Genomic DNA, 72,089 nt, shown 5'->3' with positions numbered 1-72,089 from the left:
TCTAGGTGGTCGCAAAGCACCAAGCTGATCTCCGTGTGCTATGCGGCTGCTTCCCACTAGCTATCTATTTTACATTTGGTAGTGTATATATGTCCATGCCACTCTCTCACTTCGTCCCAGCTTACCCTTCCCCCTCCCCGTGTCTCCAATCCATTCTCTACGTCTGCGTCTTTATTCCTGTCCTGCCCCTAGGTTCTTCAGAACCATTTTTTTTTTTTTTTTAGATTCCATATATATGTGTTAGCATACACTATTTGTTTTTCTGAGCCCCACTTCTAAGAGTAACTGGTCCCTTCCAGCAACTAAAAAAAAAAAAAAAACCGACATAACAGTTCCAAGGTTACCAACTGTGCGAATAGGGTTGTTCAGGTCTGGGGAGCCGATGACTCTTAGCATTCAGGGTACAGTATGAGCTGCCTCTTCTGCCTCTGGGGGCTTCCAGCCTAAGTACCGACCAAAAGAAACATGAAAAGAGACTGCTAAAGCTACAAGGGGTCCTAAAGTGTACACGGTCTGAGCGCCCTCACATCACAGATAAATACGAAGTAGGCCCCTGGACGTTATGCCACAGAACCACTCTTCCCAGCCGAGGCTAGAATTTTGGTTTCCTAACTTGCAACCCAGGGTACTTCCTTCAGATTCTCAGTTAGTCTCATCATATCTTGCCTACGCTTAGCTTTATCCAGGCTTAAAATTATATCTAACCCAGGTAACAAGAATAGCATGCTGTATTTTATTTTTTATCTGGTTGGTTGGTTAAAAATATCTTGTGTTATCAAGACCTCATCACACCTTTTTTTTCCTATCGATTCTGCAATCGGCCTCTAAATCGGTGCCACTTACTTTCTCTTTTGGTATTGAAATAACCATAGTTACTGTAACAACCATGTTATTATAAATAACCATAGTCATCTCAAAATTTTTTGTAACTTTCCAGTCTGTCATTCTCCCCAGTGGACAGGAGTGTTTTGGTCTTTGCTCCAAAATGCACCATTTTGTAAGCCTTCCTCTACAAAACTTCCCCAACCCAACCTCCAAATCCTGACATACAAACTTGCTATAATTACCTGGTTAGTGTGGCGTTAGCCAGCAAAGTAGGAAATCTGAAAGAAACATCACTGTGGGCTTCCCTGGTGGCGCAGTGGTTGAGAGTCCGCCTGCCGATGCAGGGGACGCGGGTTCGTGCCCCAGTCTGGGAAGATCCCACATGCCGCGGAGCGGCTGGGCCCGTGAGCCATGGCCGCTGAGCCTGTGCGGCCGGAGCCTGTGCTCAGCAACGGGAGAGGCCATAACAGTGAGAGACCCGTGTACCACACACACAAAAAAAATCACTGTGAGAGATAAATGCTAGAGTTTGTTATGTCAAAGAGGAATGATATCAACTAAGATGGAATGAAGGAACTCATAAATGAAATCAGAAATTCTAATTGAGGGAGTTGACACAGAAGGTAAAAAGAAGAAATGTAGCTAAGCCTTTAGCCCATTCATTTATTCATTGAACACTCGCTAAGTAATGAAACATGTCAGGCCCAGGAAAAATAAAGGAGGTACATAGAAGAATAAAACACAGCCTGTACCCAAGAAGATCACTATTTAAGGGGGAAAAGTAAATAGAGTTGCTGCTAAAATGAATTTAGTCCACTACTCACAAACGCACACGTGGCCACCTGGCTCAGCTCTCCTTGGAAGGCTTGGCACAGTGGGTAGGGTGAACATTCTTCCTGTTTTGTCCTGGGCAGTCCAAGTGTATGCCTGTCGTCCTCCATAGTGGCTGCACCAATTTACAGTATGGAGGTTCCTTAAAAACAGAGCCACCGTATGATCCAGCAATCCCACTCCTGGGCATATACCCAGAGAAAACCATAATTCGAAAAGATACATCCACCCCTATGTTCACTGCAGCACTATTTACAGCTGCCAGGACAAAGAAGCAACCTAAATGTCCATCAATGGAGGAATGGATAAAGAAGATATGGTATATATATATACAATGGAATATGACTCAGCCATAAAAAAGAATGAAATAATGCCATTTGCAGCAACAAGGATGGACCTAGAAGACTGTCATACTGAGTGAAGTAAGTCAGGCAGAGACAAATATTGTATGGTATCCCTTAAATGTGGAATCTAAAAATGTGGTACAAATGGACTTATTTACAAAACAGAAATAGGATCTCAGATATAGAAAACAAACTTGTGGTTACCAGAGGGGAAGCGGGGGAGGGATAAATTGGGAGATTGGGATTGACATACACACTACTATGTACAAAATAGACAACTAATAAGGACCTACTGTATAGCCCAGGAAGCCCTATTCAATACTCTGCAATGACCTATATGGGAAAAGAATCTAAAAAGAGTGAATATATGGATATGTATAACTGATTCACTTTGCTGTACACCTGAAACTAACATTGTAAATCAACTATACTCCAATAAAATTTTTCTTAAAAGTATGTGCCTGTTGTCTTGGTATAATTATTAACGGTGCCTCCTTTCACTTCAAAATTGTCCTGCTTTGGATGATAAATTATGTGGCAATATTACTTCCATGTTCTATGACAAAGGAAACTGCCATATATCTTTGGAGCCAAGAAAGGCTACGAATTCTATGTATTAGGGAACTTGGGGAAATGTTATTCAGAAGAAGGGATGTGTCAACTGAAAAAAGCTCATCTAAACTGGATGAAAACAAGGACAATAAACACACCACAGTGCTTCTCCAGTTTGACCTGAGTAAATACTGAGACTTTTGCAGACTTCCTTTTTAAAAAAAAAATAGGCTTGATTTGTAAGAGAAGTTTTAGGTTCACAGCAAAATTGAGACAAGTGCAAAGAGATCCCACATACCCCTGCCCCGCCCCCAACGAGCACAACCTCTTCCACTGTCATCTTCCCCCACTCAGAGCCGCACATATGTTACAAATGATGAACCTCCACTGGCACATCGTTATCAATCAAGGGCAGGCTTAGTCCTTGCCCTTTAAGAGTTTAACGTCTAGCGTGGGAGACAGCCATTAAAACAAGCAACTGCACAAATAATTTAATAAGAAGGTGTGGATGTTCCAAACATTTATTCTGCTAATATACATTGAGAAGAGTTGCCAGACTTAACCCATAAAAATAATGAATGATATTTTACATTAGGATTTACATTGGTTCATTTACATTAGGGTTCACTCTTGGCGTTATATATACTATGGGCTTTGACAAATGCACAATGACATGTATCCACCATCACAGTATCATACAGAATAGTTTCATTGCCCTAAGAATCCTCTGTGTTCCACCTAACCCCAGGCAATCATTGATTGTTTTACTGTTTCCATAGTTTGCCTTTTCCAGAGTGTCACAGAGTTGGAATCATAGTGTATAGCCTTCTCAGATTGGCTTCTTTCACATGGTGATACACGTTTAATGTTCCTCCGTGGCTTGATAGCTCATTTCTTTTTAGCAGAGTCTAGATGTATCATTGTTTATTTATCCATTCCCCTACTGAGGGATGTCTTGATTGCGTACAAGTTTTGACAATTACACATAAAGCTAAAATAAACATCTGTGTGCCAGTTTTTGTGTGGGCATAAACTCATTGGTGTGGACATTACTCATTTTAGTAAATACCCAGGAGCATGATTGAAGGGTCATATGGTAAGAGTATTAAGTTTTGTAAGAAACTGCCACGCAGCCTTCCAAAGTGACTGTACCATTTTCATTCCCACCAGTAATGAATGAGAGCTCTTGTTGTTCTCCATGCTCACCACCATTTGGTGGTATCACTGTTTTGGATTTTGGCCATTCTAATAGGTGTAGCGTGGTATCTCATTGTCGTTTTAATCTATAATTCCCTAATTACATATGATGTTGAGCATCTTTTCATATGCTTATTTGCCATCTCCTTTAATGAGGTAACAGTTCACGTCTTTTGCCCATTTTTTTAAATCAGGTTGTTCATTTTCTTACTGGTGAGTTGGGTTTTTTTTGGTTTTGTTTTTTTGTTTTTTGCGGTACGCGGGCCTCTCACTGTTGCGGCCTCTCCCGCAGTGGAGCACAGGCTCCAGACGCGCAGGCTCAGCGGCCATGGCCCACGGACCCAGCCGCTCCGCGTCATGTGGGATCTTCCCGGACCGGGCCACGAACCCGTGTCCCCTGCATCGGCAGGCGGACTCTCAACCACTGCGCCACCAGGGAAGCCCCCTTACTGGTGAGTTTTAAGAGTTCTTTCTATACATCCAGTAACAGTCCTTCATTCAGTATGTCTAATGCAAATATCTTCTCCCAGTCTGTAGCTTATCTTCTCATTCTCCTGACAGTGTCTTTGCAGAGCAGAAGATTTTAACTGTAATGAAGTCTAGGTTATCAATTATTTCTTTCATGGGTATTTCCTTTGTATTTAAAACTCATCATTATATTTATGGTCATCTAGGTTTTCTCTTATGGTATCTTCTAGTTTTATAGATTTACATTTCAGCCTATAATTCATTTTGAGTTAATTTTTGTAAATGATGTGAAGTCTATGTCTAAATTCATATTTTTGCATGTGAATGTTCAGTTCTTTTTATTGAAAAGGCTGTTTTCTCTGTTGTATTATTTTTGCTCCTTTATCAAAAATGAGTGGACTATATTTATGTGGATTTTTTCTGGACTCTCTATTCTATTCTATTGATCTAGTTGTCAGTTTTTATGGCAGTCACACACTGTCTTGATTACCGTAGCTTAAGAGTAAGTCCTGAAGTCAGGTATTGTCAGTTCTCTAGTTTATTCTTTTGCCTTTAATATTGAATTGGCTATTCTGGGTCTTTTGCTTCTGTATATAAACTTTAGAATCAGATTGTCAATATCCACTAAATAACTTGCCAGGATTTTGATTGGGATGTGCTGAATCAATAGAGCAAATTATAAAACATATATAGTCTTCCTACTCATAAACGTGGAATAGCTCTCCATTTATTTAGTTCTTCTTTAATTTCTCTTATTAGAGTTTTGTAGGTTTCCTCATATACATCTTGTACATGTTTTGTTATGTTTATTCTTAAGTATTTATTGTTAGGTGCTAATGTAAATGTATTGTGTTTCAAATTTTAAATTCTACTCATTACTACTGATATATAGGAAAGTGATTGAATTTTGTATATTAACCTTGTATCCTGCAACCTTGCTATAATTGCTTATTAGTCTGTTCTTTCAAATACTGTTCATAGACAATCATGCCATTTGAAAAAAAGACAGTTTTATTTCTTCTTCCCAATCTGTATATCTCTTATTTCCTTTTTTTCTTATTGCATTAGCTAGGACTTCCAGCATAATGTTAAAAAGAAGTGGGGAGAGGGACCATATCCTTGCCTTATTCATGATTTTAGCAGGAACATTTCTAGTTTCTTCCCTATTAAGTATGATATTAGCTGTAGGTTTTTTTGTAGATGTTCTTTATTGAGCTGAGGGGTTTCCCATCTATTTCTCATTTGTGAGAGTTTTCATCTTAACAGTGTATTAAATTTTGTCAAATGTTTTTTATACATTCATTGATATGATTATGCAATTTTTCTTCTTTAGCCTGTAGATGTGATGCATTACATTAATTGATCTTCAAATGTTGAACTAGCTTTACATACCTGAGATAAATCCTACTTGGTTATGGTGTATAATTATTTTATGCATTGTTACAGTTGATTCATTAATATTTTGTTGAGGATCTTTGCCTATGTGTTCATGTGAGATCTTGGTCTGTAGGGTTCTTTTCTTATAATCCACTTTAAATACAGAGACACATGCTGGCCTCATAGAATGAGTTAAGAAGTATTCCCTCTACTTCTATCTTTTGTAAATGAAAAAAGAATTGGTTTCATTTCTTCTTAAATTTTTGGTAGTATTCACCAGTGAACCCCTGTAGGCCTGGTGTTTTCTAATTTGAAGGTTATTAATTATTGATTGAATTTCTGTAATAAGGAAGGCACAATCACGTTAAGGATAGTTATGTCTTCTTGGAGAATCGTCTCCTTTACCATTATGTATGCCCCTTTTTATCCCTGACAATTTTCCTTGCTGTGAAGTCTACTCTATCTGAAATTAATATGGCTGTGTCAGCTTTAATTCAATCAGTATTAACATGGTAGATTTCCTCCATCCAGTTACTTTCAATCTATATGTGTCTCTATATTTAAAGTGGATTTCTGATAGGCAACATAGAGTTTGGTCTTGTTTTTGATCCATTCTGGCAATCTCCAGTTTTAATATTTTGATCCATTCTGAAAATCTTTATCTTTTAGACCATGACATTTAAAGTGATTATGGATATAGGTGGGTTAATACCTACAATATTTGCTACTGTTTTCATTGTTTTTCTTCTTGATTCTAATTTTTGTCTTCCACCCTTTTTCTGTCTTCTGTGGTTTTAACTGAGCATCTTATATGATTGCATTTTCTCTCCTTTCTTGAAATATCAGTTATACTTTGTTTTATTACTTTTTTAAGTGGTTGCCTAGAGTTTGCCATATACATTTACAATTAATCCACGTTCACTTTCAAACAACACTATGACACTTCATAGGTAGTGTAAGTACATTAATATAACAAAACTATAACTAATTCTTCCCTCCTGTCTCTTGTATTATTGCTGTCATTCACTTCATGTATACATAATCTATAACCATTAAATACAATGTTGTTACTATTATTTTGAACAAACTGTTACCTGTTAGACCAATTAAGAGTATAAAAAAAATTTATTGTACCTTCACTTATTCTTTCTTTAATTCTCTTCCTTTCTTATGTAGATCTGAGTTTCTGACCTAATCATTTTTCTTCTCTCTGAAGAACTTTTAACGTTTCTTGCAAAGCAGGTCTTCTGGCAACAAAGTCCCTCAATTTCTGTTTGTCTGAGAAAGTCTTTATTTCTCTTTCACTTCTGAGGAATAATTTTTCAGGTTAGAGAATTCTAGGTTGGTGGAGCTTTTTTTCTCAGCACTTTAAGTGCTACTCTCTTCTTGCCTTCAGGGTTTCTGAGGAAAAGTTGGATATAATTATTATCTTTGCTACTGTATAGGTAAGCTGTTTTTGTACCTCTCGTTTCCTTCAAGAATTTTTTCTTTATCTTTGATTTTCACAATTTTGCATATAATATGTGTATGTGTAGGTTTTTTGTGTGTTATTGTTGTTGTTTGCTGTCTTTGACATTTATCCTGCTTGGTGTTCTCTGAGCTTCTGGGATCTCTGGTCCGGTGAATGACATCAATTTTGGGGAAATTTTCAGTCATTATTATTTCACATATTGCTTCTGTTCCTCTCTCTCTTTCTTTTCCTTCCAGCATTCCCATTATATATATATCCTTTTTTATCCCTGACACACACACACACACATATATATATATATACACACACACACACACACATACACGTATGTATGTTACACCTTTTGTAACTGTCTTACAGTTCTCTGATATTTTGTTCTATATATTCCAGTCTTTTTTTCTCTTTGTTTTTCAATTCTGAAAGTTTTATTGACATATCTTCAGGCTCAGAAATTTTTCTTCACCCATGTCCATTCTACTAATGAGCCCAACAAAGGCATTTTTCATTTCTATTACAATGTTTTAATCTCCAGGATTTTTAAAATTCTTTTAGAATTCCCATCTCTCTGCTTACATTACCTATCTGTTCTTGTATATTGTTTACCTTTTCCATTAGACCCCTAGCATTTAAATTGTAATTGTTTTAAATACATGATCTGATAATTCCAACATCCCAGCCATATCTGGGGCTAGTTCTGATCTTTGCTCTATCTCTTCAAACTGGATTTTTTGCCTTTTAGTGAGCCTTGTAGTAGTTTTTTGAATAGTGGACATGATGTATGGGTTAAAAAGAACTGCAATAAATAGGTCTTTAATAGTTCAGTGGTTAGGTATGGTAGGAGGGAAAGCATTCTCTAGTCCTATAAATGGATCTCAGTTTTTTAGTAAGCATATTTCTCTGGGCTGTGAACTTCAAAATTGAAGTGCTTCTTAGTTTTTTGTTTGTTTGTCTTTAACCCCCTTCATGGTACAGGATGGCTAGAGCTGGCTGGAGTTGGGTTTTTCCTTCCCCTAGGCAGGCTAGGTTCTGATAATACCCACAGTGAGGGCAGACTCTCTTAAGAAGAACAGAGGGCTCTGGTATATATTTCAAAATGGTTACTTTTTCTCTCTCTCTCTCTGCCAGAAGCCCAAGGGGATTTTTTTTTCTCTGACCTTCACTGTGAGAACCTGGTTGAGCTCCTGAAGGTAAAACTCACAAAAGTGTGAGGGCCACTCAATGACTGAGTTCCCTGGAATTTTGACCTCTTAGACCTGTCCACACTTAGCCTCAGCAATTCATCAACCACAGTTTAGTTTTCTTATCCCAGTACTGATTCCCACAGAATTTCTGCTCCTAAGTTTCTACTCCTCTAAGCTGTGGTTCTCTGTATCCACCAATTTTAGGGGCAGAAGTTGGCCCTGTGACCTCACTTCTATGAAAGATCTAAGAAGAGTTGTTGAGGGACTTCCTGGTGGCGCGGTGGTTAAGAATCCACCTGCCAATGCAGGGGACATGGGTTTGAGCCCTGGTCCAGGAAGATCCCACATGCCGCGGAGCATCTAAGTCCATGCACACAACTACTGAGCCTGCGCTCTAGAGCCCCTGTGCTGCAACTACTGAAGCCCACACGCCTAGAGCCTGTGCTCTGCAACAACATAAGCCACTGCAATGAGAAGCCCATGCACCACAACTAAGAGTAGCCCCCGCTCACCGCAACTAGAGAAAGCCCGTGTGCAGCAGTGAAGACCCAACGCATCCAAAAGAAACAAATAAATAAAATAAAATAGAAAAAGAAGAGTTGCTGATTTTTCAGTTTGTTCAACTTTTTACCTGTTGTTAGGATGGAGTAATGACTTCTAAGCTCCTTACATACTAGACTAGGGAGCTTACTTTTTTAAAAAATTACCATCGTGGTCAAATAGAGAGAGTATTGTATGAGTAGCCAGAGTTTGAGACCTGAGTTCAAAACCCAACATCCCCTCTTGTTTGTTATAACCTGTGGGAAATTTACTCCACCTGTCTGACTCCAGCTTCCTCTTCTATAAAAAAGGGATATTGATACGTTGTTTTGAGCTTATATATATATATATATTTTTTTTGTTCAGTTCAGAATCTGGTGAGTCATAAGTCTTCAGTAATTGTTAGTTCCTTTCCCTTTTCCTCTTATCAGTTGCCATAATAAATCACTTAATCTCTCTGAGGTTACTTCTTCATCTTTCAGATAGGGATAATGATGGCTAAGCTTACCAACTCACAGGTCTGTTTTAATAAGCAAAGAGCCAATGTATGTCATCATATTTATTAAAAAAGAGGATAAGTTATTAAGCAAAGACAAGGCAAGAATATTAGCACCATAATAATAATTATTATTATCATTACAAATACTCAAGGCTGAGCCTGCCTCACCTGTCTTTATGAAGTTTAACACAAAATCATAGAAGTCTTACATGACAATCCAGCCTGAGTTATTTTCCAAACCATTTACTTGCTTTAACGGTTTTTTTTCCTGCAATAATCAAAGCTCTGTCTCCAAGCATTTATAAGAATTGTCAAACGAGTGTCTGATAACCTCTCCTGAATTTCATAAGCCTGTGCAATAAAGGGCTGCAAACAAAAGGCTACAATTCTCCCCCTACCCCCGCCCCAAGGTACAGTTGTTTAATCCTATGTTCACAGATGCCAGTATTTTGCCCACCCTCTAGTTCCTGCCAATGAGGATAGCTTTGAGGAATTAAATGTGTAAACTATCAAGACCAAAAGCATCACTGAGCATTCTAAGCGCTGCACAGCTGGAAGGCACAAAGAGACCTCAGAAGGTGTTCTGGGTCCTTCTCCACCACCCTCAATTTATGGGTATTCCCCCGAAGGCTTCCCATTTTCCAGGATATCCCATTCAATATTTTCACCCTGCCAGGCTTAAGGGATTGACCAGATGTTCCCAATACTGTAAGATCTGAAGAAATAGTTATCTTGTCCCATTACTCAAGAACTTCCATACAATATTCTCCTGCAACACATTCCCTTAGGGCTTCCAAATTAGGTCATTGTCCAGCATGTTAAACCTAAAGGCCAACAAAACAACCAACAAAGGTGGTCCCCTTCCCTGCATCCTTTTCTGCTACTTCAAGCGAAAGAGTGCTGCACTGTCAACGGATACTGAGCATCTTGCCTAATTATTTGTCACTGAACTGTTACTGTTGGTATGTCTTTCTTTAAAAAAAGAAGAAGAAGAAAAGAGAAAAAGAAAGAAAGAAATCTCTTCTTGCTGGACCTTGCCTAGTCAGCAGTTTTCTTTATAGCATTGTTCACTGCCGTCCTCGCATTAATCCTGCACACTGTAACGTCTCCCCAGGATGAGGTTTCCCTCCCTCTCCATGTAGTTTGCTTTTCACTGTAGCTGCTGAGCAGCATAAATCAATACAATGCACACCATAAACACCACAAGTGCTAACCCTGCCAATTGGCTCTCTTTAATTGGTTTCAGCTAAAAACCTGTAAACCTATTTGAAGTGAAAAGGCAGACAAATCAAAGACAAGATGGATGACCTGAAATCCTCGCTGGGCCAAGGGTTGCGAGCTCCAACGTGGTATTTTTCATCTCTGTCATGGGTTTTTTCCATTTCTCTCTGGATCCTTTCTAGTTCCCAGGTATCATGCATCAGCAGCCTCCACATTTATAATTACGGAAAGGAAAGCATAAATACTCCAGAGGCTGGATGGTGCATTTTTAGAGATTGCGTTAGTGGAGAAAGCAACTTGAATAGAATAAATATTCCCCACAATTAGTGTTATAGTGACAATTTTTCATAGTTACCCTCTTTATAAGTAAACTCAAGACGTGATGAATTCTCCCTCAAATGTCACAGACAAATGACAGATTTGCTGGACATTTTTATCACCAGGCTGACTTTTAAAAACCTATGGCTTCGTTTGTTTCAAAATGCATTTACTTTTCGATTTGCATTGCTGCAGGGAGACCCCATGGTTCAGCTATCTGTCCATTTGTTTATCCACAGTGACAACAGTGCCTGGGGTACTGCTCAGTTTCCAAAAGCCTATCATTCTCCTGAGGCTGAGGAGATTGGATGAAGCAATTTTACCTGAGGGGTTCCAGGTCGAAGGCCTCTGGGAATGGCCTCCTCACTAAACTGGTCCTGAGTTGGTGACAATCTACTTACTTCCCCTGGCCTGAAGTGAATCCTCTAGTCAAGCAAATTACCTAGTCCATGATCAAAGCCACTGAGCCAGGGACCCTTTTCTAGAAGGTTCCAAATCTTGTCAAGCATGCAGTGGTATTTGAAAAGGAGAGCTCATGTGTTCAACAAATGATCATTTAAAATGTGTGTTAAAGCAGCCACAGAGAAAGCCCCTGGGTAGAAACATACCAAGATTGACACTCATAGAGGGCTTGTCAAACAGTAAGATATGTACGTGCATAAACACACGCACAACACTGGAGAAAAGGAGCTTTCACTGGGCATGTTGCACAAGCAGGACCTTTTCTTAGGCAGTTGCCACATCTAAATTAGCATTTCAATAACACAATCGTTTCATCACACTCTTGAAACCACTTTTATCTTCCGTTTTATTTAAACAGGGCAGCAGCCAAATTTTATGAGAGGCTAGATTCGAAGGCAGCCCCAAACTTGATGCATAAATCTTCCACCCAATTCAGGGAGTACAAATGTAGTCATCTGGCATGTTCATTCAGATCTTTCTTTAGTGTTATTTTATGGTTCTCATTAGCAGCCCTCAAAATGCTCTGGGCACAGTTTTCTGGGTTCACTGTGAGGCTGAATTTCTAGTCACACCCTCAGGATAAGGCTGACGGTATAAGGTCTCTCCCACCCAGAGTTTACATACATGTAGAAGGAACATCCCTAATAGGGTATTTTTAAACCAAACCAGCCATCAGGACCTGCCCTTTGATCAAAGACTCAGAATAGGATGCTCAGAACATCTCATTACAACATGTGCAGGTCAAGGTCAAGTGTTTTTGAAGCACAAAGCCCACTGCTCTTGCTCTGGATTGAAATCAAGAGTATCGCTCTCCCCGAGTTTTCGCTTCCTGTGATGGCACACCCCCTCCTCCTTCACCTCTCTCCTTAGGTGACAAGGGCACAATTTCATTTATTGGAGGCACTAAGTTTCCCCATTTTACTGTGCCTTCAAGAAGCTGTTTCAAAGCCAATGAATCACAGAAGCCTGCATAATACTGGCATGCTCTTCATTGTAAAGTTTTTCCCAACCTATGTGGTTGCTATCATATAGAGGAGGTTGGGGGAAGATGAGGAAGCTGTTGGGTGTAGGCTACCTAGCAATAAACAGTTGAAAAGAGTTAGAAAACACTTTCTTTGTAGCCTGCATTACAAGTTTACTAGGAATGAAAAATATCACCTCGGGCTTCCCTGGTGGCGCAGTGGTTGAGAGTCCACCTGCCGATGCAGGGGACACGGGTTCGTGCCCCGGTCCGGGAAGATCCCACATGCCGCGGAGCGGCTGGGCCCGTGAGCCATGGCCGCTGAGCCTGCGCGTCCGGAGCCTGTGCTCCGCAGCGGGAGAGGCCACAACAGTGAGAGGCCCACGTACCGCAAAAAAAAAAAAAAAAAAATCACCTCGTCAGCCCTGTTTCTGTGAGTTGAGCTATTTAAAGTACACTGAAAGGAGACAGGGGTTTTCCACAGATGAGCCCACCTGGATGGTCAGAGGACTATCAGTTTACTTTAGTTTGTTCAGAAACCCACAGAAACAGCTAGGTTTTCGAGCACAGAATTTCTTTTCTAAATTTCTCTTCCCCTAACTCCCTACCTCCACCTGAAAAAATTGTCTGGGTTTTGGCAAATGCTCTGTTGACAATCCTTGTCTAATTGTAGGCTCATTAGAAGGAGATGTTGAAAGTGAAATTCTTCTGATCTACCATCCGGCTTTTTCTTTTTCTTTTTTCTTTTCATGGCTTATTTCACATTTAATCTTTAAAGTGAAGATAAATCTCTACAGGAAAAGCAAAATATCCCTTTAATACCAGTGTCTACGTAGTTTAACCTTTCCCTAAAAAGAATTTTCATTTTGTTACATAGCTTAAATATGAATGCCCATTGAAAAGAGGCTAAAAACAAGACTGCAAAATGTAGAAGGACTGTGCCAATTTCTAGCTGTAAGTAAGGTCTCACTCTCCCAGGGTCACCATGGCTTTTTTGATGGCAACAGGTCCCATTCATGTTCACTCTTCTTATAACTGCCCTGAGTCAAAATGAGCCCTTGGTAATACAGTCAGAGAACAGGATATATGTGTATGCATAACTGATTCACTTTGCTGTACAACTGAAACTCACACAACATTGTAAATCAACTATACCCCAATAAAAATTTTAAAAATAAAAAAGAAGAATTTCAGAATGAAAGACCATAAAAAAAGAGGACGGAAAGACTACTGATGTTTCACAGCTTCCAAAAAGACGAAGGGAAACACCATTCTATTTCCTGACACTAATGCATTCGAGCCAAGCAGACGCTTCGGGGTTCCTTCTGATTTCATCACTCTGTTCCTACCCAGCTATGATCTACATCTAGATCTAGATGTCAGAGAGAAAGCGTCCCTGCCGCATTTTCCCTCCAGTCTAACTGGTAATTCTGAGCCAACTGTCCCCACCGTGCAAATGCAGTGGAAGGCTTGATGTGGCTGTATTATTCCAGATAATAATATGTCTCCTTGTCTTCTTTTTGAATGTCAACCGAAAGCACATTTTTGTCTTGTGATAAGAATTGTGCATCACAAATGAGATCAGCTAAAATTCTAGACAGCATTCCCCAACAGCTTCCAAAATAAATGCACCCACATTCTTATTTAGCACCACCTGCAAGAAAAGTCTATGGTCAGTGTTCAGGCTCAATAATGTAGAAATGGAAATTATTAGCTGGGAAATAGGTTTCAGGGTCAGGTCTACAGAGGATAACTTTAAACAACAGAAAAATTCCTCTTGGAGACAGTCTTCAGAATCCCTTAGAAGCAGGCTATATTTGAAATTTATGTATTAGCTTCGTTCCCTTTTGAGTCTCACTCATTCTTCTAAATCAAATGGCTCTCAAATACAAACTCCACCTCGTGAATTACGGAAACCTATTCTTTATCAGCTTTTCCCAACTGAGGTTCCTTGAGAGAATTTAGCCCCACAGAAAATGATTCCGGTGACTGTTTTCTCAATTTTCTCAAAGAAGGTACTTAGCTAGCACTGCTCTAGAATGCAGAGGAAATAAGTTCATTCATTAACATACAATATATGCCTTAGGGCATTAGGACTTAAAATTCTCTAGCAAATCTTAGAAAAGGGCTGCTAGTTCTTTTAAAGAGCATAGAAATGTCATCACAAGCTGATTTGCGTAACGCTGCAAGCTTCTCCGTGTCCCCAAATACTACTAACATACTACCACTACAACAATAACTAGTCCTGCTAGTGGTAAGAAGATAAAGAATAGCTTCCATGGGCCGACCAGTCACTATACTGAATACTTAAAACTCCTCTGCTCATTTAAACAACATGACAGCAGTATGAGGTGGACATTATTATTATTATCATCCCATTTGACAACTGAAGAGATGCTGATTAGAGGGGTTGACTGGCCAAGTCAAATGTGAGCCCAGATCCTGTCTGACTCATAAGTGCCAGAAGACAAAAGAAATCGACTACACTGTGACAGATGCCAAGGGTGAGTAGTGTTAGGGAGCTGTCAGGCCGAGGGACTCCACCCACCTGCTGGACCAACCAGGTGGAGGAAGGGAGTCAAGATGGAGGTTGGGTTGGTTAATGACCACAGCCAAAGAGGTGAAGGCACCAAAGAAGAAAAAAATGCCAGGAAGAGGACTGGGACCCCAAAGCCAGAAATAAAGGGGACTCGGACCAGGCATTGGAGTACGCCAAGGCAGCTACCATATGTCAGGGCTCTAGGACACTAGTTCACGTCGAAATCAAAAGAGCATTTTTTTTTTTTTTTTTTTTTTTTTTTTGCGGTACGCAGGCCTCTCTCACTGTTGTGGCCTCTCCCGCTGCGGAGCACAGGCTCCGGACGCGCAGGCTCAGCGGCCATGGCCCACGGACCCAGCCGCTCCGTGGCATTTGGGATCTTCCCGGACCGGGGCACGAACCCGTGTCCCCTGCATCGGCAGGCGGACTCTCAACCACTGCGCCACCAGGGAAGGCCCAAAACAGCATTTTTAAATGGTAAGTAGATCCAACCTCTTCCGAGAAAGTAGAAGGACTTGAGCAACCTCTTTCTCATTTCCCTCCACTGCCTACCACTGCCTCCTTTTGATTCCCAAGGAACAATGTCTCTAATATGACTTTTCCAGCACAGTGAAAGGGGCAAAAGAAGAAAGTGGGGCATGTCAGTCCAAAAAATTGGAAGCAGCTAAAGGTTGACTGAGAATAGACAGCCTGGGGTTGAAAGCCAACTTTCACGATACAGTTCATGGCTGCAAACCCAATGGTTTCCCTTCATGTCTGACTGAATCTCTCACGTCAGTTTTTCCCCACAGATAAGATCCTGTTTCTAAGATTTGAAAAAAATATAGAAATCAACTAATTTCTAAGAAGAAGAAAGCATGTTGATGCTCTGAAGGTCAAAATCCAATGCTCTGCACGGAGCCATCCATGGGAAACATCTCCTCTGTCCCACTTTGTAAAACAATTTCAATGACAGACTGAGTTGCTTTGATGATGAGAGACTCACTAATTTAAAATTCTTCTTCTCAACATTGGACTTAGCAGTGTTGGATATCAAGGATATGGTATTTTTCTTCTCACAGAGTATTTTATTCAATGTAAGACTTTGTAGATTGTAAGAGGCACCGTTACTTTGTGTACCGATAACAAGAAAGAGCTGCTATTTTAATGAAAACCAACCACTCACTGTAAGAGATATTCTGGTTTTAGAGATGTTAAAATATGGGGTGGCGGGTGGGGAATGTGTTCCTTGCCCTTGCCCTTGATTCTTTGCCCTTTGTACAACTGCCCACACTGTCCACATAGCCCTCAGGGAGTTTGAAGGCTGCTGTGTTAAATCAAACATCTGCCTACTGCTGACTAGGACGGCCCCGCAGAGGCACCTGATCCCACCGCTGCTTATTCCTGCTTGAATTATCCTCTCAGCCCACTGAGGGCTGGGGATTGTGGTCCATAGCCCTCAGCCATACCCCTGGGAGCCCAGCGCGGGGCCAGGCACACAGAAAGCACTCCATCATAGGCATTTGCAGCTTGCAAAGCACGTTTACGTTCAGATTTAAAGCAGCCACGTTCCCTGTGCTACCTGACACTAGCCACACTCCTGAGATAAGCAAGGCAGAGACTATTACCCCTGCTTTCCAGAAGAACCCAGATGTAGCCAGATTAAGTAGCTTCACCTGCCCAAGGACACGCCGTGAGCAAGTGATGTCTCTGGTAGGATCGCTCAAAGTTTCTAACTCCCAGAGCAAAACTGGTCCTTTTTATCCTGTTACCTCCCTCTGCTCCCAACATAAAATGCCATGTCTAAAGTTCCCACCTGGTGTTTCACATCCATCTGGAGACCAAGGTGTGCCAGGAGCGCCTGAGATTAGTCTCCGGTACCTGGTACCCGTGTGGCTGCCCAGGGCATCTCAGGACCACGTTTTCTGGGATGCCCTGCCCACCTCTCCATGGACCCTGCCTTCCTCCACCGCCCAGCATTCTGCCTTATAAGCCAGGAGGCAAAGGGAGTCACAGCGATGGGTTTAGGAGTTGTATTCCCTGAGTATTTTGTGAAACATATATTACATAAATATTATATATATATATGTTATCAGGGAAACAAATCTCAAATCCTAGAATACCCAATGTCTCCTTACTGAGGTATAGGATCGATGGTAGCACCACAAAAAAACATTGACTTCATGGCTCTATATAGGCCTTTCTCTGTGGAAAGGGGAAAAAAAGCAATTTTAACATGTTATCTTTTCCCAATCCTTTCCTTACGCAAAAGGGGAGCTTCACTAGCAGAAATCAGAGCGTTCAACTTACAAAAATCAAGGGGCAGAGGAGGATTATCAGGGGATAATTCTCTCTTGACTGAAATCCCTTTCGCCCCCCTGCCCCCCCCCCCCCCCTTTTTTTTTTTTTCCACAAAATGAAGAAAACAGTTTATTTTCTCAATAAGGGGGTATCAGGCAGGATTGTGGACATCTTGGGTCCCTCACCATAGTGATACATTTTCTTTCCCATTAAATACTAAAATATGCCGTAGAGTGGCACAACTCTGCAGACCCAAGGCACATTAAAGCAGGTTCATCAAGCACCGTCCATGTGGAAAGATATGAATATATTTTTACCTGGCACAGACAGAGTTCCTTTGCAGCTGCCTCAGAAACCCTGCTCCCACGCACTCCTTCCTAAAACACATGGGGGAGGGGGAGAGAGAAATTGAGAATTTCACTGAAGATCAGAGCAAAAGAGAGACATTATATCTGCAAAGAACCCAGCATGAAACAGCATGTAGAATCCTTAATAATGTAGCTCCTAACTATTTTTTGTTTTGTTTTGTTTCATTTTCACTTATTAGGAGAATTTTTAAATAACCTGAATTTTGCTGCTGCAGGCTAGGTTTGGGGTCAGTTTCTGTTCTATTATTTGGGAGTGATCAGTTATTTTATTCCCATCCGAATTCTATTTTTCTTCTATTCTGGCCCCAAAGCACCAAAACCTTATGGTTAGGAAGGACTCGTTGAGGCTTCTATGTTGAAGCAAAGTAAAGATACAAATCATGAATTCCATCGCAAAATCCACTAATTGTCAGATTTTTGTGAAAGACTCTAATTAAATCCAGTAGGAAAAGAACGCCAAGCAGTCGAAAAAGAAAAATCAGTCATTTAAACAACTCCGCTAAGAGCTTAAAATAGACACCAAAGAACATCTGAAAAGTGCTTTTTTTTTCTTTTCAGGCAAAAAGAGGAAAAATCAGGAACAGAGAAATGTTGGGCTAGGTAATAATATTCTAAGCATCTGAAAGGTAGCATCTATAAAACCTTTATGAGATGTGCTAAATTTATTCCAGACAAAAATCTTCATCGACTGACTGCCTATGAGATTGTCTTTATTGTCTTTCTTTCTTTATAGAGCTGTCAAGGGAAGATTCCTCCGGCTCAGCCAATCATGGAAGATTCCTGAAAAACCCTGGAGAATAAAAAGATTGGTAATCTCTTTTTAGGGAACCTAATCCCTGCACACAGAAACCCCTCCTCCAGTTCTACTGAAAACAGCTGCCCCCCAAAACAAGTGTCTTTTATGAGACACTCTTCAACAAACAAATGACAAATCCCCCCAAACATAAAACACATTTGTCACAAAGCAAAAGCACTCAACTTGAGCCCCAAAACCCTCATAAGGTTGAAAATATCTTTCTCACAGATGCGAATAGGAAAAAGAGAACTCAAAATTGTATTCCTCGCGATTTAGATGTCCCAAAATTAGTCAGGTCAACTCACAAATTTTGTATTCATGCCCCAAAAACGCTCGCAAAAGTGAGTTCCAGGGTCAGGGTCCCTGTTCAAAGTTAAGCTCCATTCAGACCCAGTCAAAGAAACTCATCTCTTACCTGCTCCCCCAACTTGCACGTGGTCTTTCAAGATTGGCTGGGGGTGCATCAAGGTGTGTGAAGGGAGAGCTGGCTCAAAGGAACTTCCTGGACTTCATTTCCCTCCTGCCTTGTCCAAAAGCAGGACAATGCTCGGCAGAGCTCTCCCCAGATGCTGCACGACTGACCCCAAATGGGTACAATGGCATGTTTGGCAAAACTCCTTGTGTCCTGGGTTCTTCTCCATCTGTCCTTCCCCCTGCAGGTAGGACACTTTCTTCTGTGGTTAGAAAGCAAAGTGAGGCTTCCAGAAGTGGACCTCACCCTCCAGCCCCATCTCACCCGTCTCTACGAGGCCCCATCCTCCCCTCCTTTGCCCCTGCTTCAAGGAGGAGAGCACCCTCCTCCTGTCAGAGACCAATGCTTCCTCCGGAGATGCAGCCTCAGCAGACACCTCGCTCCAGCAACAGTACATCTCTCACCAGCACCATGAACCTTTCTCTCTTTGGGAGCACTTTCCCCTCTAAATAGAATATGAATCTACTGATAATGCAGATCTCTCCGCTCATAACAATGTTTTTCTAAATCTCTGAGGTGGTATCCCTTACAGTAGCTATCGCTCTGCTCACCACTCCCTCTGCAGCTTCTTGGAAAGCAGACTGTCTCACAATAATCTGGCTTCATTCTCCCTCTACGAACGGGGTCCTCTCTCGGGTCAGTAATAGCCTTGACTTACGGCATCCACAGAAATCTTCCCTTCATCCTTTCAGCTGCCTTCTCTGTGGAGTTTGACACTTTCCCCTTCCTTCCTTTTGGAAACTCTCTCCTCCTCTGGGTCCCACAGGCCTTCTCTCCTATTCCTCACACTATCTCTCTGGTTGTTTGTGCCCAGCTCCTGTGTCTGCCTCTTCTTCCGCCCAGCACTTGCACGGGCGTGTTATGCTCTGCACGTTCATGTATCTTCTCCTTCTGGTCTCCTGGCTCCCTCTTCTGTGTCTGGCTTCCACAGCGATTGACAGGATGGCATTTCCCATCTGTAACTTTACCATCCCAAACCAGCCTCTACCACATCTTTGATGATGCCTGAAATAATTCTCCCAGGGGGACATAGATTCCATTTCTCTCTGAAGATTAAAATGTAGATAATCCTTGGAGAAGTGAAATACCTGCAAATTCTCTCCTAAGTGATCATTTTGATGGGAGAAGAAGAGAGGCAAGTCAAACATTCTCTATCCCTCGATTTTTCACTTATCACAAGTGGGATAAAAACAGTTGTCCTGGGCTTGCTTCCCTAGTGGCGCAGTGGTTGAGAGTCCGCCTGCCGATGCAGGGGACATGGGTTTGTGCCGTGGTCTAAGACGCCACATGCCGCGGAGCGGCTGGGCCCGTGAGCCATGGCTGCTGAGCATGCACGTCTGGAGCCTGTGCTCCGCAGCGGGAAAGGCCACAACAGTGAGAGACCTGCGTACCGCAAAAAAAAAAGTTGTCCTTCTTAAATCAGCCATAATAGAGTTGAAAGTGCCCTGAGAATTTTAAAACTGGAGTAACATTATTACTAACTGGCATGGGTACAGTTGGTTTTTATTTGGGGCAAGCTTTAGACCTCTCACACTTCCACTCTTTTCTGAGGCTTAACACCATTTTAATTAGAATACCTCTCAAAATTTCTCCCAGCATCCGTCTTTGAAAAGCTGGTGAGTCTACCGTGCCTGACCCTGAATTCACTAGCAAACTGAGTCTCAGGGGCGGTGGGAAGGTGTCTATGAAGGCATAGAAGAGGTAGGAAAATGGAAATTCCTACTATTAAAAGGCCTCAAAATTTATTTTATATCCATCAGGAATACCAGGGCAGAAAGCATTCATATAAGAAAAGACACTTGTTTCTTAATGTTGTTTATAGTTCTGTGTAGTGTCAAACATCCAATACAAAATAAGCTGTGTGCTTGCAGTGAACACGTGCACACCTTCTCAGAATTGGGGATGAGAAGGAAGGTGCTTGGGTATAAATTAAGAGGCTGGCTGTCATTAAGTCACCTTCTTGTTTTAGAATCTAAAATGACGATTGAACACTGACTGATGAAATTCACCAAATACTTCTGGTTTGTTCTTTCTACCCTTGAAGTTGATTGTATCCAGGTGACTTGCTTTGGCCAATGAAATATGAGTCAAAGTGAAAAGTGACACCTTTGGGCTGAAGCTGTAAACACGTTTATGCAATTCATTATATTCTTCTATTTGCATATTATTATTGCCATTGGCAACATTAAGAAAGAGGTGTTCATAAAAAAAAAAAGAAAGAAAGAAAGAATATAGAACATAAGCCAACCAGAGTTAATTTTTTACACAATATATCTGGATCTATACGGAACAGTATGCTCCCATCAAGTCCAGCATCCTAAATCCTACCCAACTAGGTCTCTCACTAACTTTTGTATCCTTGTCTCTCAACACGCTCCAACCGACAGTCTCATGAAGGGAGGCTCATTCGTTTTCTATTTGCTGTGTTTCTAACTGACCACACATCGAGTGGCTTGAGACAACAGTTGTGTTGACGTCAGTCAAGGCTGTGGTCTCACCTGAGGTTTAGGGTCCTCCTCCAAGCTACACAGAATTCCATGTTGTGTAGCTATAAGACTAAGACCCTCAACTCCTGAAGGCCCCTCTTTGCCCTGGGCAGTTCACAGTGTGTGATTTCTTCCAGGCCAGCAGGCAAGTCTGTCCCATCTAAGGCCCCCCTAACTAGGTCAGGGCCACCCAGAAGAATCTTCTGTTTAACTCAAAATCAGCTGATTAGGGACCCTAATTACATCTGCAAAACTCCCTTCACCTTTGCATCTAATATAGCATAGTCAGAAAAATGACATTCCATCATGTCACAGGTCCTGGCCACACTAAAGGGGAGGGGATTATGTAAAGGTATGAGTCATTGGGGGTCCTCTTGGAATCCTACCTACCACAGAAGGCCACTCTGCCTTCTATGTTCACACACAAGCTCTAGCTCCTCTCGTAGCTCTACTCATACAACACCTTCTTTACTGTCCTCGTCCTCAGTCCAAAGTTTCTCCATTCTTCAGCCAAAGACAGGCCCCTCCTCTCTACAGCTTCCCTAAGACTGCTACCCACATGCAGAGAAGGCTTACAATTCTCAGTTTCTCTCAACCCTCTGCCCTCAGAGTCCTAGTCAGGGTAGAGCACACACACATAAAAAACAGGGGATAACAAACTCTTAGGATCTGAATCATCTATATAACACATGTAGCAGGGGGATCACACAAAAGTTGAAAATGCACAAAAATTCAGTACCTAGGAAACTCCAACGTGAAGTTCCAGGCACAAATTTTCAAAAGAAATAACTATGAACAGGTTTCCTAAGTCAACAGACTTCTTTCCCACAAGAAGAATATGAAGGAATTAAGGGAGTTGGAATTGTGGAAGAATATTTTGGTAACGGCTGTCCAAACTTTCAACACGAACTGTGCCCTAGAAAGGGCTTGACTTGGTGATATAAGGGACCTTAACTGTAAGAGGCTGGAGGGGAGGGGGTGGAGCTACAGGCTGAGTATTAGGAGGGCAGGTCAAGAAATCAACAGCATTATGTCAAGAGAAGGGTAGATGGATTGTCCAGCAGGTGACGTCTGAACAACCCTGCACTTTTCACACAGGAGACAGAATGGTCTTCAATCATCTTTTAGAAATTCCAGCCCAGAGAAAGCAGAGCCAGCTTACAACAGTACAAGTCTTGAAAGAACTTTCCTGTTTCTCTTACTGATCTCTACAACCCCACAGGGGCGTGAGATGGCAGCTAGAGAGTGAAGGTCCAGGTGCACAAGGAAGAAAGAAGGTGAGCAGGTTGGAGATGCAGGTGAAGACTTACCGCTGCATGAACACTGAACAGTTGCTGTGGACTGGCCATCCTGACTTCTTATTCAAGACTGTGCTTTGGGTTTTTTTTTTTTCCCTTTAGGTGGCCATTGGACATGTATCATCTGAAAGTAAGCAGAAAGGCCATAGACTCTGAAATTTTATCCAATGGTAGGGAAAAACCTTTCCCCATTGAGCAGGTCTAAAAGGAGAAGTCAGGACAAAAATAAAGTTGCCTTTAGGGTTCTGCTCTGTAAGTCCTGTTGGTTCGTGTAATAGACCCTATCAAGTGCACCTGTCTCTTCATGTGGTTGTGAACTCTCTTAGGGGGACTGCTTGTTGATTTTAAAGTTCAAAGTCATGGATTACCACCAGTCTTGTCAGCTTCATGGAAAACCATGATGTGGTATTTCTGGTCCTTACCGAGAAGAAAGAAGCAGGGCAGATTTCAGCTACACACACACACACACACACACACACACACCCCTCCTCAGGTCTTCTTGAAAAGGGGTAGCATGATTCCTAGGACACCATGTGTGAAACCGTCTTATTTCTGAAGCAGACAACCTCAGGATCTCAAATTAAAGGCCGCAACTGGGTCTTTTCCCAGTTCCTCAGCTCTGATAAGGGATGTAAACAAGAACTCCTGGGGAAGGAGATTAAAAGGGAACTCAAAGTGAGGACCAGAGATTTTATGCAAATGTGATTCAAATTGTGAGAAAGCAATCTAGTTGAGCTATCTCAATGCTTTTCAGATGTTTGGGGAGTGAAAGGGACAGTGGGTGTCTCAAACGCCAAATATAAAGAAAGCCCACGGCTACAACTGATTGAAGAAATATACAATAGGCTACTTCCGTACTCACTAAACAGATAAGTTAAGGGGAAAAGTCAATGTGTGGCTAAAAATATTACAACGGCTATACACACATAGCTGACTTGATTTTTTTTTTCACGTAGCTACAGACTCATTTTATAGAACCCCTCTCCCATTCCCACCCCACCCCAATAAAAGGAAAATTAGTGAAATCAGATATTATTTCTCAAATGTCAATCTGTATTTCCAATTACACATCCAGTCAAGCCCTTTGTTCTACTTTTATACATTTGTTTGGTGTTTCGGGCCAGTAATCCCCAGCCACTCCAGCTTAGTACGATGAACTGACATTTGTGACATCGTAGCATAAGAAACAAACCCAAATGATTCTTTTATTAAACGGCACTCCACAAGGCATTGCCCGTTGTCAAGGAGGCAGGAAAAGGTGTCCTCCCCTGAATGCCCTTGCATGGGGCCAGCCTGAAGTGGGACCAGTTCTCGGGAATATCATATCAGTGGCACCGCACTGGATGACCAGGCCTGGAGGTTTCATCACATGCCCTTGCACTGAGAAATCAGAGCTGGATACGCTGGGAGACTGATGGGGCAGAGGGGCCACGGAGCAGATGTATTTGTTTTGTGAATTATCAAGCACATTCCCTTGGGGGGCAGCTGATAAAGTGATACAGATCACAGTGTTATGGAAGAGGAATGAGTCTGAGATACAAAAGAGACTGGGGTGTATTATGAATATTAATACTTGCGTTAACAAGGCCTTCAATGTGCCTTCCTTGTATTAAAGCCTCAAAGGGATCTATGTCTCAAATGGACTTGAATAGGCTCCCTGCTGGACCATAATCTTCTCAGAGCTGATGAATTGCTCTCTTCTGGCAAAAGAAAGGAACTTCAGGGTGGACATTTCCTGGGAATAAGGATTTAGAGGTTAAAAAATAATAATAATTTAATTAAAATGTTTCAAAAGCAGGAAACTATATTTCAATAGTTCATCATTTACTAAAATGAAATTAAAACCTTAGCCATTGATGGAAACTAGGACGTTAGGAAACTAACAATGTCAAACACATGTATTCATCTACTAATTCACCGAACAACTATATCATGGTGCATGCCACACCTAGGGAGGTGCCGAACTTGTAGGGTGGGGAATAGAAATATGTAAAGGGGCAGTTATACCAGGAAAACACTGTACTAAGTGACTTACACGCAATGCCCCATTCAGTTCTTCCAACACCACTATAAAGTAGGTTCTTTTGTCATCCCCATTTTACAGGTGAGGAAACCAAGTCTCAGAGAGGATAAAGAACTCACCCAAAGTCAAGCAAATATTCATTGGTTGGGGCCAAGATCAGATCACATTTTAGCCCAGCTCCAAAGTCCATGCTTTCAATCATTACCCCTCTGTGAACCTAGGAGACCTTGGGTTGCAGGGGGGCTGGAGTAGAAGTAAGTGAAGAAAAGGTCACATGACTAAGTGAGAGATTGGTATGAAGACAGGACAATGAATCCATGATTCCTCTAAATGCAACATAACCATCACGGCACCCTGACACTGTGAAGGTTGATTTCTCTGCTGGAAAACCCTTCCTTCTTTCTTTATCCCCCTCCAGCTTTCATCTTGCAAGTGGGGTCTTTACCCTATGCCCCTTCCTCCTGTGGGAGCTTCTCATCTTGCATCTGCAATACTTCTGTTACAATATGTTGGATTATAAAGTGTGCTTTACATGTCTTTGCCATTAGATTGAGAACATCTCAAGAGCAGAAACAACACAGAGATTAATCGGGCATAATCTCCCAGCCTTTAGCACAGTGCTAACACCTAACAGGCATCTGTAAAATAAATGAATTAAAGAATGACTATAAGGATATGAGAAGTTTCGGTTTTGTTTTGTTTTGAATGACAAAGCCAGGTTTATTGCTTTGGGTTAGACCAGCGGAGATAGGATTGGGGCGAGGAAAGGCAGCACGGGAAGTGGGTGAATGTATCCTCCTGGCCATTGCCAAGTTCTTGGCACCCTGGGAATCCGACCCATACACTACGGATGGATCTATGGATCACCTGCTCACGGGCTGGGCATCCACTGAAGTTCAAGGTGCATTCCAAGGCTGAGAAATAGAGCTCCTCCTCCCCCGGATTCTGCCAGTGGTGTCACCTGCACAGGTCTGAGCACGGAGGGGTGCAGTGATGACATGCACTGGGGTGAGTGTCCTCAGGAAGGCATCTTGGTGGAGGCTGCTCCCGTCTTCTTGGGCACTGGTGCTGGCTTTCATCATCATATCATTCAATCCTTTTGCAGATCCTGACCTCCAGCAAGTAGATGCCACATTCATGTTATAGTGAGAAAACTAATTTGGGCACAGGAAAGTAACATGAGAAGAAAAGACCAAAAATGGAGTTTGGGGTCAGATCATGGAGGTCATTCATTAAGTGCAAAGTTAAGGTGTTTGGACTTGATATGTTACAGGCAATGTGGAGGCTATGCAGGCTCCAGGCCAAGAGAGTGGCCTGCTCGTCAGGGTTTAGTGAGTTTACATAGTTCTTAGCCTGGGAGTATTGCGGAAGCAGAAAAACAGTAGGGAGCTCACTGACAAGGGACAGGGCAGGTGTCATTAGCACTTAACTTCTATTGCTTTATCCTTTCCTTGAGACTTATTCATAATGAGCATGGGCTCAGATACTGGATATCCACTTGAGTAATGTATCTACATTCATAACTCAGTACAAGCCAGACACTCTTGTTTGTTACATGTGGTTTCCTTTTGACCTGTACCACAAGTCAAGAAGAGGCCTGTGTTTTTCTATTCTACAGAGAGCTTTGGAGACTGGCCCATAGTAACACAGCTGGTAAATGGTGGAGGCGAGACTTGTGGGACAGGCAACCTCCCTCCAGGATGAAGGCTCTCTACCATGATACAGTACTGCCTCTTGGATGCCTTCTTCTTGGATGTTCTTTGCATAAATGACTTCTCATCTGTCAAGTCTCAGTGACTGTCACATCCTCAGAGAGGCTTTCCATGACCACTTTGTCTGATGAAGTCACCTGCCAAGTACTTGTTAGCACATCACACAGTCTTACTTTCTGCATCACTTTCATCCCTATCTGAATGTGTCTTCTTTTTCTTTTTTTTTTTTTTGCGGTACGCGGGCCTCTCACTGTTGTGGCCTCTCCCGTTGCGGAACACAGGCTCCAGACGCGCAGGCTCAGCGGCCATGGCCCACGGACCCAGCCGCTCCGCGGCACGTGGGATCCTCCCAGACCGGGGCACGAACCCGTGTCCCCTGAATCGGCAGGCGGACTCTCAACCACTGCACCACCAGGGAAGCCCTGAATGTGTCTTCTTTATTTGTCTGCTTACTTTCACGTGTCTGAGTCTTTCATCTAGAGCTAAACTCTCTAAAAACAGTGGCCTTTCTTCTTCTTATTTTTTTATTTACCTCTTTACACCCAGTAACTAGAACAGTACCTGGCACAGGGTAAGGGCCGAATAAACATCTGCTGAATGAATGGAATAGTCACCCTGCTCCTTATTCTCTGTATAATGTGGGGCAAATGATTTGCCCCCTTAAAATCTACCCTCTAGAGAGGTCATGAGATCATTTCCATGATATGAATTATGTGAAGTATGTAACACAGTACTTTGCACATGTCAAGAGTTTAATGCCTTTCTGTCCGTCTCTCAAGTGCACAGAACGCATATCCATGTGTTACAACATTTCCTTCAATTATTTATTTCACTGCTCGCTTCTGTTACTGATAAGCATCCCTCCTGCCCCGCCAACACTTCCCTCTTTAATGCTCCATTATGCTTCTTCTTCTATTGTCTGAAACAGCCCTGGGAAAAGAGGTGCTCCTGGGGTGGAATCATGTGATCACGAAAGCAGATTTTGCTAGTCAAAAGTGTCCAATAAAAATGGGAAGTTGATTCCTAAATGTCTCTGGAAGTCTGTGGTTTAGTCCACAATATCTTAACAGATTAAGTTAATGCAAATAGCAGATGTATTTTGTAGCAACAAGACAAACGTTCAGCAGAATTAAAGTTATTCATGTGTTGTCACACTGGGAATATTTGCATGATATTTTGCTAATTGCTCCAAAATCTGACTTGTAGCAAATAAACAAATGGAAAAAAAAAATAAACCAGCAAAAATTAGCCCCAGGCCTCTCTGATTTCTTTTACACTCCCACTGTCTTTTTTCAACCACTCAGCTTTTTGCTCTGAAAGCCCGGTGGCCTTTCCCAGTCTCCCAAGCGTGTTCTTGGACCCATTATTTCTGTGGAGACATTCGTGGCTTCCTCCTGGTAATGAGAGGTCCAAAGGCACTGGGCATTTTTTCTCCCCCTGACTCTCAGCACCCTCCTCAGACTTCAAATGTCTACTTAGATTTCCTAATGAAAGCGTCATGTCAATAGATTGTACCAGTTGAAAACAGTGTAAATTTGTCAAGTTTTCTTAAAATAGTTCAGATAATTTTTGTGTCAATATATACTAAGTTTATTACTTTCTGAGGGCTGACATAACAAAGAACCACAAACTGGATGGTTTTAAACAACAGAAATGTATTGTCTAACAGTTCTGGAGACTTGAAGTCTGAAACCAAGGTATCGGCAGAAATGGTGCCTGAGGGGCCCTAGAGAACATTTGTTCCATGCCTCTCTCCTAGCTTCTTGTGACGGCTGGCAATCCTTGGCATTCCTTGGCCCATAGATGCATCACTCCAATCTCTTCCTCCATCTTCACATGGAGTTTTCCTGTGTCTGTTTTCACATGGCTGTCTTCTTATAAAGGCACCTGTCATATTGGGTTAGAGGCCTACCCTACTGCAGTATGACCTCATCTGTAATATAATATATTATATCTGCAATGGTCTTATTTTCAAATCAGATCACTTTTTGAGGTACTAGGGCCTACAGTCAACATCTTTTTGGGGGGGAGGTGGACACAATTCAACCATAACATTAGGGGTCTCCAAACTTTTATGGACCTATATCCCTAGAAATTAAAATATCTTGTGCACACACCTCAGTATGTCTGCATGTGTTTGTGTGATAGTTATGTACATAAATGTGTATATTATACATAAGTAATAGACTAGCCTACTAATATGCCATGTATATTATAAAGCAAGCACAAAAGTAGAAATTTTTAAATGATGAGAAAAAAAAGAGATTAGAAGTGATAGTACATACTTCCCTCACTCTCCTTGGATCATCTTCTTTTTCTGTTTTTTGAAAACCACTTCCTGACTAATGTGAAGGGAATGAATTTAACTCTATGAGGCAGAAGAAGGAAAAATAAATCGTTAAAGAAAGAGAAGAAAAGTGACCAAAATTGAAAGCTCTGGACTGAACCAAATTGAAGAGTTTGTGGTTAAATGCGCATTCTAAGTTCATCATCATTAAAATAACCCACCATTACTCCTGGGCATATATCCAGAGAAAACTCTAATTCAAAAAGATACATGCACCCCAATGTTAATAGCAGCACTATTTACAATAGCCAAGACATGGAAGCAACCTAAGTGTTCGGTGACACATGGAAAGATGAATCGATAAAGAAGATGTGGGTACACACAATGGAATATTAGTCATAAAAAAGAATGAAATAATGCCATTTGCAGCAACATGGATGGATCTAGAGATTGTCATACTGAGTGAAGTAAGTCAAAGACAAATATATGATATCACTCATATGTGGAATCTGAAGTATGATACAAATGAACTTATTTACAAAACAGAAATATACTCAGAGACATAGAAAAGAAACTTATGGTTACCAAAGAGGATGGTGGGGGGAGGGATAGATTAGGAGTTTGGGATTAGCAGATACAAACTACTGTATATAAAATAGATAAACAACAAGGTTCTACTGTGTAGCACAGGGAGCTATCTATATTCAATATCCTGTAATAAACAAACAATAATGGAAAAGAATATGAAAAAGAATATATATATATATATATCTGAATCACTTCGTTGTACACCAGAAACCAGCACAACATTATAAATCAAATATACTTCAATTTTAAAAAATAAAAATATAATAATAACTCAGCATTAAATTGGAAGTGGGAATTTTATTCCAAAAGAATCAGAATACATGCATTCTGCCCATTCTATTAGAATCATGAAAGCGTACATAGGAATATCTCATCACCAGTGGCAGCAGTCTTATTTGTCCTCTATTTCTTTTCCTTCAAAAAGTGAATTTTCACAAACATTGTTTAACCATCATGAAAGAAGGATCCAAATGTGAAAGTGAAAGGCCTTGGTGACCTTAGCTGTGCGTTACCCAAAGACCTGGAGAAAATGAGCTCTCCTCTCAGGTCTCAGCTTCTTCACCCAGGAAACGGTAGTAATACCTGCCTCACCTGACTTCAGCTTCCTGTGAGCCAGACGTGGCTCCAGGTGGGAACAGGTTTTGAAGAGCATGATGCATGGCACTGTGGCACAATTCACACAACCACTCTGAACCTCCTCGGTTTCTCTATCTGTAAAATGGGGATAAAAAAAGACTATTCTGACTATTTCGGCAGGATTTTGTAAGCATAAAAAAGGATAACACATTTTATAGTCAACGAAAAACACACTTTACTATAAAACTATAAGGTTTTATTATTCATAGATTGAGCTTGTAAATGGAGCTTTCTAATTGGTTCATAAGAAAGTAAAAATCAGTCCTCAGCTTTGAGAAATCAGAAGAGAGACCTGAGTGTCCCTCAGCGGATCAGGATGTAACCCCAGGTCTAACTCAGAAACACTGACAAGAAGCCAATGACAAGAGCAGTAAAGCTCAGCTCCTGGAAGCACTTTCAGCTAAGAGGGTGTTGACTGAAAAGAAAAATGCACAACCTAAAAGTTAAGAATGATGTTTTATTCCGCAGACATACTGAGGACTTAAGCCCAGGAGGCAGCCTCTCAGATGGCTTTGAGGGACCGTTCCAAAGAGTTAAGGGAGGAACCAAGATATATAGGATTTTTTGCAACAAAAATCAGGTAGCTGAACATCAAAAGTTTACTGTTAATTAAAGAAAAAACAGACATCTCAAGATAATGAATTTAGCACTTTTCTGTGTATGGTAAGATGCAAGAGTCTGGGCTCCTTGATATCATTCCTGTGACATGCACCTTAACTATCTAGGGTCAGCATCCCGTTCTTCATCCTAAAGCCCCTCAGGGTGCACAGTCGGGGGCAGCTGCCGTGGCTGATGGCTTGATGGCCACACCACCCTTTATTTACTGATATGGCAGGTGACATATTTTTGTCCACAAGGGATAGATCCACTTTTAAACTAAAACATCAGAGTAAAACCTACAGTCTTAATTTTTCATGTTGTCAGGACCTAATACAATTTTGGAGAAAATTATTGAAAATCCTCTCTTATAATTATTGCTCATTGCCTATGAGCTCTATTGCCTAGGATCCTTCTTCTCTTCACTTCACATCCCTCTCACTTGCTCTTTGATCTTCTGAGGTTCATGTTTTGTTTTAAGGTTTTAGGACATAGAAGAGTTGGAAACAGACCAGGCTCTGAGACTTCCTCTCCGAGATGTCCGCTGAGGCCAGGCCTCCCTGAGGAGGACAGGATGCATCTTGTGAGGACAATCTCCACACCGCACACCATCAGCACGTCACCCAAGGGCCCACAGAGAGGGTGTGTCTGCAAAACGACTTGGCTGGACAGAGAGCAGCCAAAATACAACACTTCTAATCTGGGGACCCAGCCGATTTGTTCAGTCTGACAGTCCTGCTCTGCCTCGTGCCACTGGGCTTCCCCAGCTCAATGCCCACTTTTCTCTCGATCTCAAGCACCTTCTACAATTCCCTCCTTTCCAATTTTAAGACATTTTTAGAAATTCCAATATTTTTCCATCCACCCTTCTGTAATCAACCAAAGAAACATCTGACAAATTTCCTTTAGCTGATATACATATAATATACAGTCTTAAGAAAGCTACCCAGCTCCGATCTAACTGCCTTTTGCTCTTGCATATCCTTTACCATACTTAGTTTCAATTGGCTTTGAAATCAAACTATTGTTGCCTGTTCATATCTTGGCATACTATTCACTCTGCTTTTTATGTGTCCCACCACAGTACGTGCACTGTTACCTAAACACTGGGTTTGCCTCTTGATGGGTGTTGAACCAAAAGACACAACCAAGCCAAAGATTGGAAGAAGAAAGGATCCATTACTTGCAGCAAGTAAGGAGAACACTGGGAACATTTCCCAAAGCAGTGTCTCCCCAAAAATCAGGGAAAGTTTTAAGCTAAGAGCACATGCATATTCATTTAGGGGCTTGAGAAGAGGTGAATTCAGCGTAGAATTGGGGCCAAGGCCGACAGAGTCCAAGCTTCAGTTGATTGAATTTCACAAGGGTCAACATCATCATTCTGTCCTCTACCTGGGTGGGGGCCTTAGTCCCTAAAGAACTCAAAGACTGGATCAGACTGTGATGTATTTTTTTGAGGCGCATTTTTTTAAATTAATTTTTATCGGAGTATCATTGATTTGCAATGTTGTGTTAGTTTCTGCCATACAGCAAAGTGAATCAGTTATACATATACATATATTCACTCTTTTTTAGATTCCTTTCCCATATAGGTCATCACAGAGTACTGAGTAGAGTTCCCTGTGCTATGCGATAGATTCTTATTAGTTACCTATTTTATATACAGTAGTGTGTATATGTCAATCCCAATCTCCCAATTTATCCCTCCCCCTCCCCTCACTTTACCCCTTGGTAACCATAAGTTTGTTTTCTACATCTGTGACTCTATTTCTGTTTTGTAAATAAGTTCATTAGTACCATTTTTATAGATTCCACGTATAAGCGATATCAAATGATATTTGTCTTTCTCTGACTTACTTCACTCAGTATGACAAACTCTAGGTCCATCCATGTTGCTGCAAATGGCATTATTTCATTCTTTTTTAAGGCTGAGTAATATTCCATTGTATATACACACCACATCTTCTTCATCCATTCACCCATCAATGGACATTTAGACTGTGATGTATATCGCTTGAGGAGGAACTAGGACTCTGTTTTACTGCTGAACTACTGTTTCTTGACTGCTTTTCCTTTGTTCCTGCATTCCCTTACTTCCCTTAAAATCACTGATTACTGAGACCTATTCAAGGGCAAGCATTATGACCAGGCTTAGATCACAAAACGACTTAGGCCAAAAATGGCTTCTCTTATGTCAAGAAAGTCATGCCTGGTTCTTTTTCTCTGGGGCTTCCTATGCTGTCTGTTTACATTATGAAAAACTGCTCTCCATCTTAGAAGCTTTTACATGTTACAGGATGACAAAAACAGTCCATACTCAGCTTTATTTTGGAGTAGGAAAGGGCCCAAGGCATTGAAGCTGATAGTTGGCATTGGAATCCTAGCCTTGTGATTAAAAACTGTGTGTTTGAGGGCAAGCCATGTCCTTCTCTGATGCTCTGTTTCCTCATCTATAGAATTAGGACAGTAATACCTCTCTCAATGGGATCGTCATGAAGATTAAATTCAATGAAATAACATGCTAAGCTCCAGACACACTGATAACACTCCATTAGTTAATATGCAACATCTCATTTTGCACAGCACTGAATGCAGATTTCTAAGCAGAGGGCTATTCTGATGACAAAGATGAAGTTAGCAAGGCTTTAGATTAGAGATTCACAGCACTGGTTCCACAGTTAATTCACCAGGGGAGCTTTAAATATTCTTAGGCACAGACCAGTTCAATCAGCCTCTCTAAGACACACAGGCATCAGTATTTTTCAATTCCCCAGATGATTCCAATGTGCAGCTAAGGTTGGGAACCCCTGCTTTAGATGAAGGTGTTTGTTTTTTCCAAAGTGTGGAAGATGAAGCTTGCTTACCTTGGGGATGGAAGTGGGAAGGATGAAGGGAAAAACAGGCTCCAGAAGTGTTCGGTGTAGTACAGTCACACTCCAAAAAATGCAAATTCCTTGTCCAAATACATTCCTTTACGTGCAGGTGGTAAACGTGTAAAGGACCTGTCTTCGGTCACCATATTTTGTTGAATAAACTTCCCATGCTAAGGCCAAGAGCGGGTCTCAAGACCATATTTCTTTATATGGCTTCGCTGAAAGTAAGCAAAAGTGTGAGTAAGTACATTGCCCTCCCCAGCTCACCCATCCCCATACCTACACTTAGAAATCTAGAATCTAGAACATGTTGTTTTCTTTTTCATTATAACTTTGAGACTGAAATAACTAATTAAAATTTCTCCTAAGCCAAATATACAAATTCTTATCTGATATTTCAGAAACCAGTTATCAAACGCAGCACAAGCACAACTTAGTTTTTCTTTCTCAAAAAAAAAAAAAGACCCCAAATACTATTCCTACAGGAAGCATAAATTGTATTGCTAGAAATAATAGCAATCTCTTTAGCTATATCCCCTAGGACTCACTTCAGTATATTTTCCTAAGTGCTGTATTTTTAAAGCTCTGTTGCATACCTGCCTCTTAGACATGCTGAACTGAACATTCTAAATTCTGAGCACTTAGTGGTACAGGTTGGTTGAAAATGAACCCTTAGAAAAATGAAACTTTATCAGTCGCTATTGCTATGTGAGACACTGGGGAAGAAATTATTCACAGAACTGCTGGCCTCAATTTAGAATTTATTGTGTTGTTATATTTAATGTAGATTGATTATTGCTCAAAAATATTTACTGCCAATTGCCTAGATCCATAGGAGAAATATATTTCCCTGACTTTAGTCTCAGACATGTGACTTGCTTTGCCTATGGGATATTAGCAGATATGATACAAAGGCTTAAAATGTGCTTATACAGATGAGCTTTCCTCTTGTGCCTCTATACTTCATAAACATGAGAAGAGCTTGTGCCTAGAATGAATGAACACATATGGAGAAGACCTGAACCCAGCCTGCAACAAGGAACTGGGCCTGGCCAGACCCACAGCTTAAATCAGAATCACTCAGCCAAGCCCAGCCTAGATTAGCCAAATCGCACCCAACCCACAATTGTGTGCATGAGTTTTAAGCCACTGTGTGTTTGGAATGGTTTGTTATACAGCAGTAGCTGACCAATATACACTGCAAGACATGGTATCGAATAAACAAGAACCAGTAGAGAAACTGGTTTGAAAACCCACTTCTTATGGCCAATTAAAAATATTTTTTGAAATGGGGTGCTAGGGTGAAAGATTCATTTTATGTTACAAGATAATCATGCTATTGTAACCATCACTGAATATCTATTGTTGGTACATGTAAGGAAAGGAAATAATGATTTTTCTGAATAACTATCTTAAATGGTACAAAATTTTATATCTTTGAAACTGAATGGAAAAGTTGTCTGCAGTTTCACTGTGGTATAAATATCAGTTTTGCTCTGGGTTGTAAAATAATCATTGTAGCTACCATTCACTGAGCACTTACTACATAGACCTTACAAATATTATCTCAAAATACTACATTTAGGTAGTTGTGATTATTTACTCCCATTTTAGAGATAAAAACATTGAGGCTTGGAATGTTTAAGTAATTTGCCCAAGCGTACCAAGCTAGGAAGCAGCAATGTTGGGATCTAGCCCAAATCTTTCTGATTCAAGAGCCTAACTCTTACTACTGCCTCTCAGAGTTAAAAAGACGAATGTGTAAGAAGAATGATGCAATAAGAATAAGGTCATTAACATGGGTCTATTCCAATGGAGGATAAGTCATAACATAAATCTCTATGACAAAATGTGGCTTTCTGGTTTCCCTCTTCTATCAACCATCTTGAGTTAATGTCTCAGATATAAATATTCAATGCAGTTGAACAAATATTTCTTTGGCCCTAATAAATACCAGGCTTTATGCTCACGCTTAGAATTACAGTTGAGTTTAGGACACAGTTCTTTCTTTATAGAGCTTTCAGTCTAGTAAATAATTGATGTTGAAAAAATCCTAACCAAAAATCCCAGTGTGAGCTCTATCATGTTCCAAACACAGGGTGAACAGATGTTCCAACTAATGATTGCTGGGGTGGGAAGAGGGTGAGGGCTGGGAAGTTAGTTACATTTACTCACTGAGAATGCTCATTCCTTTCTGAAGGCAGCCAGCAGCCAAGGAAGAAGACAAATTCTAAATTAAAGGGGGGATCAAGCTGTGCGAGATTGCTGACTCAAGTGAGAGCTGAAAGCTAATGGCTGCACTAAATGCTGAGCTCCGGTCCACGATGGATGGACCAGAGGAGCATCACACCCAAGCCTGTTGACTCAGATGGGAGTGTTGGCCAACAAATAATAAATTGAGGAAAAAAGAATTGTGGTTCTGTTGAGTATTATAAGACTCCCTCCTTTATAAAAGGATGAAAAATTTATTCAATTGAGATATATTGCTTAAGTGAAAAACAGTCGTAATGCAACGTTATGGCGCTATTTTCTAAATGGGTCAAATTTTCTACTGCCCCAACATCAGAGATCACAACAGAACCAAACACAAGACTCTCTTCCACCAAAGAATTTGACATTTTCTAGCCCCTCTTTTTTTTATCCAGTCAAAAGGGGAGGCCTCATCTGAGCTGCCCCTTACTTCTCCGTACCTGTTAAAGAAAAGGAAAGAGGAGTTTGCTAAAGGCATTTCACAAGTGGGATATTAATGTCAAAAGGTATTTACCATGGAGAGAAAGCATCCAGTGTTCCATCATTTTTCTTCACCAATTCAGAATAAAGTGTTCCAATCCTAACTGCCTCATGTATATCATTATATAGCTATAATTCTGCACAGAAATATCAGGCATCTTTATCAAATACTGTATATCTTTTTGCAGGAAAAAGTCAAATGTGCACTCATTAGAATTAGTCATAATTCTAATTCCAAACAGGACATCATCCCAGCAATGTCACTTGCTACTTTATATGTTACTTAACTGATCTGAATTTCAGCTTTCTTACCTGTAAAATAGGAATAAGAAAACTACTGAAAGCATTGTTATAAGGGTCAGAATTAAGACACATACACACTTTGAGAGACACAGAGGAGAAAAATCAATAAATGGTAACTATTATTATTATTATTGACACTGCTCATACTTGAAATTCTGTTATTGCTTATATACATTTATTTTTGTCATATGCTTCAATAAGTTTCCTTCTAAATAAAAAAGTTAAAGGAAAATGATTCTAACCACATATCGCCTTGTTGTAGATCACCCTTCTTTTGAATTTCAAAATGGTGCCACCCTTCCCTCCCCTGCTATGTATGTAAGTACCTGGAATTCACAATCTTAGTCCCTCCTACCTCACAGCCTTCTTGGGGCCTTTCTGGAACCAAGGTGCACTGTATCTGACTTGCTTAAATAGTGAATTTACTATCTACTTAAATTAGTACTAATGTCAAACTTTGATCGAGAGATAGATTTGGAGATGTCTCCTGCCAGTGACAGGACCCAAAGAAACCCGAGCAGACAGCCTTTCCCTTAGTGAGTGCAGATTTAGTTCCTCTCCCGAAGGTTCACAATTACTAGGAAGGGGATATGCATGAGCTCATGAACACCAAAGCCAACAACACCAACAGGTTCAAGCTGGCACTGGAGTCGGGGCATACTCCCTCCCGCAGCCAAGTCATCGCCATCCTCACATCTTAGCACAAACTAACTTCTTATTGGCTATTAGCTTAACCTAGAAAACCTCAGCCACAAAGAGGATCAGGGTAGTTAGAAAAATAATCTAGTAATATTTTCTCATGATGTTAAAAACATGCGTTTTTCATTCAAACTCCACTTGTCTTCTTTGGAAACCAGCAATTCCTTTCAGTCCTTCTACCTAAGAAAGAGTCCAGTGAGTCAGGTTTTGGAGGCTGTTTTTTCCTCCCAGCCTCCATGTTCCTTTTTCTTTTGGTAACAGTAGCCAGATCTCCTTTGGGGTCCATATGCAGTCTCAGTGGGGCCATCATACAAGATGCCATGATGCCAACAATTGACTCATCCATTCTCCTGTGGATGTACTTCGAGTTTTTCCATTCTTTTGCTATTGTGAACAGAATGGCTCTGAATAATCTTTTTGAGCTTAAGTTAGTCAAAGTGAGTTTTGTTGCTTACGATCACACAATATTAACAGATTTATGTAGGAATACAAAAAGTTCTCAATTGTCATGCACCGTTATTTATAGATATACTTCATTATTAGGTACAAATTATTTTAAAAGTTTAAGATTTAAGCGATTCCTAAGGGTACTCTCACACACTGTCCTGCTTTCACAGACAGGAGTTATTGCTTGTCTTAGTTCTGGTCATCTATCAGCTACCAATTGTGGACTTAATTCCTAAGGGCTTTAGGAATGAAATGAAAACCGGATACATAGTTACCTTGCTAGTTGAAAAAAAAGCCAAGGGTGACACAAATTGCCAATAAATATTTGCAAAGATGCTCAAACTCATTAGCAATCATGGAGATGCAAATCAGACCACAATGAAATACCATTTATACACTAGATTAGCATAAATTAAGACATCTTATAATATCAAAGATTGAAAGAGGTGGATCTGTGGTAACTTTTATTCATGTACATTGGTGAAAGGAAAGCAAACTGGTACAACTACTTTGGAAAAAACGTGGCAGTATGCTCTAAAGTATGTAAAGTTGAATATTTACCTACAATACAATCCAGGGTAATATGTAGGGAAACTTTTGCCCTTGTGTCCCAGGAGACATGAACAAAAATATTCATTGCAGTTCTATTCACAGCAGCAAAAAAAAAATCATTGCAGTTCTGTTCACAGCAGCAAAACAAAACAAAAAACAAACCAAAAAACCCTGAGAAACAACTCAAATGCCTATCAACAGAAAAAGTGGATGAACAAACTGTAGTTTAGTCAGGTAATGAAAAATTATAGAGCAGGAAAAATAAATAGACTAAATTTTACAAACAACATGAGTGCATCTAAGAATATTGAGTAAAAACAGCAAGTCCCAACAAACTACACACGGTGTATTATTTTTATAAAGCTCAAAAATCCAGCAAAGCCAAGCGACACACTATATGGATGTACCCACGTGTATGTGTATGTATATACACGTGTGAAAATACTTTTTAATAAAAGCAAGCAATGTTCAGCACAAAGTTCACCATCAGGCTGGGAAAAGGCAGAGTTTTGTGATGTGGGAGAATTGCATAAGAAATTACAGTGATGTTTGTGGTCCTAAAATTGAGTGGTGAGTTCACAACTGTTCATTTTATTATTCTGCTTCATCACTCATATATATGTTACATATAGTCTTATACTGAAGGATAAAGAAAAATAAGCCAATAACAAGTAATAGCTTCATCCAAGGACAGAAGAAGAGACTAGTGCACAAACTTCACAAGGAACACTGTAGATGACTGGGATATACTCTGAGTTTCCACTTACTCATAACTCAATAACCTCTCTTGCTGTGACCTTTCTCCTTTATTAAAATTTTTTTAATTAATTTACTTATTTATCTATTTATTTTTGGCTGCATTGGGTCTTTGTTGCTGCGCGCGGGCTTTCTCTAGTTGCGGCGAGCGGGGGCTACTCTTCGTTGCGGTGCGCAGGCTTCTCATTGCGGTGGCTTCTCTTGCTATGGAGCATGGGCTCTAGGCACGCGGGCTTCAGTAGTTGTGGCACGTGGGCTCAGTAGTTGTGGCAAGCGGGCTCTAGAGTGCAGGCTCAGTAGTTGTGGCGCACAGGCTTAGTTGCTCTGCAGCATGTGGATCTTCCCGGACCAGAGCTCGAACCCGTGTTCCCTGCATTGGCAGGCGGATTCTCAACCACTGCACCTCCAGGGAAGTCCCTTCTTTTCTTTTTAGATCTGACTCTTTGTATGTCTTTCATGGACCACTTCTCACTGAACAGTCTGCAGCATTTTAACCACTTACTAGCCCTATAAACTGAGATAAGTAGAGTGAGAAGGTAACCGATCTCTTATGACTTTGCGAGTCGCACGTGTTTAACGTGTGCATTTTCTTCATAACAGAAAAGGCCGTTTCTATCAGCACCGTGAGGTTAATGTACTTCTTCCTTTCCAATCTCCCACCCCCCCAGACACTAACCAACCCTTCTGGGAAAAAAGCTTTTATCTTATCAGAGACCCATGCTTTGGGGATAATGCAGCAATGTTTTATTATTGCTGCTAATACGCACATGTGGCTAGAGATAGAACAATAGGCGAGGAACACTGCTTTGTTCTATGAAAACATAAACCTACACAGGCCAGTTTAAGTGGCTTCTTTCCTCTGGCAGCTGCTTTCTAAAGGTCTGAAAGTGCCTGGGCCTAACTGGAGACTCTGAAAGACACTCTTGCCCATAAAGAGAAGAGAAAAGAAAGCTATCTCTACCTAAGGCCACTACAACTAAAACTGTCCAAGTACATGATTTGTCAGAGTATAGGAAGAGCCTTAGTCACTCTGGGTTTTAAAAGGTGACAAATTGTTATCAATGATAATGCCTGGGCTTAAAAATGAGTGCAGAAATGGATTAAGTGGCCTGGCATATACAAAAATGTGTTTTTCTGGCTAAATCTTTGTCTTAGCTCCTCCTCCACTCACATCATCTGTACTTCTTTCGATAAAAACTTGGACTGGACCACTAATCCATATTTATATTATCCTGTTATGTTATGTTATGCTGAAAGCAACCCAATTTGCTAATAGCTTGTTACTCTCTAGCTGCATTTCCCCCAGGCCTAATATCATTCAATTCTTTCTGAGGGTTGCTTTCTCCAAGGGATGCCGACGGAGACCTGGACTGGCTTTCACACATTCAATTTCTAAAGTATTCCTTCAAATGTCTTCTTCCTGGGGAATAACATATATAGGGAACAACGACAACAACAAAAGTGAACAGACAGAAAAAAGTGTGTATTGCATCCCAGAGGCATACTAATATAACATCATTGACTAAAAGGCCAGGTCAAACATTCATATAAGTCTCTTTGGAAAATAATTGATTGTTTCTCCCACTATGGAGAATTCAAATCATTTTTTTAAAGCCATGCTAAACACACTGAATCACTCAGGAAGGGCCAGGTTAACGACACAGTAACAAAAGACACCACAGATCCCAGTGGCTTAAGACACAAAGGTGTATTTCTTGCTCTACGTAGTATGCACAGGTTGACTGAGAGCTCACGTCCACATCACCCCACTCTGGAACCCAGATGTGCAGAGCCCACACTATATGAAATGTTGCTGATTGAAGAAAAAAGGAAGCGACAGTGGTGATTCACAGGTAGACTCTTAAAGCTTATAACCAGAAGTGGTCCTCAAGACTTTTCTCTCATATTTAAGTGATCTGAACAAAGGCCATACTTAACATAAAGGAAGCAAAGTAATAGTCTACCAATTATCTGGAGACAGCAAAAGACAAATATTTAGTGAATAACAGATACTGAAATAGATCTTAACGGTCCCCAGAAATGTAATCCTCCCAAGATGGAGAGTGGGCGTGAGTCTACAGACAGGTTATCTTTTAATGCTTACTAAAGCCTGTGTTTACTGCTGATGAAAAAGTGGGGGGCAGATGGACAAACTCATTAACCCAGACGCCAACTCTGGAGTTGATATTATGAATGGATGGTTATTAATTCCAGACCCCTGAATAAGATTCTCAAAACAATTTAATGGTATAAACCCAATGATACTGGTAATTTTAGAATTCTAGCTAGTAGACTTTTCATTTCTCATATGTAGACTAAAGTGAGCATTTCCAAAAGAATTTTATCTTCTGAATTAACATATACCCAAATATGTCAAGCTTTGGGTACACAACAGAATTATTCATTATTTTTAAGGGGTTAAGAAAAGAAAATGTTGGAACTTGGAAAGATGAATGTGAAAATCCAAAATGCTATAAATGTTCTCTATATGTCAGAAACACCTGAACTTTCCATTTTTACTAAATTACATCTAGTATAAGCACTTTTGGCCTTTTCCTTGCTTCCTCATACTAGGATATTCCAATCAAACCATTTCAATATAAACTAAATCTTGATCCAATACTATTATCTCAACCAGAAGCTCATTTTAAAGCAGTATAAATTTTAATGAGATATATGTACAATGGGTATGAGCAGCAATATACCTAAGCATCTCTTTCCCTAGAAAAGGAAGATATATTTAATATATTATTCTACCATCACCTTCACATTCCACTTGCCATGGAGTTAGAGCCAATAGTCGAAGTGAGTTCTCAAGGAGCGTGAAGTTTCTGCCATGAAGCTTCTGCTTTCTCCCCTGCCTTCTTCTTTCTTTTACAAAATACTTGATTTTCCAGGAAAGAAGGGAGAGCGCTAGGGCCCATGAAGTATCATTATAACCTCTACTTGGCATTGAAAGTAGGCAGCAGGAAAGGAAAAGAGGTAAACTCCAGACAGTGAATACTCCCTCCGGCTTTAATACTAAGCAAGTGCACTTGCTCAAGGGCAGGGATCAGCAAACTTTGTAAACAGCCAGATGGTTAATTTATTTGTCTCTACAGGCCATGAGGCCTTTGTTGCAACTATGCCATTGCAGCATGAAAACAGCCATAAACAATATGTAAACAAATGAGCATGGTTCTGTTTCAATAAAACATTGTTTATAAAAACTGGAGACCAGCCATATTTGACCCATGGACTATAGTTTGCTGATCCCTGCTCTCAGGAAGAAATACAGCCTAGTGCTTGAATCTTAGATGTGGCCATCAGTCTGCCTGGCTTCTCATGTTCTTTTATGCCCACACTTCTACCTTTTCTTTTTTCTTTTCAATCAAATCTCTACCTTGTTTCTCCCTTCAAATAGTTCTTTCTTTTCAGAACTAAGATTACTATTGACGTAGGGAAAAAATGTTTTCCTTCTTACTGTCTAGAAGTTGATGCATATTTACCTGTAAATCCCATTATTAGCTAGTAATGTGTGGGTGTGGAATGCTCTATACTAGCTCTTAAGGGCACTAAAAAAGGAAGCAGCAATCAGCATTTGCCTCAAGCAGGTAATACTGTTAGTGGAAGTGTCACGAGAAGACGTAACTTTGCCTTTCTGTGACAGGAACATGAATATGTGTATAAGAACAGGTGACAAAAGACAGATGACAAAAAGGTGTCTGAGTTAGAGAAGCACACCCACGATGCTTAGAACTCAGAGCAGTAGGAAAGTCCAAAGGCTGTAAGGTCACTGGAGAGCCTGGGGAGAAGATTCATATGGAGAAGGAAGCACAGACATCTGAAAGAGAAGAGGACGTGGCCCCTTCCTGCTGCTGAATTATTTTCCAATTAGTTTGATTTCCTGTTGATAATAGGCGAAGGTCAACTTAGATTCCCCTCCATCCACTGTCTCCCACCCTCCCACTCTACTCCGTCTCCCAACTCCAAAGACAAAAAATCCTGATGTGGATCCAGACTACTGTGTCCTACCACCAAGCAGAGTGTGGGAGTGAGGGTAGGGATGGGGTGAAGAGACTCCCAGTGTGACTGGGGAGAATGTTTACATCTCATAGGGGCCTGTGGTACATTCTCTTGAAAAATCCCACATCTGGCCACTTCTCTTTGGGCCTCTCTGTCTTCCCCCCATGAGGCTAATGTGATGTAAAGGGCGTAGAATTTCTTCCACATTCAAGGAGGCATCTCTAACCTCTGTTCGGATTAGGATCCAGGAAAAGAGAGGTACTGGTCAGGACACAGTCTGCCTTACTCGACACCAAAAGAGCATCTAGCACACCAAGACTAGACGTTCCAGGCAGGGTTTGGTTTGAGTCAAAGGCTTCTATATCTGCTCTGGACTGTTTATGCCCCCACGCCCCCCCCCACCCAAATTCATATGCTGAAGCCTGATCCCCAAAGTGATGTCACTTGGAGGTGGGCCTTTTGGGAGGTGATTAGTGCCCTTAAAAAGAGACCTCATAGAGTTCTCTCACTCTCTTACTGCCATGTGAGAACACAAGGAGATGATGGCTGTCTCTGAAACAGGAAACAGCCCCTCATCAGACACTGAATTTGCCAGCACCTTGATCTTGGACTTCCCAGTCTTCAGAATAAATATTTGTTGGTTAAGCCCCCTAGTCTAGGCATTTTTGTTATAGCAGCCCAAAAGGACTAAGACAATATCGAAATGCTGAGTTTTGCCTAGAATCTTCCCCAAAACATCTCCCTTGAGCAGGAGTTTCTACCCTTTCCCTCAGAGACAGTGCAAACATTAAAGATCCCTGTTTCAAACAGATGTGTTTATACCCAAGGAAGAAAACCTCAGCATGTTTGCTTAATCAGGTTAATGACATGGCAGTGCAGTTAGGACCCTGAACCGATCAGGAGAACTCTCAGCCACACCACCTTCCGGCTATGTGACCTTGGAGTAAGTCATAAACTTTCCTAAGTTTCTGGTTCCTCATCTCCAGAATGAGCATTATTACTTGCTCTACCCATTTTACAGGACTGTTATTAGGATTAACTAAGATAATGGTTGTATGAGTTGTTCTGTAAATCGTAAAGCTGTTTACAATATTACAAGGTCATAATTACTATGATGACTGACATTACAGATTTTAACCAAACTAGATGATACCATTTTTGTTTCAAGAACTAAGCAGAATAGCTCTAAGCCAGCATTAATGCTCCTAATAGATTAGGATAGCATTTATCAAAACAAGGCTTTGCAGACGACTATTCTGTAAGATTTTCATAGTGATGCCATTAAAAAGGTCTTCCAAGGGAGTCTGGAAATATGGCAATGGTGGCAGAATAACTGTTAAACCTTCCAGAATCCCTGCATAAAAATTGGCAGACCAATTAGATAGCAAAAGCAAAAATTCACAGACAATATTTAGAATAAAACTAGGTAGGGCTTCCCTGGTGGTGCAGTGGTTGGGAGTCCGCCTGCCGATGCAGGGGACACGGGTTCGGGCCCCGGTCCGGGAAGATCCCACATGCTGCGGAGCGGCTAGGCCCGTGAGCCATGGCCGCTGAGCCTGCGCGTCCAGAGCCTGTGCTCAGCAACGGGAGAGGCCACAACAGTGAGAGGCCCGCGTACCGCAAAAAAAAAAAATAGAATAAAACTAGGTAATAAATATTCCCACAAATCTCATATAGAGTCCCACACTGAAGAGAAAGTACTAGGAATGGAATGAAATTTGAACTTGTTAGGGATGACAGAGATGAAGAAAAGAATGTCCAGATAAAAGTGGGGAGTGAACCAGAGTCAGGAATCTTTGAAAACAAGCCACCATATTTTTTTAACACTCCACAAAAGCAACAAAAGAGGGAGATCTGTGAAGTTAGAAAATCTATCTGAATCAAGCCTCTTTATAAAAGTTCAAGAAAACTAATTTCACATTAACAAGATCCACAGAAAAGTACTCTATACAAAGTTAGCATAGGAGAAAAAGAGAATGAGAAGAATACTATTGCTGCAGAAATAAAATCATGCCAGAAAGGCATATTCAAAAAATATTCAGAACTGTAGCATCCTATTCTAAAATGAGCTAAAAGACGTTAAGGAAATGATATAAGACATGAAAGAAGACATAAACCAAAGTAAAAACTCAGAAATAAGGTGATAGAACTCAAGAAAAAATTAGAATTTTTTTAATCAAGAAAACTATATTATATTTAAGATGGCTGATTCCGGGAATGGGGCAGGAAATATAACCTATGAGATCAGAAATTCTTGATATACCAGAAAGCAAAAAGGCTCTCAAAAATTTGTAGACTCATGTTAAAAGGACTCAGGACACAATTGGAAGAGGCTGTCATGGCTGAAGGTGTAACAAGTTGAAGTTCAATATTATTAAAATTGAGATGAATTGAAATCTATCAAATATGTTTTTATGCATGAGTTCATAGAGATATTTATTTACCCAATAAGAACATTTCAAGTTACAAGATTGGGGGAAAGCTGAATTAAACAGACTTCTTTTCTGTGAGACCTCTCCGAGCTAATAATATGTGTTGTAAAACTTTAAAAGAGAAGATGAACCAAGTAACATCAAGTCTAAGACTCACTTTTGTTTTTTATACTTTAATATCTGTGAAATCGGGCTGCATCTTCCAATCAATGGCATGACATAATTTAATTTGTACTGCTTTTTCTTCCTTAGTAGTACCTAAAATAATGGTGCATCTTACGATCAAAGGTTTCTGAGAGTCTGTGAAATATATGCTTCCTTTCCATTCATTCTGCCACCAAGAGTTTTTCCATAGCACACATATATGAACAGTTCTCAAAACTATGTTTTGAAGAACACCAGCTCAGGAAATGTTATATTTGAATAAATCACATGTTTGCCTTCAAAATCTCCCAGAACTCCTCTAACATACAGACATTTTATTTCTCCACCTGAAAAACACACTTTCTTTTTTGGTTGTTTATCCCTGACGGCTCTTCCTACATCTCCCACCCCATTGTGGGCAGTGACCACATCCTATGTATCTTTCATAATTCAACCCAAGCCTAAGCAGCCTTTTAAAAGTGGTCAATTTTGGTTTTGGTTTTTGTGGGGGGTTTTTTGTTTGTTTTTTTTTTTGTGGGGGGAGAGCAGTTTCTTATTTATTTATTTTTTTTGGCCATGCTACATGGCTTGCAGAATCTTAGTTCCCTGACCAGGGATTGAACATGGGCCATGGCAGTGAAAGCGCCGAGCCCTAACCACTGGACTGCCAGAAGTGCTCAATTTTGAATGGCTGATTTGTATAATTCATTTGCTGTTGAGATTTCCCTTAGAATGGATGCATTGAAAATATAGGTTTTATCTTCCTTCTTTTAAAATTTTCTGTTGATATTATGCTACTCTAGGGTCTAAGAGGTCTGGACTCATGAATTCTTGAATGGTACCTGGGTCATTTGATCTAAAATATGTCTCCTATCACAAGGCCACCTTGACAATGCTGGAGAAAGCCCATCCCTAGGGAGAGGTTACTAAGTTCAGATTTTGTGGATTCATAACAAAAGAAAAAAAAAGACATTTTCAACGAGAGACCCAACAGAGACAAAAGTAGAGTAATAAAAACCGAAACAGTAGCTTCTGACACCCCGCGCATACTCCTGAAGACATAACGAATGGAACACCAAGGAAGCTGACCTCCACCACCTCCTCACATGCTCACCACGCTCATTAGCCTCTGGCGGTGGCATAGGCACGGGTGCCAGCAACAGGGCCACAGTGGAAACAAACGAAGCTTTTTCTTTCAGAAAGTCACATCTAGAAAGTCAGTGAAGAAGGGTTTTTTCCAAACCACAAGACTGAGTCAGACAACCTGTACCCAGCATAAAGTATGGCCTCCTGCCACCAGTTTCTGCTCCAGGCACTGGATTAAGAAGGCAACTATCTTAATTCTAGGCCAGCTCTGAAGGAAGCAAGGATGACGAAATAATAGATGATAGATGATAGATAGATGGATAGATGATAGACAGACAGATAGATAGATAGATAATCCTTATACCTATATGGATATATAATAGACATATCTTTCTGCCTTTTCTGCCCCATCAAGCAATTCTACTCCTATTCCTTGGGGCAGGTACAACCAACTCTAGAGGAAAGTGTTCTGTTTGCCCCTCTTTCTCCCCTTCCCTTTCCCTCCTCTTGTCTGCCCTCTCTGATTCTCTCTAAACTAAAAGACGAGAGGAAGAAATGATATTAAAGGTTTGACAGAAATGGCTAGAGCTGGTGAAAAAACAATTACTTCAGTTCTTTTTCCTACTTTAGTGCCCGTTCCAAGAAAAACCTAAAAATTGAATGTTGGGGGAAATGAAAATATCAAGTGAAGAAAGTGTGAAACAGGGAAAAGATACCAAGTTTGAGTTCTAATTCCAATTTTCCATCAGAACTTAGAAGTAGGTTGATATTAAATAATAATAAAATAAAATAAAAGCCTAAGTATGCCCTGAGCAACACAATATCCCATTTTGTCATGAGCACACAGCCTCTCTCATGCAGCCTCACAGCACTCATCAGAAAGCATCTTGGGAGCACTAAGCCTAGGGTCGCTTTACAGGCTCATGGATGTTGGCCCTGCAGATGGAGGACAGTGTGGTGGCCTAAGTGTGCACAGCAGCAGTGAGGTGTCCACGCACAGACAGGCCTGGAAGCCAGCCCAGGGTCACTGGAGTGGGCAATTCCATACCCCCAAGTCCACAGATCATGGTCTCGAAGAGAAGACACAGGATCTATGGGGCATATCCACTTGGCCCTACAGATCTTTGCCCCATGGGCAAGACATAAGAGAAGACAGTCAGAGTGAAGCCCGGCGCCCAGGGCAGAAGCTGTCCTGCCCTGATTTAAGGAGAACAATTCAACTCTAATCTCTAACCTCCTAAACACATATTCTCTATAAAGTCTCCTGGGCATCACAGAAAAAAGTGAATCCTCTCTTTCTCTCTTTTTCTTCCCATCCCCCTTTGAGATGAATACCACTGTACAGTGATAGTGATAGTTTAGGGAATAGGGATGAATATGCCTACCAGGGCTTGCGTGTAGTTTCCTGAATGTAGGAACAATGCCTTGTACCTTTTTATAGTCTTCACATTACCTATTTCAGTCCCAAGCACATTAGCAGGCATAAAAATGCATGTCAATAAATACTGATTTTAGAACTCTGTTCCAAAATTGTCTAGTCTATTTTTGCCTATAATATGTAAAAAGTGTACCATGTACATGTACATATAGAGACTACAGATAATTTTCATCCCAATTGCACTAGTTGGTTACTAGGCTTACTCTTACTTCCTGGAATCACCTCCCTGCTAGACCCATGCCCAATACACCGTGTGACTCTTGTTGTCTATTTTTTCTCATTGAGGTTCACAGAGTGATCTGGTCCTTTACGAGCATTTGAAATGGAACGATTTCAGTAGTGCAACAGTACCAAATACTTGAGTTTATGTACCAGTAAGAGGAGCTTACAGTTTCTATATCTTCTGGTTTCACAACACAGTATACCAGTTTCAATGAGTAATTTTGGGGTTTTACCAAATTGGTCTTTTTTTTTTTTTTTTTAACGGTACGCGGGCCTCTCACTGTTGTGGCCTCTCCCGTTGCAGAGCACAGACTCCGGATGCACAGGCTCAGCGGCCATGGCTCACAGGCCCAGCTGCTCCGCGGCATGTGGGATCTTCCCGGACCAGGGCACACGAACCCGTGTCCCCTGCATCAGCAGGCGGACTCTCAACCACTGCGCAACCAGGGAAGCCCACCAAATTGGTCTTTTATTTAAAGCTTCTTTATATCTAAAACTCTAGAGAACTGTTTTGTGGGACCTGAAATGTGCCAGAAAACTCAACCACATAAATTTAAAAAAAAAAAAACAAAAAATACCATCATGCTGATAGAAAAAGCACATATTTCTAGGTTGAATATTTGACTGGAAAGCAGAAATAAGGTAAAATTGTTCAAGGTAAATTTCTGTATGTTGGACATCAGCAAGCCAATTCCCCATCACCAACGTTTATGCGGGTTTTTTGGTTTGTTTGTTTTTTCTAATAGGTACAGAATCTCAAGGCACTGAGGCAATTTTCCCTTTATAAAGTAGAGTTAGCTTTCCATCCTCCTCCTCCATCCCTGGATTAACCATCTACCCAGCGGCTACACACAAGAACCATTTATATTTGCATTAAAGATGATTTGGTCTATGTATACTGCATTGTTTGACAGGAAAGATGGATGTTCACTGATAATTAAGTTTCAGCCTAAATGACATCATTCTGGAAGATAAGAGTCCCCTTATTCCCTCTCTGCTGGTTTTCTCATAGGATACTGGGGTGGGGTGGGGGGGGTGCAGACTTTGATGATTTTTCTAGGCCTTCTGATGAGAAGACAGTTCTGCAGCAACTCAGTTACCTCTGAACAACTAAAGGAAATTTTTTCTATCTAATTCATCAGCTATCTCTTGGTTCTTTGCTTTTGCACAAAGAGGACAAGGTGTAGAGCCTTGCCATTCCAACTAAACTTCCAGGTAATCCCTTGCAACATAGGCATTACCTGGAAGTTTACTAGAAATGGAGGATTTTATGTGGGATCAAAATCTGTATTTTAAAAAAAGACCCTCAGATGATTTTTCTACATGTGACAGTTTGAGAAATGCTGGCATAAGAGACATACATATGTACAATGGGCAGCTTTGTGAATAGGATGCATTGTTTAGGTTTTTTTCCCTGTTTTATACATCAGGCTTTGAGGGTTAGATTTTCAGACTTTCATATATTCCTTTCCCTTACTGTAATAGGAGAACTATAAAATTATTTTTTGCCTTATGTAATTCTCACATTACTCTGTGTGGATAACGTAATCTTCCCAACCAAGTTATAGGCAGCAACAATTTGGTAACCATTTTACCAAAATAAATTATTCCCCATTTATTGTATAGTGAATACATTTAAGATATTATACCAGATATTAGGGAGATGGTGTTCCAGAGAAGGCATCATCCCTGCCAACAATAATTATTTCTTTGTTTTTTACTTATTTGTTTTTTGTCCTTCACCATCACTGGACTGTAAACTCCAACAAGGCAGGGATCCTGTTGTTCCCTGTTATTCCTGCAACTCCTTCCACAATGCCTAGCACATACTATATGCTCAATAAATACGTGTTCAATAGATGGATGACTTTACAATATGGTAGAAAAAATAGGATTCATACACAAATATCTAAAAGCCTGGCATAAAGAATAAGTGCCATACGACCACATTGTTCAGACTTTCCTCTACTTCTGTAAAGCTGATCTGCCTAAAAAGGAGCTGAACCAATTTTTCACAAACTCTCCAAAAAACAGAAGAGGAGGGAACACATCATACCTCATTCTATGAAGCCGGTGTTCTTCTGATACCAAAACCAGGCAAGGACACCCCAAGAAATGAAAACTAAAGACCAATATACCTTATACCTTATAAATATATACTCAAAATCCACAATATAGTGCAAGCAAACCAAAGCCATCAACATGTAAAAAAGATTACATGGCATGACCAAATGGAATTTATTCCAAGAATACAAGATTGGTTCAACGTATGAAAACCAATCAATGTAATGTGCCATAATACTAAATAAAGAACAAAAACCACATGATCAACTCAATTAATGTAGGAAAAAGCACTGACAAAATCCAACATCCTTTTGTCATAAAAACATTCAACAAACTAAGAATAGAAGGGAACTTCCTCAACCTGATAAAGGGCATCCGCAAAAAACCTATAGCTAATATCATACTTAAATGTAAAAGACAGAAATATTTCCGCCTAAGATCAGGAACAAGACAAGAACGTCCAATCTCACCACTTTTATTTATCATTGTAGTGGAGATTCAAGCCAGGGAAATTAGGTGAAAAGGGAAGGGAAAGGATGGGAAAGGAAGGGGAGGGGAGGGGAGGGGAGGAAGAAAGAAAAAGAAAAAATATAAGAAACATCCAGATTGGAAAGAAAGAAAACTGAATTTACAAATAACATGATCTTATTTATTGAAAATCCTAAGGAATCCACTGAACAACTATTAGAACCAATAAACAAGTTCAGCAAGATTGCATGATGCAAGTTCAATTTATAAAAATAAACTGTGTTTCTATACACTATTGATGAACAATCTGAAAATGGAATTAAGAAAACTATTCCATTTAAAATAACATCAAAAAATAACACACTTAGGGATAAATTTAACAAGAAAAATGCAACACTTACACTGAAAACTACAAACATGATGAAAGAAATTAAAGACCTAAATAAATGGAAAGACATCCTGTGTTCATGAATTGGAAGACCTAATATTGTTAAGATGACAATGCTTTCCAAATTCATCTAGAGATTCCAACAATCCTTATCAAATCTCAGCTATCTTTTTTTTTTTTTTTACAGAAACTGACAAACTGAACAAAAAATTCATATAGAAATGCAAGGGAACTAAAATAACTAAAACAATCCTTAAAAAGGACAGGGCTTCCCTGGTGGCGCAGTGGTTGAGAGTCCGCCTGCTGATGCAGGGGACACGGGTTCGTGCCCCGGTCCAGGAAGATCCCACATGCCACGGAGGAGCTGGGCCTGTGAGCCATGGCCGCTGAGCCTGCGCGTCCAGAGACTGTGCTCCGCAACGGGAAAGGCCACAGCAGTGAGAGGCCCACGTACCGCCAAAAAAAAAAAAGAATCCGCCTGCCAATGCAGGGGAAACAGGTTTGATCCCTGGTCCAGGAAGATCCCACATGCTGCGGAGCAACAAAGCCCATGCACCACAACTACTGAGCCTGTGCTCTAGAGCCCGTGAGCCACAACTACTGAGCCTGCAAGCCACAACCACTGAAGCCCATGTGCCACAACTACTGAAGCCCGTGCGCCTAGAGCCCATGTTCCACAACAAGAGAAGCCACTGCAATGAGAAGCCTGCACACTGCAAGGAACAGTAGACCCCGCTCACAGCAACTAGAGAAAGCCCGCGTGCAGCAATGAAGATGCAACATATCCAAAAATAAATTTATTTATTTATTTTTTTAAAAAAAGAATGACAAAGTTGGATTTCTTCCCAATTTTAAAGCTTCCTATAATGCTACAATAATCAAAATTATGTGGTAGTGGAATAAGTTTAGACATCTAGATCAATGGAATAGAATTGGATGGCTAGAAATAAACCTATACATTTATGGTCAGCTGATTGTTGCCAAGACAATTTAATGGGGGAAAAATAGCCTTTTCAACAAATGACTCTGGGAGAACTGGATACCTATTTGCAAAAGAATGAAGCTGGACCCCTACATCACACCATATACACCAAAATAGATTTAAAAACCTAAATATAAGATCTAAAACTATATAACTTAAAAGAAAATATAGGTGTAAGTCTTTATGACCCTGAATTATGCAATAGTCTCCTAGACATGACACCAAAAACACAAGGCACATGACACAAAAATAACAGATAAACTAGACTTCATACTTTAAAACTTGTGTGCCTCAAAGGACACTATCAAGAAAATGAAAAAAAAAGAGAAAATATTTGCAAATTATATATCTAATAAAGACTTGTATCCATAATATATAAAAAACATTTACAACTCAATGATAAAAATACAAATAACAAAGTTAAGAAAAATGGGCAAAGGATTTGAATAGACAATTTTCCAAAGATGATATGTAAATGGCCGATAAGCACATAAGATGTTCAACATCACCAAATGCAAATCAAAATTAAATGAGATAACACTCCTCACTTACTAGGATAGCTATAATCAAAACAAACAAACAAAAAACAGAAAATAACAAGTGTTAACAAGGATGTGGAGACTTGGCACCCTCACACATGGCTGGTGGGAATGTAAAATGCTACTGCCACCTTGGAACAACAGCTTGTCAGTACTGCCAAAAGTTAAGCATAGTGTTATCATATGACCCAGCAATTCCACTCCCAGCCATATACTCAAGGGAATTAAAAACATGTCCACACAAAGCTTATACATGGATATTCGTAGAAGCATTTTTTTATCATAGCCAAAAAGTGGAAATAACCCAAATACCCCTCAACTGAAAAATGATTAAAGAAAATATTGTATATACATACAGTGGAATATAATTTAACCATAAAAATGGATGAAATACTGATCCATGCCACAACACAGACGAACCTTGAAAACTCTGTGCTAAGTGAAAGAAGCCAAACACAAAAGACCACATATTGTATGATTCCATTTACATGAAATATCCAGAATAAACAACTCATAGAGACAGAAGGTAGATTAGTGGTTTCCAGGGACCTGGTAGAGGAGGGAATGGGTGCAGCTGTTAATGGTTACAGAGTTCTTTTGGGGGTGATGAGAATATTCTGGAATTTTAGAGTGATAATGCTTGCACAACTTTGTGAATATGCAAAAACTCACTAAATTGTACACTTTAAAAGGGTGACTTTTAAAGAATATGTATATCTATAACTGGGTCACTTTGCTGTACAGCAGAAATTGATACAACATTGTGAATTAACTATACTTTGATAAAAAAAATTTTTTAAAAATAAATAAGAGGGTGAATTTTGTGGTATATGAATTGTATCTCTATTTAAATAAAACTTGTATGGAAAAAGATGAACAACTTCCCCTTCTCTCCTACATTATAAAAAAATGGCATCTCTCTCATCCATTCTATTCTTTTATGGTGCATTTCCTGGGATTCACTGCCAAAAAAGAAGGATTCAAAATGCTGATGTCTCGATAAAGTGAATGACCATAACTGGTCCTTTTGTAAGAAAGTTGGTTTCCAATTTTTTGCTATCATTGAAAATTTCAGGAAGAACTAATCAAGTTGTCAGATGGTACATCAATAAAAATGACTTTTGGTGATAAATTACAATACGATTTTTAACATAACTCAGGATGATTTCAAGAAATTGAGTAACACTATTACAAAATTCCTTCTATTTGCACCTACTTATTTATGTGAACAAATTTTCTCAGAACTTACATTTATGACAATGAAAAGTAGGAATAAAATTGGTGTTGAAATCTTCCTCATTCTAGTAATAATATTCTTCCAAAATACATGAACTAATTGTAAAAAAGCTCTATCCATTTCATTAAGAGACGTGTTTCCAATAAATTTTACTCTTTATGTTTAATAATATTTCAAACTTTGAAATATATTTTAATTGTTTTTGATCAATTGAGTGCAATAGGTATTTGTAATGTTAACTCAAACCAGAATAAATACTTTAATGCTTCAAACCCAAAGGTTATAGGAAATTTTAAAAATAATAATGAAACTTTAATGTATATGTTTATTTTTGTGACGAAGAATTATGAGTGAATAATCAATAAAAGGCTTTAAATCATAAAGCAGTTAACAATAGAAAATTCCAACTGTTAAAGAAGAGCTTATTTGTATATTTTAAAATAAAATCTAGATTTTATTATATGTATAGACATAGAGTAAAAATTTATTTTAAAAAACTTTTTATTATAAAAATATTCCAAACATAAATAGCCTTAGCCTGAGAAAAGGGTTGGGCTAAGACAGTGCATGTTTAGAAATTATCATAAGGACTCCATGCTGATAGTTTCTTTTAGGAAGTAATCCTAAGGAACAGGACAGAGAGAACAAAAATAGGGTAACAGGGAAGGAGGAAAGACCCATCCAAGGGTATATTATCGAGTTGATCACACTGGAGGTTCCACTCGACGACTCAGAGCAGCCAGGTAAGCTGTACTTCAGAACTGTCCAGAGCTTCTGCCCTTCACTTGTAAAGGATTGTCCCATGGAGTGTTAACTTCCCCACATTTTCAAATTTGTTCATGCCTCTGGATGACACCAGAGGTTCCTGCAGAAGTTCCACATGACAGGAAAGATTCATGGTGCAACTGAGGCCAGGTACTGCTCCAGGGGTTGCTACTACAGTGTCAAGGGTGGATCCAAAGCGTGTATGGTAGGCATAGGAGATGCCCACTGTATAAACTAAAGGAAATAGAATGCTATAATGAACACCAATACATGCAGCATCCAGCGTTGACAATTATCTTGCTTTATCTGTACCACTAACCATATCCTTACCTCCCATTTTTTAAATTTTTTAAAATGTTTTAATTGAATGAAAGATTCTTTAAGTTCTATAGTGCTTTACAATTTTCAAAAGTTTCACACACATGATTTCATATAATCCTATAATAACCCCTTTATAATCCCCTACCCCATATATTGCCCCTCCCCCATCTTCTCTCCGCACTGGTAACCACTAGTTTGTTCTCTATATCTGTGAGTCTGCTTCTTTTTTGTTTTATTCACTAGTTTGTCATATTATTTTTTATAAATTTATTTATTTTTGGCTGCATTGGGTCTTGGTTGCTATGTGGGCTTTCTCTAGTTGTGGCGAGCAGGGGCTACTCTTATTTGCAGTGCGCCAGCTCATTGCAGTGCACAAGCTCTAGGTGCACGGGCTTCAGTAGTTGTGGCACACAGGCACAGTAGTTGTGGCTCATGGGCTCTAGAGCACAGGCTCAGTAGCTGTGGTGCACGGGCTTTGTTGCTTCGTGGCATGTGGGATCTTCCCGGACCAGGGCTCAAACTCGGGTCCCCTGCATTGGCAGACGGATTCTTAACCACTGCACCACCAGGGAAGCCCTGTCATATTTTTTAGATTCCACGTATAAGTGATATCATACAGTCGTTGTCTTTCTCTGTCTGACTTATTTCACTTAGCATCATGCCCTCCCAGTCTATCCCTGTTGCTGCAAATGGCAAAATTTCATTCCTTTTTATGGCTGAGTAGTATTCCTTTGTGTGTGTGTGTGTGTGTGTGTGTGTACCACATCTTTATTCATTCATCTTAACTCCCATTGAATTTTGAAGTGAACCCCAGAGATCATGTCATAACATCTACACATATTTCAGTAGGGAATCTCTAAAAGATAAGAACTGTTTTTAACATAACACCAATCATGGCAATCTTAGAAGATTTTATTTTTTCTGACCTCTCAAAAGAAGTATATTATTTTATTTATAATCATCTTTCGATTATATCCTCCTCTGGAATTTTTGAGATTAACAATCCAATCTAATCAAAGACTGGTGCCTTAAAATCTAATCTATATTTACTTATGACCTTAGTTTGACTGGACCTACTGGTTCCAGGGGTAGAAAAAGACAAAAGGCAAAAGACACGAAAACTCACAACAACAACAAAACAAAAATACCAAAACAAACAAAAAAACCTCACCACTTAACCAGACACTTGAAAAGGAAGAGATAGAGAAAAAAAATCATTGGTCACATTCCCATTTTTTGCTATCAAACAGCTATTACATGTTTCCCATAGTTATTTTTAACCAAGTCCCAAAATTTAAAAATTGTGATCCAAGTACTAGGATTTCACATTTTAGATAATAGCACATTTTATTTGTTAGCTACTTGGAGTGACTCTTAACCTTCCAGCTCAAAATCTATGGAACATCTCTGTATATACGTACTCAAAAAATATAATAAAAGTAATCTTTTAATGAATCATGATGACTTCCGGGATTATCTGGTGCCTTTGTTGACATATGTCTGACTTTTGCTTTCTGTACCAGGCCTCAAGCTTCCCTCTGGAGGTACATCCAACTACCTATTAGAGATGAGAGCACGTGTTTAATCCAAGTTTAGAACCCACTAATGCTCCATAGGTATAGGGTTACAAACCAACTTGAATCTTTTGGTGTTCAACTTTGTTTGTTCTTGGCAAAGCTCGAAAAACTTAACAGGGCTCAAAAGATTTCTTGGACATGGACTTTAAGAAAAAGTATTTTGATGAGTAAAGCATAAATGAACCAGAACCCATATGGATCAAATTTTCCTCAAAATGCACATGGTCTAATAATTAATGGAAAAAGTGCTTCTAGCATGCATTTGGGGTTTTATCAAACCGCAAATATTCAGGAAAAAATAGTTTGATAGGTTCAAAGAACCCAAACTCTGATTTGATGCACCTACATTAATATCTCTTGATGTTGAATAAAAATGAGAACTATTTAGGTGTAATGGAAAACAGAGGCAGAACTTGTTCCAAAATTATGTGAATGAAAGAAAATAACATTAATGCTACAAAGTTCATCTTTGTTCATATTTGTTTTCTTAAATCCTTCTTTTGGGAATATCCAAGAATCTTTTAACTATACTCTATCTTAGCATATTAAGAGTTTTGAAAGAAATTATTGATTGTACTTGAAAAAGAAAACTGAATGAAATATTTTGAGATACATAATATGTCATGAAATTTTCTAAGTTATTTGCAAATATTTCTGCCAGTATCAATAAACCCCTAAAATTACAGGATAAACTGCTTTAATTAAAGAGCAGCACTATGTATTTAGAACCTGGAAGTTGTGTTTTTGAATTCACAACGGTGCTGCTGTGTATCTTAGCAAAAAGTAATTTTACCTCTTTTCCACTAAGGCAATTACATTCAGCTACAGAGACATTTTCTCAGCAGAACCTGAACATTTAAACTTTATGTACATTTTAGTATGTTTATATCTCAAGGAACTCCCCTAACTTTGAAGAACTTTAATTCCTATTGAGCATATGAACCCTCTACAAATCTTGAATCAATCACAAATAAAAATGGCACTATTGGGCTTCCCTGGTGGTGCAGTGGTTAAGAATTTGCCTGCCAATGCAGGGGACATGGGTTCAAGCCCTGGTCCGGGAAGATCCCACATGCTGTGGAGCAACTAAGCCCGTGTGCCACAACTACTGAGCCTGCACTCTAGAGCCCATGAGCCACAACTACTGAGCCCGCGTGCCACAACTACTGAAGCCCATGCACCTAGAGCCCGTGCTCTGCAACAAGAGAAGCCACCGCAATGAGAAGCCTGTGCACCACAATGAAGAGTAGCCCCCGCTCGTTGCAACTAGAGAAAGCCCGCGCACAGCAACAAAGACCCAATGCAGCCAAAATTAAATAATAAAAATTAAAAAGATGGCACTATTTTCTTTTTTATTATTCAATTTATTTAAACTGAAAAACAACACAAATATTTTGCCCATTTCTCTCACCCCCTCATCCCACCCCCACAACCACCAATATGTTCTTTGTATCTACAAGCCTGGTTTTTTTAACATATATGTATTTTTTAGATTTCACATATAAGAGAGATTATATGGTATTTTCCTTTCCGTCTGACTTATTTCACTTAGCATAATGCCTTTGAGGTCCATCCATGTTGTTGCAAATGGCAAGATTTCATTCATTTTATGGCTAAATAATATATATATATATATATGTATATATATACATATATATATATATATATATACACCACAATTTCTTTATTCATTCATCCATTGATAGACCCTTAGGTTGTTTTCATGTCTTGGCTATTGTAAATAATGCTGCAATGAACACAGTGGTGCATATTTCTTTTGGAATTAGTGTTTTCATTTTCTTTGGATAAATACCCAGAAGTGGAATTGCTGGATCATATGGTAGTTCTATTCTTAATTTTTTGAGGAACCTCCATACTGTTTTCCATAGTGGCTGCACCAATTTACATTCCCATCAATGGTGTACAAGGGTTCCCTTTTCTCCACATTCTCGCCAACACTTGTTATTTCTAGTCTTTTTGATAACAGCCTTTCTAACAGGTGTGAGGCAATATCTCACTGTGTTTTTTAGGTTTTTGTTTTTGTTTGTTTGTTTTAAATATTTACTTATTTGGCCCCGCTGGGTCGTAGTCGTGAGGATCTTAGTTGCGGCATACAGGATCTTTAGTTGCGACATGCAGGAATTTTTTGTTGCGGCATGCAGAATCTAGTTCCCTAACCAGGGATCAAACCCAGGCCCCCTGCATTGGGAGCATGGAGTCTTAACTGCTGGGCCACCTGGGAAGTCCCTCTCATGGTGGTTTTGATTTGCATCTCCCTGATGATTAATGAAGTAGAGTATCTTTTCATGTACTTGTTGGCGATCTGTAAGTCTTCTTTGGAAAAATGTCTATTCATATCTTCTGTCCATTTTTTATCAGATTGTCTGGATTTTTCCTATTGAGTTGTATGTGTTCTTTATATACTTTGGGTATTAACCCCTTATCAGATATAAGATTTGGAAATATTTTCTCCCATTTAGTAGCTTGCCTTTTCATTCTGTTAATGGTTTCCTTTGCTGTGCAGAAGCTTTTCAGTGTGATGTAGTCCCACTTGTTTATTTTTGCTTTTGTTCCTTTTGTTTTGGTGTCAGATTCAAAAATTCATCTCTAAGACTTATGTCAAGGAGATTTCTGCCCAAGTTTTCTTATAGGAGTTTCATGGATTCAGGTCTTACATTCAATTCTTTAATCCATTTTGAGTTAATTGAGGGTATCATTTGGAAGTAGTGGTCAGTTTCATACTTTTGCATGTGGCTGTCCAATATTCCCAACACCATTTTTTAAACAGACTGTCTTTTCCACACTGTACATTCTTTTTCATAAATGAATTGACCATATATCTGTGGGTTTATTTCTGGACTCTCTATTCTGTCCCATTGATCTGTCTATTTTTATGCCCATACCACACTGTTTTAATTACTATAGCTTTGAAATATTGTTTGTAATTAGGGAGTAAAATTGCTCCAACTTCGTTCTTCTTTCTCAAGATTGCTTTGGTTATTTGGGGTCTTTTGTGATTCCATACAAATTTTAGAACTGTTTGTATTACTTCTGTGAAAAATGCCATTGGAATTTTGCTAGGGATTCCATCTATAATTTGCTTTAGGTAGTATGGACATTTTAACAATATTATTTCTTCTAATTCATGAGCACAGAAGATCTTTCCATTTATTTGTATTGTCTTCAATTTCTTTTATTAAACTCTTATATTTTTCAATATAGAGGTCTTTCACTTCCTTGGTTAAATTTATTCCTACGCATTTTATTCTTTTGATGCAGTTGTAAATGGGATGGTTTTCTAACTTATCTTTCTGATAATTCATTATTAGTATATGGAAACAAAACAGATTTTTTGTGTATTTTGTATCTGGTAACTTTACTGAATTTGTTTATTATTTCTATCCGTTTTCTGATTGAGTGTTTGGGGTTTTCTATATATAATATCATGTCATCTGCAAATAGTGACGGTTTTACTTCTCTCTTTCCAATTTAGATTCCTTTTTGTTTCTTTTTCTAGCCTAATTGCTCTGGCTAGGGCTTCCAAGACTAAGTTGAATAGAAGTGGTGGGAATGAGCATCCTTGTCTTGTTCCTGATCTTAGAAGAAAAGCTTTTAGCTTTTCACCATTGAGTATGATGTTAGGTGTGAGCTTGTTATATTTGACCTTTATTATGTTGAGGTACATTCCCACTATAACTTCCTTGTTGAGAGTTTTTATCATAAATGGATATTAATTTTCTCAAATGTTTTCTATGCATCTATTGAGATGATTACTTTTATCATCATTTTATTAAAGTGGTGTATCACACTGACTGGTCTTTGGGTGTTAAACCATCCTTGAATCCCTGGGATAAATCCCACTTGCTCGTGGTGTATGATCCTTTTAGCATATTGTTGAATTTGGTTTGCTAATATTTGTTGACGACTTTTGCATCTATGTTCATCAGAGATAATAGCCTGCAATTTTATTTTTTCATATTGTCTTTGTCTGGTTTTGGTATCAGGGTAGTGTAGGTCTTGTAAAATGAGTTTATAAGAACTCCTTCTTCTTCTATTTTTTGGAAGAGTTTGAGAAGTATTGATATTAATTCTTTGAATGTTTGGTAGGATTCACCAGTGAACCCATCTGGCCTTAGATTTTTGTTAATTGGGGGGGTTTTGATTACTCATTCAATCTCCTTACTAGTAATCAATCTGTTCAGACTTTCCTTTTCATCATGATTCAGTCTTGGTAGGTTGTGTGTTCCTAGGAATTTAACAGTTTATTCTTGGTTGTCCAGTTTTTTAGCATATAATTGTTCATAGTGGTCCCTTATGACCCGTTGCATTTCTGTGTTATCAGCTGTAATCTCTCCTCTTCATATTCTGATTATGTTTACTTGAGTCCCCTCTCTTTTTTCTTGGGAGTCTAGCTAAAGATCTGTCAATTTTGTTTATATTTTCTAAGAACCAGCTCTTAGTTTCATTGATTTTTTCCTATTTTCTTTTTAGTCTCTATTTCATTTATTTCTGCTCTAATCTTTGTTATTCCCTTCCTTCTACTAATTTTAGGCTTCATTTGTTGTTCTTTTTCCAGTTCCTTGAGGTGTAAAGTTAGGTTTTTATCTGAGACTTTTCTTGTTTCTTGAGGTAAGCATTTATTGCTATATACTATGTTTCCTTCATGTAGGCTTGAAGGTTACTATAGAAAATAATAGTTAACATATTTTCAGACAATGAACATGGAAATTTCACATAACTTTCAGCTAAATTTGAGTAGGATACATCAGACCAGTAAAATTAAGACAGAATTTTCTCGAACTGAGCTAGGCGATTGGTTCAAGATAGCAGAGTAGAAGGACGTGCACTCACTCTCTCGCAAGAGCACCGAAATTACAACTAATTGCTGAAAAATCATCAACAGGAAGACACTGGAACTCACCAAAAATGATACCCACATCCAAAGACAAAGGAGAAACCATCACAATAAAAGCAAATCCCATAACTGCTGGATGGGTGACTCACAAACTGGAGAACAATTATACCACAGAGGCCCACCCACAGGAGTGAAGGTTCTGAGTCCCACTTCAGGCTTCCCAACCTGGGGGTCCAGCAACGGGAGGAGCAATTCCCAGAGAATAAGACTTTGAAGGCTAGTGGGATTTGATTGCAGGATTCTGACAGGACTGGGGGAAACAGAGACTCCATTCTTGAAGGGCACACATAAAGTACTGTGCACATCAGGACCCAGGGGGAAGGAGTAGTGACCCCATAGGAGACTGAACCAGACCAACCTGCTAGTGTTGGAGGGTCTCCTGCAGAGGCAGGGGTGGTTGTGGCTCACTGCAGGGACAAGGACACTGGCAGCAGAAGTTCTGGGAAGTACTCCTTGGTGTGTGCCCTCCCAGAGTCTGCCATTAGCCCCACCAAAGAGCCTGTAGCCCCCAGTGCTGGGTCACCTCAGGCCAAACAACCAACAGGGAGGGAACTCAGCCCCACCCATCAGCAGACAGGCAGATTAAAGTTTTACTGAGCTCTGCCCAACAGAGCAACACCCAACTCTACCCACCACCAGTCCCTCCCATCAGGAAGCTTGCACAAGCCTCTGAGATAGCCTCATCCACCAGAGGGCAGACAGCAGAAGCAAGAAGAACTACAATCCTGCAGCCTGTGGAACAAGAACCACATTCACAGAAAGAAAGACAAAGTGAAAAGGCAGAGGGCTATGTACCAGATGAAGGAATAAGATAAAACCCCAGAAAAACAACTAAATGAAGTGGAGATAGGCAACCTTCCAGAGAAAGAATTCAGAATAATGATAGTGAAGATGATCCAGGACCTCAGAAAAAGAATGGAGGCAAAGGTCGAGAAGATGCAAGAAATGTTTAACAAAGACCTAGAAGAATTAAAGAACAAACAAACAGAGATGAACAATACAATAACTGAAATGAAAACTACACTAGAAGGAATCAATAGCAGAATAACTGAGGCAGAAGAATGGATAAGTGACCTGGAAGGCAGAATGGTGGAATTCACTGCCACGGAACAGAATAAACAAAAAAGAAAGGAAAGAAATGAAGACAGCCTAAGAGACCTCTGGGACAGCATTAAACACAACAACATTCGCATTATGGGGACCCAGAAGGAGAAGAGAGAGAGAAAGGACCCGAGAAAATATTTGAAGAGATTATAGTCAAAAACTTCCCTAACATGGGAAAGGAAATAGCCACCCAAGTCCAGGAAGTGCAGAGAGTCCCAGGCAGGATAAACCCAAGGAGAAACACAACGAGACACATAGTAATCAAATTGACAAAAATTAAAGAAAAAGAAAAATTATTAAAAGCAACAAGGGAAAAAAGACAAATAACATACAATGGAAATACCACAAGGTTAACAGCTGATTTCTAAGCAGAAACACTACAAGCCAGAAAGGAGTGGCATGATATATTTAAAGTGATGAAAGGGAAGAACCTACAACCAAGATTACTCTACCCAGCAAGGATCTCATTAGATTCAACAGAGAAATCAAAAGCTTTACAGACAAGCAAAAGCTAAGAGAATTCAGCACCACCAAACACAACAAATGCTAAAGGAACCTCTCTAAGTGGGAAACACAAGAAAAGAAAAGGACCTACCAAAGAAAATCCATAGCAATTAAGAAAATGGTAAAAGGTAAATACATATCAATAGTCATCTTAAATGTGAATGGATTAAATGCTCCAACCAAAAGACACAGGCTCACTAAATGGATACAAAAACAAGACCATATACATGCTGTCTACAAGAGACCCACTTCAGACCTAGGGACACATACAGACTGAAACTGAGGGGATGGAAAAAGATATTCCATGCAAATGGAAATCAAAAGAAAGCTGGAGTGGCAATACTCATAGCAGATAAAATAAACTTTAAAATAAAGAATGTTACAAGAGAAAAGGACACTACATAATGATCAAGGCATCAATCCAAGAAGACGATATAACAATTATAAATATATATGCACCCAACATAGGAGCAACTCAATACATAAGGCAACTGCTAACAGCTATAAAAGAGGAAATTGACAGTAACACCGTAATAGTGGGGGACTTTAACATCTCACTTAAACCAATGGACAGATCAACCAGACAGAAAATTAATAAGGAAACACAAGCTTTAAATGACACAAGAGATCAGATAGATTTAATTGATATTTATAGGACAGTCCATCCAAAAACAGCAGATTACACTTTCTTCTCAATTGCACACGGAATATTCTCCAGGACAGATCACATCTTGAGGCACAAATCAAGCCTCGGTAAATTTAAGAAAATTGAAATCATATCAAGCATCTTTTCTGACCACAGCACTATGAGATTAGAAAACAATTACAGGGAAAAACACATAAAAAACACAAACACATGGAGGCTAAACAATACATTACTAAATAACCAAGAGATCACTGAAGAAATCAAAGAAATCAAAAAATACCTAGAGCCTGATGACAAAGGAAACACAACCATCCAAAATCTATGGGATGCAGCAAAAGCACTTCTAAGAGGGAAGTCTATAGCAATACAAGCCCACCTCAAGAAACAAGAAAAATCTCAAATAAACAATCTAAACTTACACCTAAAGGAACTAGAGAAATAAGAACAAACAAAACCCAAAGTTAGTAGAAGGAAAGAAATCATAAAGATCAGAGCAGAAATAAATGAAATAGAAACAAAGAAAACAATAGCAAAGATCAATAAAACTAAAAGCTGGTTCTTTGAGAAAATAAACATAATTGATAAAACTTTAGCCAGACTCATCAATAAAAAGAGGGAGAGGACTCAAATCAATAATATTAGAAATGAAAAAGAAGTTGCAACAGACACTGCAGAAATACAAAGCACCATAAGAGACTACTACAAACAACTCTATGCCAATAAAATGGACAACCTAGAAGAAATGGACAAATTCATAGAAGGTATAATCTTCCAAGACTGAACCAGGAAGGAGTAGAAAATATGAACAGACCAGTCACAAGTAATGAAATTGAAACTGTGATTAAAAATCTTCCAAAATACGAAAGTCCAGGACCAGATGGCTTCACAGGTGAATTCTATCAAACATTTAGAGAAGAGCTAACATCCATCCTCCTCAAAGTCTTCCAAGAAAGTGCAGAGGAAGGAACACTCTCAAATGCATCCTACGAGGCCACCATCACCCTGATACCAAAACAAGACAGAGATACAACAAAAAAAGAAAATTAGAGACCAGTAGCACTGATGAATATAGATGCAAAAATCCTCAACAAAATACTACAAACAGAACCCAACAACACATTAAAACGATCATACACCATGATCAAGTGGGATTTATCCCAGGGATTCAAGGATTCTTCAATGTATGCAAATCAATCAGTGTGATACACCATATTAACAAATGAAGAATAAAAACCATATGATCATCTCAATAGATGCGGAAAAAGCTTTTGACAAAATTCAACACTCATTTATGATAAAAAAAACTCTCTGGAAAGTGGGCATAGAGGGAACCTACCTCAACATCATAAAGACCATATATGACAAACCCACAGCAAACATCATTCTCAATGGTGAAAAACTGAAAGCATTTCCTCTAAGATCAGGAACAAGACAAGGATACCCACTCTCACCACTATTATTCAACATAGTTTTGGAAGTCCGAGCCACAGCAATCAGAGAAGAAAAGGAAATAAAAGGAATCCAAATTGGAAAAGAAGTAAAACTGTCACTGTTTGCAGATGACACGATACTATACAGAGAAAATCCTAAAGATGCCAGCAGAAAACTACTAGAGCTAATCAATGAATTTGGTAAAATTGCAGGATACAAAATTAATACACAGAAATCTGTTGCATTCCTATATACTAACAAGAGAAAATCAGAAGGAGAAATTAAAGAAACAATCCCATTCACCATTGCAACAAAAAGAATAAAATAACTAGAAATAAACCTACCTAAGGAGGTAAAAGACCTGTACTCAGAAAACTATAAGACACTGATGAAAGAAATCAAAGATGACACAAACAGATGGAGAGATATACCATGTTCTTGGACTGGAAGAATCAATATTGTGAAAATAACTATACTACCCATAGCAATCTACAGATTCAACGCAATCCCTATCAAATTACCAATGGCATTTTTTACAGAACTAGAACAAAAAATATTTTAAAATTTGTGTGGAGACACAAAAGACTCCAAATAGCCAAAGGAATGTTGAGGGGAAAAAATGGAGCTGGAGGAATCAGGCTCCCTGACTTCAGACTATACTACAAAGCTACAGTTATCAAGACAATATGGTACTGGCACAAAACCAGAAATATAGATCAATGGAACAGGATAGAAAGCGAAGAAATAAAGCCATGCAGCTATGGATCTATGACAAAGGAGGCAAGTATATACAATGGAGAAAAGACAGCCTCTTCAATAAGTGGTGCTGGGAAAACTGGACAGCTACCTATAAAAGAATGAAATTAGAACACTCCCTGACACCATACACAAAAATAAACTCAAAATGGATTAAAGACGTAAATGTAAAACCAGATACTATAAAACACTTAAAGGAAAACATAGGAAGAACACCCTTTGACATAATCACAGCAAGATCTTTTTTGATTCACCTCCTAGAGTAATGGTAATAAAAATAAACAAATGGGACCTAATGAAACTTTTGCACAACAAAGGAATGTATAAACAAGATGAAAAGACAACCCACAGAATGGGAGAAAATACTTGCATACAAATCAATGGACCAAGGGTTAATCTCCAAAATATGTAAACAGCTCATGCAGCTCAATATTAAAAAAACAGACAACCCAATCCAAAAATGGGCAGAAGACCTAAATAGACATCTCTCCAAAGAAGATATACAGATGGCCAAGAGACGCATGAAAAGCTGCTCAACATCACTAATTATTAGAGAAATGCAAATCAAAACTACAATGAGGTATCACCTCACACCGGTTAGAATGAACATCATCAGAAAATCTGCAAAAAAACAAATGCTGGAGAGGGTGTGGAGAAAAGGGAACCCTCTTGCACCATTGGTGGGAATGTAAATTGATACAGCCACTATGGAGAATAGTATGGAGCTTCCTTAAAAAACTAAAAATAGAATTACCATATGACCCATCAATCCCACTACTGGGCATATATCCTGAGAAAACCATAATTCAAAAATACACATGTAGGGGCTTCCCTGGTGGCGCAGTGGTTGGGAGTCCGCCTGCTGATGCAGGGGACACTGGTTCGTGCCCCAGTCCGGGAGGATCCCACATGCTGCGGAGCAGCTGGGCCCGTGAGCCATGGCCGCTGAGCCTGCACGTCCAGAGCCTTGCTCCACAAAGGGAGAGGCCACAACAGTGAGAGGCCCGCATACCGCAAAAAAAAAAAAAGACACATGCACCCCAATGTTCATTGCAGCACTATTTACAATAGCCAGGTCATGGAAGCAACCTAAGTGACCACTGACAGATGAATGGATAAAGAAGATGTGGCACATATATACAATGGAATATCACTCAGCCATAAAAAGGAACGAAATGGGGTCATTTATAGAGATGTGGATGGACCTAGAGGCTGTCATATAGAGTGAAGTAAGTCAGAAACAGAAAAACAAATATTGTATATTAACGCATATATGTGGAATCTAGAAAAATGGTACAGATGAGCCAGTTTGCAAGGTAGAAATAAAGACACAGATGTAGAGAACAAACGCATGGACACCAAGGGGGGGTAAACTGGGAGGGTGGTGGTCGTGTGATGAATTGGGAGATTGGGATTGACATGTATACACTAATATGTATAAAATAGGTAACTAATAAGAACCTGCCGTATAAAAATATTAAATTAAATTTTTCAATAAAAGACTAAATTATCTCATCCTCTAGCTCCTTAAGAAGTGATTGAATTTTTGGAATTATTTTACATTCAGTTTAAATTCCACACAAAATAATAATGATTTATCTCTTTTTTTATACCTGAACATCTATAAAAAGCAATGTAAAAGGAATAATTTAATATTACAGCAAAGATACTGAACTGGAAGAACTTTTTTAAGAGACAAAGTATTTTCATCATGAAAAATGAAAACATCTAATTTTCATTTTTTGTTGGTGTTACTGTTTTAAAAGTATAAAAAGGAGAAGGGAAAAGTATTCACCATCCTTCCTAATAGCAGTAAAGCTTGGTGTCTTGTGAAGAACTCATGTTTGAGTATTTCTCTGCCACTTTTTTTGACCTGTGGGCCAGCAAGTCAGCTATCACGAGCCTTAAGTAGTGAGTCCTCAGAAAGCATTTCTAAAGATGAAGAACTCTACGAATAGGATAAGTGTGTTTTGACCAAACACAGTTGCTTGGAACCATTTATGGATGAGCCATAAATGGAACTGAATGCCATCTCCACTCCAATTTTTCTTCCTCCCCCCGTTCCTGCACACAAAAAACCTATTGTAGAAAGCAGCCGTGTAGGTTGCCAGAAGCCCAGCAAAGCCATATTAACGATATGACCCTTTATGATACAAGTTTATTTATATTCAGTGAAGTGGGTTACTGACAATTTGGCCATTAATTTGCTGTTTATAAATCGTATTTTCCTTGTGTAGTAACCACAAGACTTTGACATTCACAGTCGTGTTGAAAGAAACAAGTTTATTAAAGAAGGCGAAAGAAAAAAAGATTGGTCCTTTGAAGTTCACCAAATTGCACATGTCAGCCCACTAAGTAAAATTCTGGTCTTGAAAAACAGCAAAATGCCTAGTATAGGGGAAAGAGAAGGGAACGCGCTGTGTGTATTCAATTCACACGTTGAAGAGGAATCAGACCAGCAAAGAAAATCGAAGTATTCCAACCCCTAAAGAAACATAATCCGAAGTTTATATCCGATGGTTTATGGGAGTTTATTGGAATATACAACAGGGTTCATGTCGTGTGTCACAAGGTGAAGCCTGTTCGCTGGTGATTTACAAGCCACATGTGCCAGCGTTACTGTAATTTATAGAACGCAGATGGTCCCGGGGTGCCCCGCTGACTTGTAGTTGAATCAGGACCTAAGCCCCGTGTGTCATCTGCTCTGGGTACCTCAGGCTCACTTCCAAAATTACGCACCAACATATTTCTGTTCTGAACTGTAAGATTCCAGAGACCCTTACCTTGTAACAGATGCAACTTAAAAAAAACTGCAGCAGAGGTGGGAAAAGAGTTAGGCTAGGAAGAGACCTGATATTTTCTCCCTCTGCCCAAAGAAAGGTGGTTTCAGTCTCTTTAACTTCCTCGGGCAGTTTTCATCAATAGGTGTGTCACTACTTTATTATTTACAGAGAAATAAGATGCTGCATTTCAAACTGTGTTATCTCTGCTACACAGAAAAATCATTAAAAAGGAAAAGAGGAAGGCTAATAAGGTATTTTAAATTTTTGCCTATTTCTGATATAAAGTACCAAAAAGCCTCCTTCCCTAGCCACCTTCAAAACTGTTATAGAATTGTGTCTTTATTACAAATCCTCTTTATTACCCTCAGAGGATATGGTTCAGAGAGATGTAATAATGTGAGATGGATGTTTACAGAATGGATTGACCTTTTTCAAAAGATTGTTTTATCAGCACTTTAATTCACAAATTAAGGCACGTGTTGGTTTTGAAGTGGCTTTCAGGACCTTCATTTGAAGTTTCTAGCACTCCTTGTACTGGTGTTAACACATTTCATGTTGCGTTTGAACCTCTGTTGGCCAAGGAGCAGTTAGAGAAGAAAGGACCCTTGAAATTCCATTTGTGCTGCTCAGACATCTCCCTTGCAGCTTTTCATTGATATATATATATATATATATATATATTTTTTTTTATATATTTTTTTTTTTTTTCTGGTACGCAGGCCTCTCACTGTTGTGGCCTCTCCCGTTGCGGAGCACAGGCTCCGGACGCGCAGGCTCAGCGGCCATGGCTCACAGGCCCAGCCGCTCCGCGGCGTGTGGGATCTTCCCGGACCGGGGCACGAACCCGTGTCCCCTGCATTGGCAGGCGGACTCTCAACCACTGCGCCACCAGGGAAGCCCCTATTGAGATATTGAGTTGAACAGTTTGGCAATCACAAACATGTGCCTTAATAACGGGCTCTAGCACCCATGCACACTGCCACCAAGAGCTCCCATGTCTCCATTCCAGCTGGCCCTCGCAGCCCTGGGGATGGCGGAAAGGACAAGAAAAAGTATGTCCAGTGCATCCTTGCACAGTTCAGTGGGGAGCACAACACTCCAGAACAGTGCTACCCATATAAATATCCTGTGAGCCACATATGTCATTCTAAATTTTCTAGTAGCCACTCTCAGAAAAGTAAAAAGCAACAGGTGAAATTAAGCAATAATATATTCAGACTACTATATATAAAATAGATAAACAACAAGGTCCTACTGTATAGCACAAGGAACTATATTCAATATCCTGTAATAAATTATAATGGAAAAGAATATGAAAAAGAATAGATATGTATATATGTATATATGTGTAACTGAGTCACTGTGCTGTACACCAGGAACTAACACAACATTGTAAGTCAACTGCACGGCAATACAGAAAATAAAAAAATATATTTTATACAACTCAATGCACACAAAATAATATCATTCAACAAGTAATCAATATTAAAGGTATCACTGAGATAGTTTACATTTTTCTGTACTACATCTTCGAAATCTGATGCGCATTTTATACGTACAACACATCCGAATTCAGACTAGCCCTAGTTCAAGTCCTCCATAGCCACATGGGGCTGAAGACTACGCTACTGGGTAGCGCCTTTCTAGAATGTTTCTCCCAGGAAGAAGTTGATCTAGAAAACCTGAAACATGTAATAACTTTACATAAGAAGTAGCCATTCATACATGTTTTAATACATTAAAAAACATAGATGTACGCCATGGGTATGTATTCACTGTTTTCTTATCAAGCAAAAAGGGAAAAAAAAAGAGTCCGACAGGAGAGCTGTAATGGAAATAAAATTGACAGCCTCGGGGCTTCCCTGGTGGCGCAGTGGTTGAGAGTTCGCCTGCCGATGCAGGGGACACGGGTTCGTGCCCCGGTCCGGGAAGATCCCACATGCCGCGGAGCGGCTGGGCCCGTGAGCCATGGCCGCTGAGCCTGCGCGTCCGGAGCCTGTGCTCCGCAACGGGAGAGGCCGCAACAGTGAGAGGCCCGCGTACCGCAAAATAAATAAATAAATAAATAAATAAAAATTGACAGCCTCTCAAAACTCAGGTGGCACTTTCCTTTTCTAGTTAATTACTGTTTTAATTACATGGCTTCTTGCGACTCCTTGATACCTAATAAACCAGACTCTTTGGGGCAGCCAAGTTGGGTTTTGCTTGAACTGCAGGTGTAAGGCGCAGCATGAAACATTAATCAACTTCTTAAACATGCTTCCAAGGTGTGTTCAAGCCTTTTCTTCCTGTTTGCTTGTAAAATCACATCTTTTCACCATTGTTGGCACAGAAGTGATGGAAGCAGCTAGGAGCTGAATAATGGGTTTGTGTTTTTGTCTCCCTTGGCCTGGCATAAAACATTTTGCCTCAGATGAAACAGAATAGTAAAATATAAGATGTGATTTGTTTTCTCTCAGTCTTATGAATAATATATACTCCTAAATATTGACCATTTCATTTAAGAAAATAAATACCTGTTGGGAAAAATAAAAATGAAAGGCCCTGGGAATACATTAGGATTTCCGGTTTGAATATTTGGAACCCAGGATATGATGGGAGATGCATTTATTCCAGGAAAGTGCTGCGTGCGGTCCATAGAGTTCAAATATGGTAAAGCATGGACCAACGGTGCCATGGGGGCTCTGCTGCCACAGAGAACAGGGACGGAGGGAAGCCTTCCTGAGGTTCTCTTTGGCTGAGAACTGGCAGCATCTGATGGCATTATGAGCAGCTTGCAATTTAGCCTCAGCAGCAGGAAAATCTGCACTTGATCAGCTCTGCCATAACCAGTAAACGTCACCATGGCAAATGTGGATTTCAATGGAAGGTTTTGCAGTGCCTAGTGATAATTCTGCCAGTTCTCCCTCCTTCCCGCCTCCATCCATAAAGAGAAAGTGCGACATATGGTATTTGCATGTTATCACAAAATATGAGATACTGGGTGAAATAAATTACGTGTGAAGGGGGTTTAGCCCATAATTTCTAGTAATTTCAAAAACATGAAAATGGCTTTTGAAGTAGGAGAGAGGGCCTTTCTCCTTGGGGAAGACTTCAAAACACATCACACGCTATATAAACACAAATGCGTTTACCTTGCCGGGGCCTCCCTTTTTTCCTCCTTGGAATCCTGTCTAATTGTCAACGATGTCTGTGTTCTAACAAGAGGTTTCTTTTTTTTTTTTTTTTTTTTTTTTTGGTTTCTTTTTTCAGACCTGAATTATTTGAATTCGAGCTCTGTAATGCTGTAATGTGAAGTGCTGTTGTGAGTAGGGAAGGGCGGGGGAGGGTTTGCCAGCAAAGGAAGCTGCTGCATATGAACCATGGTCTTTTTTTTTCCCGGTACGCGGGCCTCTCACTGTTGTGGCCTCTCTCATTGCGGAGCACAGGCTCCGGACGCGCAGGCTCAGTGGCCATGGCTCACGGGCCCAGCCGCTCCGCGGCATGTGGGATCCTCCCGGACCGGGGCACGAACCCATGTCCCCTGCATCGGCAGGCTGACTCTCAACCGCTGCGCCACCAGGGAAGCCCGAATCATGGTCTTTTTATGAAAG

This window comes from Aethalodelphis obliquidens, unplaced genomic scaffold, assembly GCF_003676395.1.
Source record: "Aethalodelphis obliquidens isolate GAN/ISIS:26980383/991018 unplaced genomic scaffold, ASM367639v1 scaffold40, whole genome shotgun sequence".
Classification (NCBI taxonomy): domain Eukaryota; kingdom Metazoa; phylum Chordata; class Mammalia; order Artiodactyla; family Delphinidae; genus Aethalodelphis; species Aethalodelphis obliquidens.
Note: the sequence above shows the minus strand (reverse complement) of the source record.